The following is a 72,089-nucleotide window of genomic DNA, read 5'->3' as shown; positions in this document are numbered from 1 at the left end:
TGAGGAATTGTGTTCAGCAGATTTTCCTGTAGGCAAGTCTATGGAGCATTTTCTTGATTTATGATTAGTGTGGTGGGTTCAGGTAGCTGGTGGCCCTAGGGGGTATAACAAAGTAGGCTGAGCAAGCCATGGAAAACAAGCCAGCAAGCAACATTCCTCCAGGCTTCACGTCCTGCTTCCAAGTTCTTACCCTGATTTCCTCAGTCTTTGCTTCATTCAGTGGAATATCACTAAGGATGTGTAAGCCAATTAAACCTTTTTCCTCCTTAAATTGCCTTGGTCATGGTGTTTTATAATAGTAATAGAAACCCTACCTAAGACAAATAACATTTTCAATTGCACTAAACCAAATCTATGTACTTCTTCACATCTATCGTGAAAAATTCTATAGCTAATATATGTGACTACCTATATGCTATTCATTTTCCCAGTGTTTAGTTTGAAAAACCTCACTGTATTTTTTTTTATTGGCATCATTTTTATACTATCTGTTACTAAATATACCTCTTAATTTATCTATGGACTATCAATACATATGTGATTTGTTGTTTTCTGTTTTACAGAAAATACTGTCAAAGGTATTATTGTAAATTTCATACTTGTAAGCTTCACTAGTAATAAAATTCTTAAGCCCCCAGAAGACCATCATATTGATTCTAGAATAAATGATGACATTAAATGTGCAGTGTTCATGCTTCAATATTAACAACTCTCTTTGTACAAGCTAATACAGCTAGTGTAATCTGTTTATTTTAGTGTTCTTAAATGGCCTGCGTTCAAGCACAGATTTTGCTCCCACACAACATATGGAAGGTAAATTCCTTTTTCCTCCTAGAAAATTCGGAGGTGTGTTTTAATATTTATCAAGTTTATACTGTGCACAAGCATATAAAGTTGTGTAAAGTAGTGGTATTTGTGCATTTTTCTTCTGTTAGTCAACACAATTTATAAGTATTTAAACTTATAGGTTTTAATTTTCTCTTTTTGTTTCTTTTTGTTTTATTTATTTCATAACTACACTAGTTATGAAAAGCAAGTCTAGGTCTGATTTTATTCTGTACATTGTAAATTTTTCTAATTTATTTTTCTCTTTAGCAAATTGTCTGAATATTTAAAAAATTATAAACTTTTATTTGTGTTAGATATTATGTATCTTTCTCATATATCATACTACACAGGTACTAAATAATATCAAGATAGTAACTATTTTTAGTTTTACACTCTCATTCTTAACCTTTACCAATAGTTTAATAGAAAAATTATATCAACTTCTGATTTCATGTCACCAACTTAACTATCAAAAATATAAAAATGCTGTTTTTCACTTAAAATATCTAGTATCCATTATATATGTAATTATTTACATAGATGATAAAAGGTAGAAAGTTCATATTATTTTACAAATAGTTGGAAATACCCACATTTCTACATTATTAAATATGAACTTTCATTAGTACAGGTTCTTAATTCTGTAGAAAATTAATTCAGTGAACATTAGGTAGGACCGGAAGTAACCTGCAACTTGTGAGACATTGCCGTTTTTACCATTTTCTTATTTTACTTCACAAATATTCAGCTATATACATACATGTATGATTTCTGTATTTTCTAATCCTAAATATAAATGCCATTTAATTTAAATCCATGGACTGGTATATACTTAATTATTTTCAGTCTTGCAGAATATGCAGATATAAGTATTATTGTAAATTTTGTACTGTAAGCTACTAATAAAACTGGTAAGACCCCAGAAGGCCATCGTGATATGAATTCTATATTAAAAGGTATAATTAAATGCGAACTAACATGTTACATGTTTTAAGTGAAAAATAGCAATTGTAAATTTTTGCTTGGAAAGCTGGGTACATGAAATCAGAAATATTTATAATTTTTCTATTAAACTTTTGGTAATGGTTAAGCATAAACAACAACAACAACAACAACAAAAAGAGCTAAATATTTGGGATGTAAATACCTAACTCCTACTTTTAATATTCTACCATTATTGACTTGTCGTTTTGTTGATTCCAAATCTTCATAAAAATTCTTGTTTTGGGACATTGTAGTCTATTCTCTTAAACATTTCACTTTTAACAAATTCAGGAACAATCTGTTAAAAAAAGAGTATGAAATGTATAAACTAGTGTTTCCTTAAAGAGGAGAACTTCATTGTGCTTTGTGCTCCGCAGGTGGTTTTCAGTTGACTGTGGGTGAATTCAGTGGCAGGGTGGCAGACCCTCCTGAACTCCCAGAACTTCTGGCCTCCTCCATGGCTCCTGGGGGACTGCTCAGTACCAGTGCACCAGGTTGGCCAGCCTCTGGAGATCTAATGAGTGCAGGGACACTGGTTGGCTCAGTAGCAGGGCATGGTGGGAAAGTCATGTGTTGGCAGCACAGATGGCATCTGGCAAGGGCCAATCTTAATCTGTCTCTTATTTGTGAGAAAGACAGCCAGGTGCTCAGCCTTTGTCTGTCCGGCCAGCAGTTCAGAAGCTTGTGTGAGCAGGTCTCAGTTTCCTGCTCTCTAGGTGCTTCCCTTCAGAGATTGTGGCTGGACTAGGAACTTCCTGCCCAGCCCTGTTTTCAAGCACATATTCTGCTGCATCACAACATATGGAAGTTAAACTTTTTTTTCCCCTCCTTAGAAAATGAGGATGTATATTTTAATTTTTATCAAGTTTATATTCGTGCACAAGTACACAAAGTTCTGTAAAGTAGTAGTATCTGTGCACTTCTTTCTTCCATTGGTCAACATAATTTTCAATTATTTAAATTACGGCAAGCAAGTACAGGTCTGATTTTCTTTTCTTTTTCTTTCTTTCTTTCTTTCTTTCTTTCTTTCTTTCTTTCTTTCTTTCTTTTTTTTTTTTTTTTTTTTTTTGAGACAGGGTTTCTCTAGGTAGCTTTGTGCCTTTCCTGGATCTCGCTCTGTAGACCAGGCTGGGCTCAAACTCACACCTCCCGAGTGCTGGGATTAAAGGCGTGCGCTGCTGCTGCCGCCGCTGCCACCACCCGACATCTGATTTTTTTTTTTTTTTTTTTTTGTACATTGTAAATGGTTATCTGCTAATTCGTTTTTCAGGATTTTGAATTTAAAGAAAGAAATTAACAGAAAAGACAAAACAGAATCTGAAAAGTACCAACATCAAGATCTTTTCTGACATTTAGGATTTGTGTCCATCGATAGCCCTGGAATTATTTATAAAGTATTCAGAACTATATGTGGTTAATCATTTCATTATGTTGAATTTAAAATTTTTGAAGGAAAAAAATAGATAGAATTCAAATAATATATATTAAAAAATTATACAATGAAAAAAAATAGTCTGACTTTTGAATTCTGTGTTTTGTAACCATCACATACTTTTTAACTTATGTGTACAGAATAAGTGTGTGTATTAGTACTGGTGTTTTAAATTACATATAAAGTCTACCAGTATCACCGAGTTGATTTTAGGTAGATATATTGTGCCATAGCATGATCATGAATCCATATTAGTGCCCCTTTCAGTTGGTTAGAATTTTCTTATTCAGAAAATAAATGTGTCAGGTCTCATGTAGGAGCAGTAAAGGTGCAATAGGTAAACAACTGGAAAGGCTCATAAGGACTAAGTGATGCCAAAATATTGTCTTCCTATACCATCTTCTTCACCACTGTGCACAAAGGCTCGTTCTTTTTTTTTAACAAAGTTTTTTTTTTTTAAAATTCATTTTACAAACCAAAGATTGCCCTCTTCCCTCCTCCTTTCCCTCCAGCCCCCTCCTCCCAACCCATTCCCTATTCCCTCTCAAGAGAAGGTAAGGCCTCCCATGGGGAGGTACAACAAATACTCATTCTTACTGTCCTAGTGCCTGGTAGTTTTTTTTTTTTTTTTTTTTTTTAATGTGGATGTTTAGATATCTAAATATATTAAACAAACATTGGATTGTTGGTAATATTTAGAAATCTGTTTTAAGGCTATGAGTGACACATTACCATATTATATTATCCTTATTTGATTATTGTTTTCCATTTTAGTTGGCTTAGTTCGTATGTATGTTTGCTTTGGTTTGCCCAAACAATATTGAAATGCATATACATGTACGTTTATCATCACTACCAACATATTATTTTGTAGAACATAGTTTGGAATTAAATTTCTAGGTCAATGGATTTGTGCCCCTCAAATCTATATATCAGCACCTGGGAACGCAAGCTTTCTTATTTCTTTCTATGTTCTCATCTTGCACTGTAATTTTTTTTTTTTGAGCTGAGGATCGAACCCAGAGCCTTGCGCTTGCTAGGCAAATGCTCTACCACTGAGCTAAATCCCCAACCCGCACTATAATTTTTACATGACATGAGGATAAACTTTCATATCCTAAATGTCCACATGCAATTTATAAATTATATTATTCAATCATTTCACATGAACAACTATGTAAATACTGCATATTACTTCTACTTATACCTGTCACATTTCTTTGGCAAATGTGTTTGTAGGTGGCTACCTGGCGGATTCACTGAATATACACAATAAGCCAGAGTGGAAAGAGCAGAACATAACTACAGAGGAAAAACAATGGTGTTTAAGGAAGATCACTGATTGCGATGTTCTGGGTTGGAGGAGAAGGTGGTATTGCGAGTGATGCCCACGTGTAAAAGAAGCCAAGATGCTATGGTTTTTATTGTTTTCATTTTTGTTTTTAGAATTCCTGTTTCAAAGGAAATTTAAACTATTGTCTTCATTTTTAAAAATTGCAATGAAGATTTGTTTTCAAGATGTCCTAAAAATTCTTTTCCACCACAATCAATATGTAGACATGATCCTGAGGAAAAAGGATGTCTTATTCCTTTAATTCTGGAAGAATATATGTTTAAAGCAGGAGGAATGCACCATAAATCTCATTAGAATTCATGGGCAGTGGTCACTCAATTTTTTTCTACTGTTATTTTAATTTTTGAGATTACAATATAATTACAACATTTCTCCCTGCCTTTCCTTCTTCTAAACCCTTCCATATTCACCACCTCACTCTCCTTAAAATTGGTGGGCTCTTATTTCATTAAATGTTATTGCATGCATAATATATACATGTATATACATATATATTTCTAAATACAACCTTCTAAATCTGTATAATGTTACTTGTATGCATGGTTTTAGGGCTGACTAAGTTTTGAAATACATTGTATTACTAATGCATCTTTCACTTAAATTTTCAGGTTATCACAGAGGATTAGAGTTGCCTACTAGTGAATTACTTAAGCTAACAGTTACTTGTTATAGTGTGCATGATTCAATAGAAACTCTTTGATCAAATTTTTGACAAATAAGATGGACATTATGGCTCATGCTGGTAATCCCAGTCTCATTAGCCTGGGGTAGGGAGATCTCTGAATTTGAAGGCAGGCTGGGCTACTTTGAAAAACTCTGACTCCCCAATTTTCCTGTGAGATAACAGAATATCTTAAATACTTATCAACTATTATCTTAGAGATTGCAAGAAGTTTCTCTGTTATTGTAAAGATGAATACAAAACCTAAGCAATGATAATCTGAGAGGGCATCTTTATTAATACATATGATATTACTCAATGTTGAGTGTGAGATAAAAGTTGTTACTCTTGTACTTCACTTTTGCCTGATTTCCATTTTTTCTAATCCTCTACATTCATGAATTTTTGATACACTACACTGATTTCTCACTTTGTCACAATCCACAGGTAAACAGACAGAATGGAGACTAATTCCTTTTAGAATTACACTTAAATATGTTCCTGAATGTATCACGGTAACCTACAGAATTAGTTGATTTCTTATATGACCATTGTGTTGTGAAATCCTGAACAGTGAAATAAGGAGTCTTGACTTTGAGAAATTCAAAGATACATATTTTCTGTAAAAGGTTTTGCTTCCAGTTGACATCCTGTAGTGAGAAGATCCCATCTTACTAACACATTTATTACTTATACCTAATCAAGTTTCCAGAACATGCAAGGAATGTATTGGTTCCTAGAATTTTTTTTAGCATAACAGAACCATACGCTATGCTTAATAATATCACACTTTATAAACCATGAAAATACAGTTCTGATGCATTGTCTAGGCATTATCCCAACAAGACCACTTTGTGTAATTGTAGGATGGTGCTAAAACCAGAAATTTGATATTGGTAAAAAAACATTAACTGAGCTACATATATTTTGCTTTCAACAATTGAAAATGTACTGTAAAATTGTATTACATTCATGTATTTATATACTAACCATCAAATTCAGGATATGGAATTTTCTACAACTCCATCCCCAAATCCTTTTTTGCTACTGTGTCTTGGTACTATCCTCTTCCCCCTCTTCTGGCCTACACAGATTTACTTTCCATAACTATGGAAAGTTTTGAAGTTATATAAATGAAATAATATACAAGATGATCTTTTAAATTGTGAGTGTGTCCCTGTCTCTATCTGTGTCTGTCTGTCTGTCTGTCTGTCTGTCTGTCTCTCTCTCTCTCTCTCTCTGTGTGTGTGTGTGTGTGTGTGTGTGTGTGTGTGTGTGTGTGTAGTGCACATGTGGAGTTTGGAAGACAATATCAGATATTTGTCCTTGCCTTCTTTCCTTTTTTAGGACAAAGCCTCTTCTTACTCATTGCTGCCTTGAAGGAATTATCTTGTGTCCACCTGCCATCTAGTTGGACAAGTGCACAGATTAAAAATATGCATCACTGATCAGGCTTTACACAAGTGATGAGGAATCAAACTCAGGTCCTCTAGCAGAATAGCCAGTGCTTTACCCTGTGTACTTCCTCTCCAGACTTCTGAGAATTTTTTCACTCTGACTAATGTACTGAAATACCTATATTCTTTCAAAAATCTATTCTTATGTATTATTAGGACTATATTCACTTTTATTGTTCTTTTCTTTGCCTTTTGAAGAAAATTCAGGTTATTTGCACTTTAGGAACAGTAAAAGTAAAGCTGCTATGAACACATTGTTATTGCTTTTGCACAAGTTTTCATTATTTGTTGTAGTTGTTTATCAAGACAGGGTTTCTTTGTGTAACAGCCTTGGCTGTCCTGGACTAGATTTGTAGACAAGGTTGGCCTTAAACTCTCAGAAATCCACATGCCTCTGCCTCCTGAGTTCTGAGATTAAAAATGTGCACCACCATGCCCAACTAAAGTTTTCATCTGTTTTTAATTGGGATGAATGACCAAGAATGAGATGCTGGGCCATAAGGAAGGTGCAGTGCCATTTTATAATAAATGGTTCTTGTTTTCCCGAGTATCTGGACTATAAAATATTTGAAACACCATTTGAGATTTCTTCAGTTGTAGGAATTTCAGCAAATGTGACAGGCATGGTATATTAGCTCAAATTTGAATTACTGAGTAGCAATGATAGTCTCCTTTGTCATCACATTATCAATAAAAATTCAAGACTATTTTCTTATGGCTTTGTGTTTCAGTTTCCAGTTTTGGTTTAATATATCCCCACAGAAGCATGAACACTTAGTCTGTGTTCAGTGTGTAACCTAACTAAGTTCGAGCCTCAATTGTAGGAATTTTTAGTAGTTTTCTTGAAATTTTCAGCCTACACATATCATCTGAATAATACTTAATTCATCCTTTTCTGAGCTTGACTACTTCAACCCTCTCCTTCCTGTTTTTACTGTCCTAAGTCCAAGCCCTTCCTCTTTTTCTTCCTATTCTTGTCCTCTTCTGATTTTCCCCTCTACTTAAACTTTCCTTTAAAGTTGGTGGAATACAGAATAGAGTTTTTTCCTTCATTTTTAACTTCTAAACAAGAAGCATTATTATATACCATTGTAATGTTAGATACATATTTTAGGTATAAGGTCATTACAAGTTGTTCACAACTTTGTACTTTGGTCTGTTACTATTTTATGACAGATGTTATTCTAAATGAATGGTACTACTTCCCTTCCTCCCTCCCTCCCTCCCTCCCTCCCTCCCTCCCTCCCTCCCTCTCTCCCTCCCTTCCTTCCTTCCCCCTCCCTCTCTCTCTCTCCTTCCCTCTCCTTCTTCCTTCCTCCCTATGTTTTGTTTTCTGGTGTGTGTGTATGTATGTGTGATTTAGATTTACTTATGATGATGTTCAAAGATGTAGTCCTCCTTACCAAGTGCTCTTTTGTGTTTAAAGAGTATTCAGATGTTATGGATGAAGCATAACATTATGTAGGTGACAATTAATCAAATTTGTGAATAGTGTAATTCCAACATTGTACATTATTAATAGTTTCTTCTCCATTTCACCGAGCATTAAGATATGATATTGGAATTTTCAATAAAAACATAAACTTGAGGTTCTCTTAGCTTTTAACTCATGTACTTAAAAGATAAGTGTGCAGTACCAGATAGTTTTGTTTTCTAGATCCTCTTATGGAAACATATATATTGCAATATATAATTATAAAACAGCACTTATCTAGATAAACTGAACTTTGACTTTAATTTATATCATTATTTTTTTTTAATTTTCAAAAGGCATGTATTTACCTATGCTCTCACATTTACTCAATTTGTACTTTTATACATGCATATGGCTGGCTCTACAGGTTCTTTATTTTCAACATGACAGGTTTTCTGTGTTTAGTTTCTCTGTTTAGCAGACCATTTGCAGCTAAACAATCATTCTATTTGTGTCTTTTCTTAGCAACCACACTTCTTCCTTAAAAGGAGTTCATAGATGGCAATCCTGTTCTTTTGAGGCATCAACATAGCAGAAGCTGCAGGGTCTGAGATGAAGACAGGAAAAACAAACAACCAACCAACCAAACAAACAAACAAACACAACTGCATTGCAATTTCTGACAGCAATTCCAGGGTAGTTTTCTTCTCAAACATTTTGGAGATATTTAATATATTGATCACCATTATTTATCTGCTAAGCTACTGAGTGTACAGAACCCAATGGTTAATCTTCCAGTGTATAGAAAAGTCTTGTAAGCCATTTCCATTTAAATCTTAGCTTCTATTTTATGTCTAAGTCAGTTTTAAATAAACAGCCTCCTTATGATGGGTCTCATTTAAATGTTTTTACCTGTGTGGTGTGTAGTTATTGAGAAATAGGAAATAGGAATTTTATCTCATTGGGTGATGCACATTTTGTTGTTTCAATAATATTGAGCTTAATTATAGAATATGGTATGAATTAATTTTATTGTTTTCTATATTTATAGTTACTATTAATTAATGGGATTGTATTTGAGCTAAGAATGATTTTCACTGCATAGTCAAAATTATTTCTGTTACCTCTTTCGCATGCCCTGTGAGCCTTGAAGCTAGAGGAAGAAAATGAGAAGCATCACTTTAGGCAGGTGTTAGTGTGAAACACCTCTAATACTTCTAAGAGATTCCTCCCTCAGTTTCAGCTGTGTTCTTGTTTCAGACTGCTGCAGCAATCTTTGGGAGTCCCCGGAATCCTGCTGCTGAGCAATGATATCTTTTCTTGAGTGGGGCCCTGGAGTATCAAGCCCTGAAGTTTCTTTAAACTCTCATCAAAATTACCTTAGTTTAGAAATCTGAGCAATATCCTTTTCATACCCAGGCTGAATGCTGTCTGAAGCCAGAAGATGGTGAGAAGTGAGTCTCAGACATTCTCTCTCTCTCTCTCTCTCTCTCTCTCTCTCTCTGATATGTAGTCTTACAGAACATTAATTCACATATTCTATCTATTTATAATTTTCCATGTAAAAGGGCAGCAAGGCATATCTAACCCTTATTATTTTTTCAGAATTTCTTAACAAATTCTCCGTCAGATTATCAATACTGTGCCCTAGTTATGTGATTCCAGGTGGAATGCCTTATTTGATACAAATGAGGAACCAAGTGAAGCAGTCCTGGCATTTGTGACAATAAAGGAATTTAGGCAGGGGTTTTGATCTCAAGGCCTCCCTGGATTGCATGCTATCTAAAAATGTCTTTACAGGAGTCATATACTCTATGTCAAAGGAAATCTTAAGATGTATTAAATGAAATGATTACATCACTGTCAACTTATTATGTAGATAGTAGCATCTTTCTATAATTATTTGTAAAGTCCTACAATTATAGGAATTTTATTCATATGAAAATGATATCTAAGTGTAAATTAAGGCATCTCAATATTCTGATTTATCTGCATCTTATTTGATTTAACATTTTAGAATCTCTGTCTCCCCTTTCCTCCAACTCCTCCTTCTCTTTCTCCCCCTCCCTCACTCCCTTCACTTCCTCCATTTCATCTTACTCTCCCTGTCTGCTTCTCTCCATCTTCCTGATTTCCCCCATCCTTTTATTTCTCTCTCCACTCTTTCTCCTCCCCCTTTCTCTCTCCTCTTTCTCTCTATATGTGGTATATGCCATTGAAGACACTGTGTGTGTGTGTGTGTGTGTGTGTGTGTGTGTGTGTATTTATGTGCTCACCTGTATGGGTTGAAGTGGATGCCAGTGTTTGGAATGCCTTTCCTTAAACGCCTCTTTACCTTATTTATTTTGAAAAAGAGACATTGACTGAACCTGGAGCTTGCTGTTTTGGCTGGCAATCTGAGAGCCTCTGAGGTCCACTTGGCTTTGCCTTGTCCCCAGCATTGGAATTGCAGTAACATGGTAAGCCTCATTTTTATTTTGTGTGTGTGTGTGTGTGTGTGTGTGTGTGTGTGTGATGAGTATCTAATTTGGGACTTGGTACTTGCATAGCAAGCAAGCACTTCAACCACCGATCTATTTTACCTACACCTAGAGGTTGAATATTTTAACATCATTGTGCTGTTCATATATTTTTGTCAGCTTGACACAGACCTGAGTTACCTGGGAGGAGGGAATGTCAATTAAAGAATTGCCTCAGATTGGTCCATGGGCAGGTCTCTGACACATGTTTTGATCAGTGATTAATGTGAGTAGTTCTTGGTTGTATAAGAAAACAAGCTGAGAAAGCCATGGAAAGGAGCAAGTAACTAGCATTCCTCCATGGTCTCTGCTTCAATTCTGTTTCCAAGTTCTTTCTTTGAGCTCTAGATCTGGACTCTCTCTATTATGGGCTGTTACTTTCAAGAATAAATAAACCCTTTCCTCTGCCAAGTTACTTTTTCTCATTGTGTTTATCACAACAATGGATAGCAAAATAGGGCAGTTACCTTCTGTGGTATGAAAAATGTAAACAAAATACATTGTTTACTAAAAGATGCTATAATATTGCTTCTTAATTAGGCCAACGTTGTTGCCTGCCTCATAAGCCATTCAGTCATGAAGGGACTGTTGTCAAAGAGGACTTCCTTGTGTCATGGTCAAGTGTGAGGATAGGAGATCATGTCTCAAATATGATTCCTTGGACAAAAGCATTTGTAAACATTTAGAGAGTAGAGAATACATGTGATTTAAGGCAAGGAAAAAGATGATTGGAAGGGAGTCAATCAGTTGATTCAGGTGTAATCCATCTTCATAGCTATCCATGGAAGATATGTTCAGACAATTAATGACATCAGACAGATTTAGAGGTTGATTGTTTTGCTTCATGACATTGTTGGTCACTCATAGGATATATTTAGAGGACCATAGAAGGTATCAGTGGTTTCAGTGGAGTGACCTTCAAGATGGTGGAAGATAACCTTAATAAGCCTTATAGACATGGTTCACATGTTCAAAATACAGGTGGCAACCTGGATTTTCATTCTTTTTTAAATTTTATTTTTCTCTCCCACAGTTTGCCTCTTCACTCCTCCCAGCTCCCCCTTCACTTCCCTTCTTTCCTGGATCCATCCAGCCTCTGTCTCCCATCAAAGAAGAGCAGGCCTCCAAGATACAATAACCAAACATGGCAAAACAAAACACAATATGACAAGGCAAAAGCCTTCACACCAAACCTGGAAAAGGCAACTCAACAGAAGGGAAGGTCTCCCAAGGGCAGGCAAAAGAGTCAGAAACACACCTGCTTCCACAGTTAGGAGACCCACAAAACCAGGAAGCTAATTGCCCCAAAATATGTGTGCAGGGCCTGGTGCAGACTCGTACAGGCCCCATGTTGCTTCTTCAATCTCTGTGAACCCATATGTTTCCTGATTAGTTGATTCAGTGGACCATGTTCTCCTACAATCCACACACTTGGAATTCCTCAAGCTCTGAGGGGAGGGACCCAATGAAGATCTCTAATTTAGACTCTCTCTCTGCATGATGTCTGGCTGTTGGTCTCTGTATACCTGCCGATCTGCTTCCACAGGAAGCTTCTCTGATCACATGTTATTTCTGATAGAAGCTACTGGGAGACTGATGAGAGATTCCTCCACCATGTGACTTCCAATGTGAGTGAATTTCTTTCTCTACTGAGTATGCTTTTATGACTTCCATGTTGTAGACATCAAGGACATAAAATCTGAGCAAAGTTATAGGTCACACGGTAAAATCCATTCCTAGAGATCAAACACGCTATAAAAGCCCTACTTCTGATATAATGCCTCTGAGTAATATTCATCATTAGGTATTAATCAATGTATACATCATTGTTGTGTATGTATGTGTTCATATATACTTGCACCTGTCTTTACAGGTACAAATACATGAGTACAGGTTCGTGTTGGGGATAGGCTTCAATGCCAGCTGTCTTTTTCAATTCTTCCACTTTACTTTTTGTGGTAGGGTCTCTCACTGAATATAGAGCTCACAATTCAGCTACTCTGGATGACCAGTAATCCTCAATTACTCCTGTCCCTGCCTTTCTTTTCTTTTCTTTTCTTTTCTTTCTTTCTTTCTTTCTTTCTTTCTTCCTTTTTTTTTGAGACAGGGTTTCTCTGTGTAGCTTTGTGCCTTTCCAGGAACTCACTTGGTAGACCAGGCTGGCTTTGAACTCACAGAGATCCACCTGGCTCTGCCCCCCAAGTGCTGGGATTACAGGCGTGCACCACCACTGCCTGGCTATTTATTTATTTATTTTTTGTCCCTGCCTTTCTTGTGCTAGGATTATAGGCATATGCCACAGCACCTGGCTTTTTGCATGGGCTATGGAGATTGAACTCAATTCCTTATGCTTATATGGCAAGCACATCACCACCTGAGCTATCTTCTTATCCCAGTAAATAGATTTCAGAGAAATATTATTTCTACAAGAAGTCTATGGTGTGTAAAAATAAAGATGATTGGGAAATAGGGGATAAGTAAGGAGACTCAGAAAAAAAACAGAGATCTCTGAGTCTTAATGTGAGTTGTATACGTTGGTAAACTTGCAGCACTCAGAAGGAGGAACAGGAGTCAAGGACACCCTTCAGTATCATGGTGAATTGTAGGTCAGCCTGAACTACATGAGATTCTGTCTTAAAAAGTATGTGGGGAGAAGCTTCACATCTACTTAAAATACAATATGTGGCCCCTTTGAAGTCCAATTCAAGAAAAACAGTAATGAAGAAATACTTTTGGAAAGTTACTAATATCAGATAAAAAGTATTCAATTATTGGTCACAATTTAGCTTTGTGATTATGTGAGGAAATGTCTGATTTAGAGGTGAATGCTAAAGTATGTAGTGATAAAATGATGTAACTCCAAGACACTTGGAATCTGCTTTAAACAATGCAGTAAAGAAAAAACATACACACACACACACACACACACACACACACACACACACATATATAATAAGAGTGATAATTATAGAATATAAGTTAGGAGTATAGGAGGAGGATCCATTGCTTTGCTTTATTTTATATGTGTTTAGTCATTATTAAGGCAGCCTTTCAATGTGTAGTTGTGCTATAAAGGCTAGAATCAAACGCCTGGGGTTAGGTGACCCTCCTGTCTTGTTTTCCCCAATACATGGACTTCAGGCATGTAACAATATGTTATCATTCTTCAACTCTCTCTCCCTCCATCCTCCTTCCATCTTTCTATCCCTTTCTTCCCTCTCTTCCTTCCCTGGTAACAAACTTTGGACATCTAGGCAAGGACTTCACTAGTGAATTGTACTCAGAAAAAAATCCTACTTATATTAATTGGCAGATCTCTCTTTCTATCACTTCTATTATCTAGCTATCTGTAATAGTCAGGGTGCATTGGAGTAACTGAAATTATAGAATGAATCTCTCTCCACCTATTATCTATACCTATATTTATATTTATTTCTATATGATTTCTTAGAAATGTTTACAGGCTTTGGGCCAGCTAATTTAACAAGAGATGGTCATTCATGGAAAGTCCATGGATCCAATAGCTGTTCAGTTCATGAGGCTGGATGTCTTGGCTGGTCTTCAGCATAGGCTGGAATCCTGAAAACCAGTGAAGGAACTGACTTGCTAGCAAGCCAAGAGCAAGCAGGCAAAGAGCAAAAGCTCCCTTCCTCCATGTCCTTATACAGACTTCCAGCAGAATCTGTGGCCCAGATTAGAAGTGCGTTTTTGCAGCTCAAATGATCAGGATTACAGGTATTTCCTACCTCAAAGATCTGTATTAGAAGTGAATCTTCCTACTTCAAATTAAACAACTATCCCTCAGAGGTGTGCCTTCCAGTTTTGGGTTTTAGTTAATGCCAGATGTTTTCAAGTTGACAACCAAGAATATCCACCACACTATTTATCCAAGTATCTATCTATGTGTGTGGGTGTGTGGATGTGGAGATCAACATTGGGTATCCTTGCTGAGGAGGTTGTACACCTTGCTTTTTGAGACAGAGTCTCTCATTGGGACTTGAGCAAATCTATTACCTAAGTCTGGCTATCCAGCAAAGCCTTGGATCCTCTTCTCTATCTCTGCCTTCCAAGGACTGAGATTACAAGGGCCTGTCAAAAGTTGTCTATTTTTAAAGTCAGCTAAAGCAGGTAAATAAAAGCAAGTGAAACTGGGCCAAGAGGGGCATTATTCAGATTTTTGCCAAAGTCCCATCATCCTCTGTGTGATTGCCACTTTTTTTTGTGGATCACAGTCTGCAAGTTTTGATTGAAGTAATCTCTTGGAATATATTAGAAATTTCAGGACCTATTGATTCATGAGAAGGCAGTGAAAGTCATGACATGTTGCTACCAGGCCAAAAATCTTATACATTTTAAAAGCAAAGTATACAGAGTGATGCTGGCAAAAGGTGGCAACTAATAAAGATTTGAAAATATTTGCCTAGAGAGATAGGTCAATAAAGCCGAATAGTGGATAATGGTTTAAGGGAGACAGTTTAACCAGAAAGACTACAGCTGAAGTGAGAAGCCTATTTCCAGTCTATTAACCAGGGCTTGACAACAGGTGGTAAGAGAAGACTTACAGTGGGAATCGGAGGCTGTGTCTTAACTTGAGAACACAAGTAGGAAGACAAAATCTTAGTCTTCAGCTTCAAATCCTTAAATCAAGGGTCTGTTTTTAATTGGAAAGCAAGTCAAACATAGGTGAGGCGTTTGAGACATTAGGTATTTCCCATATGACTCTGGCATAAAGGAGAATCTGTGTCCTTTTTTCCCCATTACATATGTGAACTTACAGGGGTGACCATGGACACAGTTCTCTTGTTCCATGCTATTTTGTTTTTGAACGTTACATAAAACTTCAATCTAAAATGCAGTGGGGGAAGAGCTGCATGGGAACCCAGAGAACAGCATCCGAGCTAGGTGGAATGCGTTCATCATGAGAAAAGTTGGAGGGTGCTCTGAAGATGAAGGGCAAGAGAGCCAGGCAAGGATGCGGGGTGGAGAAAAACTGTGTCTATCTAGCCGGGCCAGGAGATGACAAGAAGCCAGTGGATTTGCAACACAGCTAGGAACAGCACAGGTGCAGGACCAGGAAGGGCAAAGCTAGGAGACTGGACAGGAGAGAGGAATCATGTAGGAAGAAAATGTGGATGTATCTTCCAGAAGAATTGCTTCTTGTGTATATGAATTTTGAAATTTATTTATCATTGGGATTATTACTTAAAATATCCTGTAACCCAAGAAGTCTGTCTGTGAGAAAGGCATAGAAAGCTGTTTGCTAGGCTATTTCCTGGAGGGCTGGGTTTAGGCAGGTGATAAGTTTCATGGAAAGGACTGCTGGGCACACGAGCTAGCAGGCTTGGGGGACGTGATTGCTTCTGTCCACCTTTCTCTCCCTTGCTCCGTTTTTGATGATTCCACCCTACAAGAACCATAGTTTAATGTCAGTTTGCTTATATTTTCAGGTTTAGATAAATTCTCTAAATCAGAAATTCAGGCTGACACCTTACATTGCCACCTAGCGTCCACTAGGTGGAGGCTGCGAACAGCCTGCTGGGAAGCTGCAGAGGGGCAGGGTCCGCAGCTGCGCAGAGAATGAAATGGAGGGTCCAACACTGACAAGGCAGGCCTCTCCTCAGGATGAAAACCTTGGCAGGGGGTAAGCTTTGAGGTCTGTGGACTGCAACCAGTGATGGGCATCCAGAGTCTGAAGAGGTGTTCATTGTAAGAGCGTGGGTGGGAAGGCACTGCGCTGTGGGCAGTCTTCTCAGGGTTCTTAGCATAGAGGTACAGACTCTCCCTTGTCTGCGTCGCTTTGTACTATGCGGTGATTTTACCACGTGACTCAAAAATCATAGCATGAAATTTAACGTTTTTCTTTTCCATATGTCCCCTGTATTCCTACCAAGCAATACTGTGAGGAACCATGTTTTTATTGTTCGATTATTCATAAATAATTTAGCAAACAAAGAAAATTGCCAAATACTGGTATATTTTTATGTCATCATTGCTAAATAATAGCATCTAGCCATCTTTTAAGGGATCCGTTTTCGCATGGCCTAAAGCAAAGGCTGTGCTTGGGGTTTGGTGTGTGTCTTTTTATTGTTGCATGTTTCTGTTACACAAAAGGTTAAACTGACAGTAGTCCTTTGAAAAACTACATTGCATTTAATTTGTTTTCTAACATGTGCTGCTTAAATTATTTCTTGAGAAGTTCATTTGTGTATACAATGTATTTTGATCATATCTATCCCCAAACTCCCCTAACCCCTGCCTGACCAGCAATGTGCCCCTCCCAATTCTTGTCCCCCCGCCCCCAATAACCATAATCCTTGTCTGCAGATGAATGTTGAGCCATCCACTAGAGCTTGGGAAAGCTACCCCTAGCCACTCTCCTAAAGAAAACTTACTTTCCTACACCTCTGGCAGCCATCAATGGCCAGGCTCACAGAGAAAAACAGCACACATTCTCTCTAACAGGTGGGTTTTAGCTTTGCATCTTTAGATTTGTGTGTTTGGCTTAGAGTTCTGGTAGAAACCAGAAAATGGTTTGTAGGAGGAGTTAAGGGAAGGGGGGATCGCAGAACTCAGGTGATCTTTTACCTTTTTGGGCAATCTTTAAAATGTTATAACTTTCTTCACATGCATGCCTTAATTGTATTTAATTGGGTCTTTCCTTTTGGATTTCATAGGATGGAAAAATCAGATACTAATTTAGATCTTTCTTTTCCAACCTGCATTATCGCAATTAGATTTTGTTTAAACTTCTGATGCTACAAGGGGACCTATGCTAATTGTGCTTGTTCTCTGCCAAAGCCTAAAATCCATCATTTCTTTACAGATTCCCAGTTTCTCTCATTGAAGATTTTATTAGAGAAGAAAAATTTTATACCAAGTGTATTTATGCCCACAACCATGTAAAAATGTGACCACAGGTATGATCAAATCCAGAAGCATATGAACAGTCTACCCATTTCCTTTAGTCATACATAACCCCTGTATTCATTGATTTGAGAAATCAACTCAAAGATACTTGCAAACTGGTTGCAGGATCAGAAGTTTATAATGAGGAAGCAATGTGTTACCAACTAACTGCAATGTTCTCAGACAATTCCCTTTTCATTTGGGGCTGGAATCTCCATTTATTTTCTAAGCTACCTGGGTCAGATCCTGTTTCCCCACTATTTATAGAAATAAATAATCTTTCATATTGTCATAAAAGAGTTATACTTTTTGCCCATATTACTACATAGGAAAAGCCAACTTACTGTTTAATTTATAGAGTGTAGGCATACAAATTATTTTCAGAGACATCTAAAAATTACATTCATCTCACCTATTCAACCTACCTGTGACCTAAGCAATTGTAGTTATTGATAATTTTATTAGTTTATTACCTTCTTACCCCTTTCACAGTGTCGCATAAATGAGTTTATACAGTACTTTGATTTTTTCCAACTTGATTCTTTTGTTTAATATTATGCCTCTTGCATTATAAAGTGTATTTCATGGCTATTTAGACATGTTATTGCCTAAGAATGGGAAGTATTGAGAAGTTTTAATATGCTAACTACTATGGACAAATGTCTATTTCAATACTTACTTTTCATTAAGATATTTCTCTTTTAGCTTTAGAGTTGCAGTGTATTTTATATATTTTGGAAAATACATCCGTGTCAGCTATTTGCGATCATTCTTTGCTCCATGGATTGAGCTGTATTTTCCTTTTTCACTCTACATTGTGTTTCTATTATCATTTTTGTTTGTTTTGCTGTTGGTAATTTAGATGTTAATACTTTATTTCAATTTATAATCCATCACAGGAAGAATACAGGAGAAGTGAAGTAATAAAGGGGAGGATGTGAAGAGACACAGCTAGCAAGTATGTGCCATCCTGTCAGGTATTTATGCAGATGCTATACAGGCTAAATTCATCTGTCTGCTGCGTATCCTCCAACAACACATCAGTTGGTTAGAAATAGAAGGATTAATTTTGAATGCTGATTTTTTCCCACTAATCTGCAAATCTAACCATGAACACTATCAAAATGTTTTAACCACTATCTATTTGTCATCAGTTTTGAAAGGAAGGAGTATGTGTCAAGTAGTCTACATTTCATTGATTTTCAGGATTGTTTTGAATACACAGGGTAGCTGCTTGCATTTCCATAGGAATTTAAGCACTGTGTTGTTCATTCCAATGACAACAGTAAAATATCTAGGATGTAGACTGGGCCTGTAATTAATCTCTGAATGCCCAGGAAATCGATGTTATCTTAACAATATTTAGCCTTATAATCAATGAACCCGGGGAATTTTAAAATTTGTATAGTCCTATTTTAATTTTTGTTCTGCAAAATATAAATAAAGGTAAGTGCACTTAGCCTATATAATTATTTATTTTGTTTATTTCTTTTATTTTTCTGCCTTCTTGTCTCTCCTCTTTCCCATGCATTCCTTTCTTTAAAAGCATATATATATATATTGCTAAATATTTTATTTTTTATATTATTTTGATTGTTATTATTGCTTTTTAAAACAAAACAAAGCGCAAACGAGGACACCTCACTGTGTTGCTGCTGCTATTCTCAGGCTTACGCACTTCGGAAATGCTCCTCCCATCCTACCTCAGCATGTGCTGCAGACACAGACCTCAGTGATAGTGTGGTCAATGTAACTCTTACCTGAGTTTCATTTTTTTTTAGTGGTTAATTTTTGTCTATTAAATACAGTTTAAATTTTATGTTGTCACATATACTGATACTTCAATGAACTCATTTTTATTTCTAATCATATTGTTTTTTGGATGTAGTCTCGTCTCTCTCTCTCTCTCTCTCTCTCTCTCTCTCTCTCTCGTTGCTTTTCAATTACCTGTATATATGTGTACATGAGAGGCATTATGACAGAGTCAGAAGAGGGGATATGATCACCTGGGATGGAGTTATACCTAGTTTTAAGCTGCCTGATGTGGGTACTGGGACTGCAACTTGGTTCCTCTACAAGAGTGTCAGACGCTCGCTCGTAGCTGCTGAGCCATCTTCCAGACCCTAGATTTTTTTCAATTCAGAAGATTATGTTCTTTGCAAATAGATGCAGTTTATCTTAACTGTAATATGGAAAAGACATATTAGAAATAGGCATACATAATATTTATTTTGCTCATGGATTGCTCCTATGGCAATCCTCAGTACAATATAAAGAATGCTAAGTTCCATTTTTTTTTTCTTTTTAGTGGTAAGGTTTATTTAATTTTTTTTTTGTGTGTGTCTGTGTCTGTCTTCATGAAGAACATATGTTATGTACCAGTGGACAAAAAAGATTAACCTGTGTGCTGGGATTAAATGCTTGTGCCACCACCACCCGGCATTCATATGGCTATTTTGCCTATATACATATCTGTGTAACACTTCTGTGCCTGGTACCTGCTAAGGCCAGAAGAGAGCACTGGATCTCCTAGAAATGGAGTCACTGATGGTTGCGAGATACTGTGTGGATGCTGGGAATTGAACCCAAGTCCTCTGGAACAGCAGCTAGAGCCCCTAACCTTTGAGCCATCTCACTAGATATAGCCACATTGTTTTTGTTTTGTTTTGTTTTTGACACAGTCTCTCACTGGGACCTGAGTCTCACAGATTAGGCTAACTGATTGACCAAGGAGCACCAGGGTTATGACTGTCTTGATGTCCCAGTTTTGTAAATTATAAGCACACACCTCTATGCTTTTGTTTTTGTTGTTTGTTTTTGTTTTTCGAATAGGGTTTCTCTGTGTAACCCTTGCTGTCTTAGAATTCACTCTGTAGACCAGACTGGTAAAAAACATAAGAGATCTGCCACCTCTGTCTCCCAAGTGTTAGGATTAAAGGTGTGCACCACCACCGCTCCCTGCTTAGTTTTTTTAAAATATAGACTAAAATGTTATTTTGAAGTTATTTCCTAATTAAGCAAATTTCAAGACAGTCCAGAGTGTTTTATATGGCCTTCACCTTCCTGTCATGTCAACACCTTACTTAACCATAGTATGTTTATACAAACAAGGAAGTGAATAGTCATGGAACCCCTAACGGAATATCACAATCTTTTATTATATAACCATATTCCCATTGATTGTCATTATTTTCTATATCTTGGGACAAACCACACTAGACTTACTGCCAGTTGTTTTAAATATTTGCATTTGTGCACCAACTTTCTATGTGTTTTTTTTTTTTCTCAAAGCCACAGATGGCTCAACCCCAGTTTATCTGGGCCAGAAATGAAGATGTGGAATGGCCAAGGCTGAGGACTGAACATCTAGGCTATTTCTGCCAAGCCTGATAGCCCAGTTCATGTGGTAGAAGAAACTAGCTTGTGTAAGTTGTTCTCTGACTTCTATGCACACAATATAGCACATTTACACATGTGATGCACACACTAAATAAAATGTAATTAAGAAAAAAACTAAAATGCATATTTTTTTAACCTACAAGTTAGGACCTGAAGTGGAATTTCTTAACATTAAAATGAAACATATAGAATCATATTTTTTATTAAAATGATTTAGTACTTTGCTCAATGTTAGAAATAAAAGAAACTGAGCTGGATAAACAGCTTGGGTAGTAATGTGCTTGGTGCAAAAGCATTGTAGAACTGATCTCAATACCCATAATCTACATTTTAAAAAGCTAAGCATGGGGCGGTGGGGTTGCATGCCTTTAATCTTAACACTTGTGAGACAGAGGCAGCAGATCTCTGGTATGTAGCCAGCCTGATCTACTGAGTGAATTCTAATACAGCAAGGGCTATACAGAGAAAACCTGTTTGAAAAACAAAAATGAAATATAACATTTTGTATTAATATGGTACAATTCCCATCCCCAAACACAGGAAATTAATGCTAGGGTTCTGAGCTGAATGGACCTATAGAAGTAGAAGGCCAGAACAGCTTTCATTTTTATCCAAAATTTCAAACATCATCTCTGGCATCTTTCTCAAGGTTCAGTGACCTTTCTCCTTTCGTTTCCTCTCCAATGTTATATTTATTGCCAGTGGTTTGAATGGTGGTATATATGCCTCACTTCTCTCAATATACAATTTCAGACATTGTCTTGTAGATTATCTAAAGGATCTTAAGAGCTGGAGAGACAGGCCTCCCATTAAAAGCATATAATGTCCTCAGTTCACAGTACATATATAAGAAGGCTCTGTCACTTATGTGCACATAACACCACTACACATAATTAAAAATAAGTAATAAAATAAATCTGAAGGATCCAACTAGTGACACTTTGTAATACATGACTTCTGATAATTAGATGCATTCTGGGAAATATCACCTTTCCATTGGTTCACCAGCCTGGACTTTATAGGATCTTCTTAATTTCTGGGCTGTCATCCATGCCCTATCTGGGCCAAACAGACCCTTCTTTATGTCGCTCCATGAAAACACACAAGCAGCAAAGAAGTATGTCCTGACCTAGTTTAAGAATCTTCCCTTGCCAATGGTCTGTGCATTTAAAAATTTCATTAAATAGTATTTATGTTTAGAAGCAGGCTGTTTTCAAAGGTTCTCTCTGTGTAGCCCAGGCAGTTCTCTGGCTCTTAAACTGGTGTGATCTTTCTATTTAGGTTTCAGTGAGCTGTGACTAGGGGCACATCACCAAGCCTGTCATATTTTCCTTTAATATATTTGTTTTTTGATTTCATATTTGGAACATATTTTGTGTAGAAATGCAGCCAAACATTTACTTTGATCATTTGCACTGCAACATTGGCAAACTCCACAAGTGTGTGTGTGTGTGTGTGTGTGTGTGTGTGTGTGTGTGTGTGTGTGTGTGTATTTCCAGACAGGGTTTCTCTGTGTAGTTTTGGTGCCTTTCCTGGATCTTGCTCTGTAGACCAGGTTGACCTTGAACTCATAGAGATCCGCCTGGCTCTGCCTTCCAAATGCTGGGATTAAAGGCGTGCGCCACCACCATTTGGCTCCTTTTATACTTTAAGAAGAGTTTTGTGTTCCTTAGATTTTTTTTTGTAACCACAAAGTTATGTAATTTTCATGTAGATGTGTTATGATTTGTTTAGGCTTGATCAATGGGCTATGGTAAACTCATGATTCATTATATTATTTCCTAACCTAATACACCTGAGAGTAGCCTTGTAACAATGTTGGTTAGAAACATACAGAGAGTGCACATCTGTTTATTTTTTTGATCTGGAAAATTGAGTCTTTGAAGATATAACGATGTGTGTGTGTGTGTGTGTGTGTGTGTGTGTGTGTGTTCCTGATACTAATTTGGTTTAACAAATTCCTTTCTCTATCTAACTTTCCAAGTATTTTATTGTGAATAAGTGTTAGATTTGTGAACTATTTCCTCTGCCTTGTAGGTAACTACTTAATTTTTATATTTCTATGTGTATAGTGTAACATATTAACTACCTTTTAAATAGTAAATTAATATTTGCGAGTCACCTATGATTGCTCTTGCTCCTCTTTTGTTGTCTTTATTAAAAATATTTTTGAATAAATTTTCTTTCATATTTTAAAACTTATTTTTAATTTTATATATGTTTAAATGCCTGTCATGTGCCTTCAGAGGCCATAAGATGATGTGAGATCTCCTGGACCTGGAGTTAGAGACATTTGTGAATTATCATATGGGTTCTGGGAATCTAACTTGGGTTCTCTGGAAGAGCAGACAGAGCTATTAACTATTGAGCTATACCTCTGTTCCCTGCTCTGTGCTCTTAAGTCATATTTGTCTTTAATATTCTTATACATTTGTGGCATTTTGTTATTAGGTTACACTGGCATCATTTAAAGACTTGATGAAAGCCTTTAATCTATGTTTTGCTTTTCAGAAGTTTGTAAAGGGAAATTATTGTGTTTTCTAAAAAAATTATTTTTATATTAACTATAACACTCTGTATGCTCATCATGATGGTTCAGTGTTAATTGTTACCTTGACAGAATCTAAAATAATTTTGGTGCAAGCCTTTTGGAAATTATCTGTGAGGGCCTATCTTAGTTTTGTTAATTGATATTTGAAGAGCCACCTTAATTGTAGGTAGGAACATCCTCTGGGCGGGAGACCCTAGATTATATAAAATGAAGGCAGGCTGAGCACTAGTATGAATGCATTCACTGCTCTCTGCTATTTATATTGGGAATATTTTTTCATTGAATATATTCTGATCATTGTTTCACCTCCCCCCACTTCTACAAAGCCTTCCTCACCTTTTAGCACACCTAACTCCCCACTGTCTTTCTTCCTCTCTGCAGAAAACAAGTGCACAAGCTCTCGGCTTCTTGCCTATGGATACAATGAGATCAGCTGTCTCAAGCCTGCCTGCCACTGTGACTTCCCTAGTGATGGGACGAAACTCGAAAATGTTTGTCAAAATAAACTATTTATCCTGATTTTTTTCTAGTGAGTCATTTCAGTTCAACATGGAATTAAACGCCCAAGCCACAGCAGAAGCCTCAAGGGGACCTGACCAGCTGAGCCATCAGGAAAACTTCCTCCATGGATATTAATCTATATTCCAGAACAGAGAAACAAGTGAGTGGTGCATAGATTAAATATTTGATATCAGGTATTACTATTAAGTATATTCAGCCTCTATAAAACTGTAGAGGATGTCATGAGTTTTTATAAGAGTGTGTGGAGCATTAGAGGAGTTGGTAGGCAGAGGAAGGGTACACATGATGTAAATACAGCACCCATGCATGAAATTCTAAAAAAAACCCAACAACATAAAAACATATTAGAAAGCCTCAGAATACTGTTTACACAGAGTTCACTATACATTGTCCTATAACTTGATATTTTGACCTTTGTTTCTCAATTGCTCTTTTGAAAGTTATTTCACAAATTTACTTCACTTAGCTGTATGCCCCTTAGAGTTTTCAGACTGTCTTAAAAGTATTTAGATTTGTGCTTCCTCCAAACTAAAAATATTGATTTTTTTATTCTCTTTTTGTATCTTTGTAAAACTACTTTGGAGACATGTCTGTTTAAGGAATTATTTATGTAGGTAAGACATTCTTCTTTTAACTTTACAGTGGTAAAGCATGTAATCTATTCAGGACAGTAGTTTGTTTTCTTCTGTGTGGTTTTAAAATTTGTTACGTCATTGATTATCATTTTACTTAGTTATGGTGTACTTGGGATTTTGTGGGATTGTTGATATTCTTAGTTTTTGTTGTCTGTCATTCTGTGGTGTTTGTTGCTTTTGGTGTTATCACTTAATGGTCCTTAAAATGAACAAGAGGTACAATGAAAAAACTGAAGGAAAGATGTAAAGAGACAAATGTGCTGAGTGTACCCTGCCCCCTAGGGAATGTGTACAGGCTAATTACTCCTGTGCCCAGGATTTCCTCCCCATTCCCAGTCTTCCATTGGTAAGCATTGTTATACCAAAATTAAGCCTTGTTTTTGGTTCATTGCACCCTTTGGAGTCTATAAGTTATATTTCAAAATTGCTTAACTTGTATTATTTGCAAAGTATCTTTGTTTAAATCTTTACTGTTTTAACTACACAAAGATTATTTCTTTAATTGTAAGACATTTTTTTTCATATAATATATTCTGATCAGTTTCTCCTCCCCAAAATCCTCCCTATCCTTCTCACCTTTCCACTTAACTATCTTCATGTACTTTTTATCTCTCTTTATTTAGGAAAAAAAAACAAGGAACCAACAGTAACAACAAAGAAAATGAAATAAACCATAACAAAAAGTAAAAGCCCATAAGAACAAAGAGAGAGAGAGAGAGAGAGAGAGAGAGAGAGAGAGAGAGAGAGAGAAAGAGAGAGAGAACAAAATACATAATTCACAAAGTTAGAAACCATAATATACAAGCAAAGGGCCAGTAATATTTAAAAAAATGTCCAAAAAAGCAGTATGAGACAAAACATCTACAAAATATCATTGAGTTCATTTTGTGTTGGGCATATACTTCTGGGCATGGGGCTACCCTTTAGTGTGGTCCATATAGTGAAACTCTATTGGAAAAACTATTTTGTCCTTTGAGTGTAGTTGCCAATCAGAGATAGCCTCTTGGTTAGTGACGGGAGCCTGTGTCTATGTTAACATCCGCTTCTCACTACTGGGGCCTTCTAGCTTCAACCTGTGCAGGCCCTGTACATGTTGCCACAAGTTCTGTGAGTTCATGTGTGTATCGCTAGTACTGTGTCTAGAAGACTCTGTTTCCATGGGAGTCATTCTTCACCTTTGGCACTTGCTTTCTTTCTGCCTCCTCTTCCTCATAACTCAAGCCCTAATTGGAGTTCTAAGAGACATTTCATTTAGGACTGAGTTCTCCAAAGTCTCTCACTCTCTCCACATTGTCCAGTTGTTGGTCTCTGTTCTCAATATATTATATAAATAAAATGCGCGCACGCATGTTTGTGTGTGTGTGTGTGTGTGTGTTAGAGTGAGAGAGAAGAAATCTTTTCATGGGAATTTGAGAAAGATTTCCCAAAAAGATTTCCACTTTTATGGAAGTAGGTGTCATTGATATATCTTTAAAATTGCTTAAATTGTGGGTGATTTAATATATGTACATATTTTACATACACTTAAGCATATGGAATTTCATTTTTTATAACTTGTATTTGAGTGTTTTTCTTCAAATCATAAAGGCAATTAGGGAATTGCAAAGATTTTTCTCTGTATATTTGGAAAGGATCATACAGATTTTATCCAGTCTTATATTAAAGTTGTGTTTTATATTAACTATGTATTTTAAACTAAACCTACACTTTTGGGTCACATTTTCATTTACATGCCAACCACAGACTCCCCTCTCCTCCCTCCTCCTGCTCCCCCCAAGGCCTTCCCTGCCAACCCACCCCACATCCCCTCCTCCAAAAAGATAATGCCTCCCATGGGGAGTCAGCAGAGCCTGGTGCATTCAGTTGAGGCAGATCCAAGTCCTTCCCACTTCGTCAAGACTGTGTAAGGTGTACCTCCATAGATAATGGACTCTAAATAGTCAGCTCATGTACCAGGGATGGATCCTGATCCTAGTGCCAGGGGCCCCTTAAGCATATCAAGATATACAACTGTCTTGCTTATGCAGAGGGCCTAGTCCAGTCCCATGGAGGCTCTACAGCTGTTGGTCTAAAGTTCATGAGTTCCCACTAGTTTGGTTTGGTTGTCTCTGTAAGTTTCCCCATTATGATCTTGATGCCCCTTGTTCATAGAATCCCTCTTCTCTTTCTCTTTGTCTGGACTCCAGGAGCTCAGCCTGGTGCTTGGCTATGGACCTCTGCACCTGCTTCCACCAGTTACTGGAGGAAGACTTGATGATAACAGTTAGGGTATTCACTGATCTGATTACTGGGGTAAACCAATTCAGGCACCCTCTCCACTATTGCTGGGTCATCCCTGTGGATTCCTAGGAACTTCCCCAGCACCTGGTTTCTCCCTATCCCCCATGATGTCTCCCTATCTCTTTCCTTGCCCTCCAAATCTGTCCCTGTTCCAGCTCAATCATCCTGTTCCCTTATGTTCCCATTCCCTATCCCCCACTCTCTATTGCCCCTCCATTCCCAGTTTACTCATGGAGATCTTCCCAGAGCAATCCATGCATCCCTCTTAGGGTCCTCCTTGTTTCCTAGCTTCTCTGGAGCTATTCATTGTAGTCTGGTTATCCTTTGCTTTACATCTAGTTTCCACTTATGAGTGAGTACATACCATGTTTGTCTTTCTGAGTCTGAGTTACCTCACTCAGGATTATATTTTCTAGTTCCATCCATTTAACCAGGCTTCTTCTTATCTTTCCTCTTCTCCTGCATCCTTAGGAAATTTGTGTTTGTCCAGGATCATGAAACAGCATCATAGCTTCTGCCCTTGGAAATACACCAAGGTCATCCCATCCACCAGTAAGAACACAGAGGGCATTTATCTTTACAGTAACTTCTATGACTGTACAACCTAGAAACTATTGGTTTTAATAGTACTTTGGGAATTAATTTTAAGATGTATATTCTTGATTACTCTTTAATTTTTCAATACATTTTGGTATATGATCTGCTTTTTTATTTTATTTTTAGGTTTTTGAAATTATAATATAGTCACATCATTTCTCCTTTTCATTTCTTTTCTCAAATTCTCTGATATAACCTACTTATTCACCTCTTTTTTTCAATTTAATCTCCTCTCATACAATACATCCTGACTGCAGCCTCCCCTCCCTCTTCACCTCCCAATTCCCCCCACCTCCCCTCTCCTGCAGATCCACTGCTCCTCTATTTTCTTTCAGAAAAGAGCATGCCTTGCTGTGATATTAACCATACTTGACGTAATAAGATGCAATATACTTAGGTGTATACTCTCATATCAAGGCTGGACAAGGCAACCCAGTAGGAGGATAGGATCCCACAAGCAGGCAAAAGAGTCAGAGACATCCCCACTCCCACTGTTAGGGGTCCCACAAAATCCCTAAGCTAAAGAACCACAGCTTGTATGCAGAGGGCCTGGTGCAGACCCAGGCAGGCTCCATGGTTGCTGCTTCAGTCTGTGAGAGCCACTATGACCTCTCCTTAGTTGATTCTGTGGGCCATGTTCTCCTGGTGTGCTTGACCTCTCCGGTTCCCACAATCCTTCCTTCTCTTCTGCAGAGTTCCCTAAGCTCCTCCTAATGTTTGACTCCGAGTCTCTGTATTGGCTCCAAGCAGCTGCTGGAAGAAGCCTCTCTGTTGATGATAAGCCTAGGCACTGATCCTATAAGCATAGCAGAATATTGTTAGGAATCATTTCACTGAGATTTTTTTTCCCAATTGTGTTTGGATCTACCCTGTGTCTCTGAGCCATCTAGCTTCTGGATCCTGGCCAGGAAGGCAGTAATGGACATGGGTTCTCTCTCATGGTGGGCATCTCAGGTGAGACCAGTCATTGGTTGGCCACTGCCAGAAGGTCTGAGCCACCTTTCTCCTACCACATCTTGCAGGCAGGTCAGAGAGTCGGTCATACATTTTGTGGCTGGGTTGGTGTACTAGTCCCATCACTAGGAGCCTAGCCTGGTTACAGAAGTTGATTGTTTCAGGCTCCATATCTTCCGTTGCTAGGAGTCTTTATTAGGGTCAATGTGGATGGGAAAATGAGTGATCAGTTTGGGGAGGGAGGAATGGAGGAAGAGAGTAAAAAGAAAGACAGCTGAATTAGGTGAGCATTTAGGGGGAATTATGGAAACCTAGTGCAATGGAACCTATAAAGTTTATCCTTTTCCACATTCAGATTCATGCCTTCTTTTTCACTAATTGTTCTTACACACACACACACACACACACACACACACACACACACACACACACTCCTGAATACTTAAATACAAAAATCAATTATATTTGGTATTTGAGTTAAAAATAAAATTTTCTTGTGTTATTCAGTTGTCCTAGAACTTTTGAGGAACATTTACCTAGTATTTCTTTTGACAATTTGTAAGATGAGTTAAGTGACAATTAGTATATGATATTTTTAAGCCTTCAACTTAAGTAACTGTGTGTGTGTGTGTGTGTGTGTGTGTGTGTGTGTGTGTGTGTGTGTTTGTTGTCACACTGTCATGTATTTTGAAACCAGATCAATGCCTTGTCCAGTTGGCATCAGAGAGGCTTTCTCTGGCAGCAGATGGGCGTGGGTGCAGTGACCCACAGCCAGATGTTCTGCAGAGAGAGTCTAAATTTGGGATTTCCATTGGCTCCTTCCCCTCAGAGCTCTGGGAACCCCACAGAAGAGGAGGAGGAAAGACTGTAGGAGTCAGAAGGGATGGAGGACCAGGAGGATGGAGCCCACTGAATCAGTAAGAAGGTCTGATATGGGCTTCCAGTGACTGAAGTGGCAAACACGGAGTCTTCAAGGGTCTGTACTTGGGTCCTCTGAGTGTATGGTAAGGCCATTAATTGGTGTTTTTGGTGGACTCCTAACAGTGAGTGGGTGTGTCTCTGCACCTCTTGACTACTCTTGGGACTTCTTTCCTCTTATTAGGCTGCCTTGTCCAACTTCAACCTGAGGGGCTTTTACCTTGTTTGGTCATAGATGTTTGTCCTGTGTGGTTGTTGTCTCATGGAGCCCTGCTCTTTTCTGAAGGAAAACACCAGGATATTGAATCTAGGGGATAAGGGAGGTTGAGGGGGGTTGTGGGAAGTGAGGGAACTCTGGTAGGGATGTATGGTATGAGAGAAGAATTTATTTTCAATATAAAAAATAAATATGAATGGAATGTTCTGATTTTATTCTTACTTTAAAAGTAATTTCATTGATACTGGATTTCTTGTTGTTCTGTGTAAGTTTTATAATTATTTTGTTCATTAGCACAAAATAATAACATGTATGGGAACCTGGATAGACACTGCTCCCCAGTCTCTACATTCCTTGTGAATACTGCATTCCTAATAATGTTAATACTTCTTGTCTAGGAATTTGGGGCATGCTAAATGTTATAATGATCTTACTAATATATGAAAATGATTTACTGCCTAAGTGTACATATTTTACAATTACTCTCTATTTATTTCTGAATATTTGTTTTTCTTTATGGTGTTGATGCAGGGTCTCACCATACTGCTCATGACAACCTCTGACTCGGGCCCTGAGGAGGTGCTTCTCCCCTGTCTCCTTTGGAGCATTCACTGAAGACACAGACCCCACACCTAGCTGGTGGTATTGTAAATGGAGGGCTTTTTGGCTTTTCATTTTCTATTGTTAGTTTCTGGTATGTAAATTTGGGTGGAATTTCACATTTTCATATAATTTCAAATTTGCTGGCTATATTTTAAAATCTGGATTTTTTTGCATTTCATGTTATTTCCTTCCAACTAGAAGTAGTTTGTCTTCCTTGTCATAAGTAAAAGACAGCATATCAACCTACTGTTCTCTTTCTCCAATAATTTGCCCAAGGTCAATGTCCAGTAAATGTTCTGTGAAGTGGTATCCACCTGTATTTTCTCTGTTATAATGCTGGGAAAGCACTGAGCCTTTTTAGAATCTTAGGTATTTCCTTCCATTTGAATCAATGAAATGTCAGTTTTGTACATGACCTAATTTTGATGTTTTTTTTTTCCTTTTATTTAACATTCTTAATAAATATTGTCATGCATTCATATAATGAGTTGTAGTCATTTCCATCTCAATTCTATCTCATTCTACTCTTTCTTCTGTTGAATAACTACATTCTAAGTCTCCTTACTGTTTGTACTATTTTAAAAATGAGAAGTTCATACAAGACTAGAGTAGTTATATAATTTTGATGTCTCTGTTCAATTCATTCTGTGTATTTAACTCTTCAGTCTCAAAATTCTGACCTCTTTATCAGCAGTTCTAAAACTGTGGGTCACAGCACCTTTGTGGGTCAAATGACACTTTCACTGTAGTCTCCTAAGACCATTAGGAAACACAGATTTATTGATGTGAAATATAAGTGTTTTAAGCTAGGGAGATTGTCCACTTTTAAAATGATTCTCATGAAGATATGAGTTTCAATCCTTAGCAGTTGCAGAAACGAACAGTCATACAGGGTATGATAATGTGCCATTGTAATCCCAGAATTCATCTACTAATCTAATAAACTGCTAAATTCTAGGATCAGTAATAGATACTGCCTAAAAAAAGGGGCAGAATTCGATTCATGAAAAGATCTGATGTTGTCCTTGCATCCATACACCTGTACACATATTGCAGCATCTCCCCACATCCATGATCACATACACAAATGCTATTTTAGTGTTTATTTTGGCACCTGGTTTAATTTCACTTATCTATTTTTAACTATATTACCATATGTGAATATCTTTATTGGAACTAATTTGCATAAGTCTTCCATCATTAATTTTCATTATCTGAATATTGTATTAACAATAGTTATATTATGGCAGTTCTTTGTGAAGTTTAGATGAGTTTTGTCCTAGAAAAAAGAGGAAGATGTCTTGTCTTTGAATGGAGATACCCTTAGTCTCTAGTAGCTTTTATAATCCCTGACTTCTTAAAGTCTATAAATTGTGACATTAAATATATTGATGTTGTTAATACTCTTAATGGCATGTTTGCAGCTTCAAGTATTTTTACACCAATTTATCCTTGTGTTTATCATTTAAGGAATGTGAGGTATTTATGATACAGTCTGACTGCTGCTCAGTGAAGTTACAACTCAAGCACTGAATCCACGCTTTCTCTCAGCATCCTGAGAAGCTCACACTGGACACTGCTGTTCTCAGCTTATGGTATTGTAAAATCAATTGCTTTGCAAATTTTGTCTATGATTCTTGACTACTTATGTAAATAATTAGATTGAATTTTATATTCTGTTATGCTTAACAGCTTGCAGATGTTATTAGATCTAACAACATTTTTGTATTACTTATGGATCTAAAATCAGGATGTACTGGCTTCTGTTGTGATAGAAGACAAGGGCATCTGTGTGATCACCATTCCTGCACAGAACAGATTGAACAAGGCTGTATTAGGCACAGTTAAATTTACAGTAATGTTCTTATTTCCAGTGTAGTGCAGGTATTGTTTCCTTTTGTCTAGTTCCTTGCAAGATTGACTCTCCAGCATACATATTCAGCTACGCCTAATTTTCTTTCTTCCTTCTCAGTAAATATTCCATGCATAGAATCTTACTTGTTCATGCATATTATACATTTTACACATTATTAATATTTTCTTTTTTGTTTTTCGAGACAGGGTTTCTCTGTGTAGCTTTGTGCCTTTCTTGGAACTTGCTTTGGAGACCAGGCTGGCCTTGAACTCACAGAGATCCACCTGGCTCTGGCTCCTGAGTGCTGGGATTAAAGGCGTGCACCACCACTGCCTGGCCACATTATTAATATTTTCATACAGTATATTTTGATTAAATATTTCTCTTTCCAACTCCATCTTGATCCTCCCTATCTCCTTCCCCACCTAATTTAATGTTATCTCTCTTCTCTCTCTCTCTCTCTCTCTCTCTCTCTCTCTCTCTCTCTCAAATTCTCTCTCTTTCTTTAAAAAAAATGAAAACACACAGAAAATCTAACAAAACAACAAATACCACAACAAAACAAACAGCAAAGGATCAAAAACACAGTTTCCATTTTGTTAGCTTGCTACTCTTGGGCATAGAGCCAGCCCTGTATTATGGTTGATATTTCTGGTGTCTCTATTTGAGAAATCTGCTTTTCGTGTTCTCAACACATGTAATTGCAAATATGTACCAGATTAGGATTAGGACTTTTTGTCCACAGCCTTTATCAGTGTTGGAGTTGTAAGTGGTTTGAGACTTTGAAAGTTTTGTTCGTTTCTATTACAGTAGAAGCTTTCTAAAATATGTTTATTTATGATAGTAATGTAAAGGCAATTGCCATATGTAAAGGGAACAATTCTCCAACTGGATGAGCCACCAAGTAAACCTCTAGGAAAGGGTTAAATGATCCAGCTTGATGGGTCACTGTTTAAGGAGCTCTCATACATTCCCACCTCAAACATGTGTTACTGTTGCTAAAGCTATTATTTATAATCCACAACCTAATGGAAAGGCTCTTTGCTAAAAATAACACTTAACTAACATCATCAAATGTAGTTGGAGAGCTTCTCTCCAGGTTCCACCAAGCCCCCATGTCCCACAACCCACGTATAAAATGATCATACAGACACTTATATTATTTAAACTGCTTGGCCATTAGCTCAGGCCTACCATTGTAGCTCTTACTCTTATATTTAGTCCATTTCTGTTAGTCTATACTTTGCCACATGGCTTGTGGCTTACTGGTGTCTTTACATGTTGCTTCTCATGGCAGCGGCTGGCTGGCAGTGTCTCCTCCCAGCCTTCCTGTTCCCAGCCTTCTCCTCTTCCTTGTCCCACCTACCCTATCCTTCCTGACTGGCTACTGGCCAATCAGCACTTTATTTATACAGAGTGATATCCACAGCACTTCCCCTTTTCTTTTTTGTTAAAAGGGAGTGTTAACTTTTACACAGTAAAATTACAGATAACAAAACAATTATCAAGCAAGAATTACAGTTACAATATTAAAGAAGATAGCCTATCTATCTTATATTTGTGAGTCTAAAGTTTTATATCTAACTTCTCTTGTATCATAACTAAGGAAATTATAACTATCTAGTCTTCAACCACATCAAAGACCTCAGAAGGATATAATATTACCTGAGAACCAGGAGAAGGATACAAGCAACTTTTGGGAGTCTTGCAGAGTAGACAGAGACAGCTGGCAGCCTGGACAGTCACCTAGTGTTCCTTTGTAAAGTTGGGGCATTTGTCTTCAGACCACAGGGCTAGAGTCTCTTGGTCACTTCTCTCAGTGTCCTGTAGAATGTCTGGCAGTTTCCTCTGCAAAGCAGGAACCTGAAGGAGCATTTTGTCAAGCAAAGTTTAGTGGTCACCTTTCTATGAGTCCTACACGTCCAGTCGATCAAGCAGTCCAGGCAATAACAGTTTCTTGTCCAAATGGCTATTTTTGCCAAGGTGAAGATAAACTCCATATGAAGTGTCTTTAATGCCCATCCTCCTCTCTGAAGTAAATTGGTGCTGCCAGGAGCAGACATGTCTCACTGTCCAGAAAGCTCACCATAGTAGCTCAAACAGGCAGGCTGCCACTAACTTGAGAGAGACAACTAGGAAGCTGTTTTTAGCTCTGTTTTAGAATCTTTTTTCTCAGGTTTTAGGTGGAAACTCTTGCCAGACTTAGGACACCATTTGTAGTTGTAGAGCTTCTCTCCAGTTTCCACCAAGCCCCCACATTCCCACAACCAACATATAAAATAATCATACAGACACTTACATTATTTAAACTGCTTGGCCATTAGCTCAGGCCTACCATTGTCTAGCTCTTACTCTTATATTTAGCCCATTTCTGTTAGTCTATACTTTGCCACATAGCTTGTGGCTTACTGGTGTCTTTACATGTTGCTTCTCATGGCAGCGGCTGGCAGTGTCTCCTCCCAGCCTTCCTGTTCCCAGCCTTCTCCTCTTCCTTGTCCTGCCTACCCTATCCTTCCTGACTGGCTGCTGGCCAATCAGCACTTTATTTATACAGAGTGATATCCACAGCAATCAAACATGGAAAAATTGAGTCTGTACCCAAGTAGATATTTCATTCTTTTTTTTTTTTTTTTTTTTTTGCTGTTGTTGATTTGAGACAGGGTTTCTCTGTGTAGCTTTGTGCCTTTCCTGGAGCTTGCTTTGTTTACCAGGCTGGCCTCAAAGTCACAGAGATCTGCCTGCCTCTGCCTCCCAAGTGCTGGGATTAAAGGCATGCGCCACCACTGCCCAGCGATACTTCATTCTTATTAACTAGACTTTATGTTGCCAGAAAGTACTCTGCATGCAAATAAAGGATAGAAGTATTCATCAATATTAGGCTTGATCATATTTTTTTTTTAATTATCTCAATCTCTCACCTAGATAGAGGGTATTTGCTAGTGGACCATTTTACTCCTGACTGCCTGTGCTTTGAAAGAGTGGTTTTCCTACAGGAGGTTCATTTTATCATTAGAATATCGTTAGCTTATTGTAGGGCCTCTGTTCTATTCATTGTCCTGTTGTGTCCTTTTCCTGGGATCCATAGCAAGGAAAGAACATGAGGTCAAGGATGTTTGATCAACTGAAAAAATATGACTCTCAAACAATACTGAAATTTTTTTTCTTAAAATCTTAGAGCATTGAGGGAAGCTCACTAAACAAGTACTGCACAATTAGGATGATGGGGCATACCTAGACAGGCTCATTTATATGCTGGGAGGCTGAATCCTTATTACCGTCCACAGCCTTCTTTGATACTTCTCTTTCAATGTGGGAATGGAGGAAGCATAAAAGTGGTGTTGTTTGTTTTTGCTCTTTTTGTGGGGGGCACCCAGCTCCCAAATAAATCACACGTGGAGACTTAGTCTTAATTATGAATGCCTGGACTTAGCTTGACTTGGTTTTTTTTTTTTTTGCCAGCTATCCTTAACTTAAATTACCCTGTCTATCTTTTGTCTCTGGGTTTTTCCTTTTTTGTTCCTGAATACCTTTCTTTGCTTCTTACTCTGTGGTTGGCTGTGGAGCTGGGTGGCTGGCCCCTGATGTACTCGTCCTTCCCTAGCTTGTTCTTTGATCCTCCCTCCCAGATTTCTCTTTCTCTATATTTTCTTTGCCTGGCAGCCTGGCCTCTCCTTTCTCCTGCCTTGGTATTGGCTGTTCAGAACTTTATTAGACCATCAGGTGTTTTAGACAGGCACAATAATAGAGTTCAATAAATGCAATGTAAACAAAAGTAACACATTTTAAAATAATATTTTACAACAAAAAAGTATTCAGGTGGCCAAACTGTATCTAAGAGTTATACAATGGGTTTTATGAACAGACCCAAGAGGGTGTGAACCGAGAGGATCAATTCTGCAAATCAAAGGTGGTATTTGACTTTCTTTAAGGAGCTGGTCACTCAAGAGTAGTCACAAAGAATGGATGATGTGATGGACCATGTGGAGGAAGATTGAAGAGGCAGAGAAATGACATCAATTGTGAGTATGCGGTAATCTTTTCACAATATAGGGTAAGTTGATATTCAGATATGTGTGGAAACAACACAAAATTACGATCATTGGTGATAACATAATTTATAATTATAACTATCCTTAATTAACCAAAGTATCTAAGCAGAAAGTATTAGTTAAATTGTGTTATATTATTGAGATTACACTGGTGCATGATTAATCAATATAAAGTAGAATGTAACATCTGGGACTCCATCCCTTTACTCATGAAATGTGAACTCATGGATGGAAATGCATACATATATTCAAAAAATAAAAGGATTGACAGTTATGTCAATGACACATTTTGGCAGTATAGTCATCTTCCCCAAAGTAACTGAATTTTTGTTTTGTATACAACCAAATTAAATTTGTAGTATCTTACTTTACTCAGTCCTAAACACATACAAGCATACGTTCATCTCCTTTTCTCTTGCTAAATTTGAGGTAAGATCCTCAAACGGGATTCTCTTAAGTCTTTTTTGTAGCTTCTTATACCACCTATGAAGAATATTTCTTTTCAGTGCTATTTCCTCTGAATGATACATTCATACCTGTTAGGAGGAGGAGAGCTCATAACATTCAGACATCATGCAGACACTGGCGAGTTTCATGAACGTACTTTGAACAATTATTAACAGTGAACAATTATTTGGCGAAAGGGGACTCTAGTGTTGCTGCCTGCTGTTATGGTAGTATTCTCCTCCTCTGAACCTTCCCAGAATCATTACCCACTCTTTGGTAAGTGTCTTTAATCAGTTAGTTGCCTTCATGTAACCCATGATCCAGTAGCATAAAGCACTCCACTCAATTGTTTTTGTAGTTGTTCTGTCCTTGGTCATGTTCATTCATATCTCTCAAGGGACTATCCCTCAACAGGACCATTCAGAAGGGACCTCCTTTGTCTACCTTGTTCTAGAGTCAATATGTAGGTCCTTAATTAAGCTTAACTACTGCCATTACATTGTCTGTATATTTTGGTACATATGTAAAATAATTTTGTTTGTAATGTTAAATTTATGTCAGAATATTGTAGCCCATTCATGTGTTTTGTTTTTGGAACATGTCTTGATTTTTTTCCCTTTCTTCATTGGTGTCTATTGTAGATAATCATGGGTGCTTCTCACATAGTGTTCCTGTTGGTCAAACTGAGAACATTTTCTTCTTTTGCAGTCATAATACCTTCAATCTAAAGACCCTGGAATCTCGTTAGGGATTTAGCATTTGCTTCATATGTACAAAAGGTTATCAGTAATTCCAAAATGCAATTGGGACATCAGTGTTGGTCTCTTTAAAACTTTTTCTTTCATTTTATGACCATAATATAGTTACGTCATTTATCTCATCCTTTTTCCTCTTGTCAAACACTCTCATATACTATCTCTGAAATTCACGGACTATTTGTTCTTTCATTGTTATTACATGCATATATATCCCCAAATATAACCTTCTTGGATTCATAATCTCACAGAAAACCCCACATTCCTTTTTATTTTACAATATTCTGAGATTTATGCCATAATGTTCCCTTAGTCTTAGGTTGAGTAATGTTTTCTAGGTGTATATAATGTGACTAGGTATTTTGATTGGTCTCTCTCTGTTCACAGAGAAGTTTCCTTCATAATGGTTGAAAGTACAGATATATGTAGGGAAAACTGTATAGATTGATGTTAGGGATTATGCTTGTTTATTAAAACTATAATTTTTGTAGTTTGTCCTCTAAGAATAATGAATTAATTAGTACTCAGTAGTCCCAATACTAGGCATCTATTTCTTCAATTTGAACATGCCCTAAGTCCAATTAAAAAGTTCTTGGTTACTACGAAAGTATGGGTGGTTAGTGTTAAAGTCATTGCTGGACTCTTAGGTTCATTGTACCTTCTGGTGATTGTTATGGTTCATAGGTGTCACAGTTGATTGCTTCCTTCCTTTAAAAGTTTGCATGGCATTTTCTGGTATCAAGAAAGCTAGACCTCAGAGAGGAGACATTCAGAGCAGTTTCATCTCAGGGACCTAGGGCCTGTGTCTGAAATGTATATTATCTTCAGTAATAGTGACTTACTTTCCACTTCTGGGAGCCAATCACAGGCATTAGAAATACGCTGTATGTTTTCAGACTCTCTTGAACAGACCTAAATGGCAACTCAAAAGAGGCTAATTATACCTGTTTTGGGGGTTGTTTGGTGGAAGCAGGATTGCCAGATCAGATGATATAAGTTTATATATATATATATATATATATACACACACACACATACACACACACACACACACACACATATATATATACTCATATATAATAGTTTTTAGTTAAAGAGTTTATAGTCTGACTCCTTATGACTTTTTCAAACATCTCTATTGTTATTTTGCACTCCTTCTGTACTTACCTAATTCCTCCCCCCACAAAGAGACTGCCTTTTCTGATCTCCTTGATCAAATCATTTTTAGTTTTGGTTTTATATTTTTTTAAAATTTTTGAATGAGAAGGACACTTTCTGAAGTCCTTGGGATTTTCATTGCCATATTTGTAAAATCTAAAACAGTGAAAGAAGAGGGCAGGGAATATGGGAATAAAGAAAAAGGCAATCAAGAGAGCAGAAAAACAGAGTGAGAAGACAAAAAGAAGGAAAGGAATGGCATGCCAGGAGAAGTGGGGTGCACTGGAAAGTGTTACAGTCAGCAGTAATACAATGGGACAAATTATACTGAGAAAGGTGAGTGAAATAATCCTTACCATTAATTATTGTTTATAATTATTTCATTCTAGTAGTTATAATTGGCTTCTGTTTTATAATTTTGAAGATCTACTTACATTACTTCAAACTATATTAATTTTCCCAACTAACTGTATTGACAAACCCTATGCAATGAAGAGTGGCATTCCTGATGAACAGTAGAACCCTGTTCATACAAAATACTGTTTTACATATGAAACAGTGGGAGATTATTGAGAAACTGAATGAATGTAGATGAGGACTTTGACAGGGCTTGGTTAATGTGTGAGAAGGAATATACAGGTGAGCCACCCATGTTGCTCTTGTTTCATGCATGTGTGTAATTCACAAGGAAGCAGCACAGACATGTTCCCCTATCCTGGAATTTCAGTTCTGTATCCAAAAACTGAAGTTTATACTGGAGGAGCATTTAAGCAGACAAATCAGAGATAGGGTGGAAGAAATATTGGTAGTTATATGTAGTGAGTAGCAGTGAATTTTTTTTTTTTTTTGCATTATATTCAGTTGGTTGTACTAGTTTAAAATTTACAAGGCTGGAGGAGTGCTCAGTCATCCATGTCCTTGACTTAACAGTTATGATCACCCAATAGTTTATTTTTAGATTCCATGTTAAAAACAGACATATTAGTGTTTGCAAGCAATCGTGGAACTTCAAGTTTAGAGACAGAGAGACCTTGGGGTCATGCTGACCAGCTAGTCTAGATAACAGTGAAATTCAGTCCAGTGTTAAATGTTATCTCAAAAGAGCAAGTAATAGTAGACTTGTACACTGAAACAGTATTTGCTGAACATTACAGCAATTTGAATACATAAACTCCCAATACCTGGGGCTACAGGCACAATTCTTGTACTAGAACAAGGCATCCAAATCCCAGCAAAGCCAGGGCCATATGTGATGAAGCCAAACAAAATATCTGAGATGTTGGTGTATTTGATTGACTACAGAAGGAGTGAGAGTCAGTTTATTCAGAGCTGTAGTAAGTGGTCACCCATCTATGTATGCACAGATATCACTGAATGGACTGAGTGTCTATTAAAGAAGTGAGCCTATGAAGTTGGAATAGAACATTAGTGGATAGTGGGGAAGAATTCAAGTCTAGAGAATTGAGGGTGGATTTTCCTAAAGATAATATGTGCATATATTAATATAAAATAGTTTTAAAAGGATTAAGTTACTTAAGGAACAATTCTAGGAGTCCTCTTCTTGTTCCCATGGACAAGCAAGCTATGTTCTCCCCACAATGAAATAAATATATGTTTATTTCCCAGGAATAAATGGTGAAAGTATGAGTGGATTTTGACAACTTTTCTTTTAAAATGTGTAACTATTAAATTATTTCTTTACCACTATGAAACTATACTATTCTCCATGATATTTGGGTTTATTGCTTGAAGAGGGCTAGGACCTGCCATCTCTGTAGATAGTCCAAGTAGTTTCTCTTTAATGAGCTATAATAGATATAAAGACATGATATACTGTGCTGGGTCATCATATATTCACAACATATGATGAAACACACATGGGAGGTTTCGAAAGAGTCAACAGCTGGCTATATTTGACACCCCACAGTCACAATCAGCAGTCTCTACATGCAAATGGAGGTTCTCTTGTATGTTGCCAGGATGAGTGCCTGGATGACCAGATAAAGGCTCAAGTTTCCTTAATCCAGTGACCTTTTTTTTTTCTAGTGTCCTTTAAAGTCAACACCATGCAACACCCAGGTAGGAGGCAGAAGAGATTGAGCAGGCTCCAGCAGAGAACTCTTCCAAATTACAGTAGGCTTTTATTTCCATTCCTAGGTGTAGCTAGAGTTTTCCTAGTCCTGCCTGGCCCAGGGTCAGGACAAATCTCTCTCACCCACCAGTCCCGCAGCTGCTCAGACCCAACCAAGTAAACACACAGAGATATATTACTTATAAACTGTATGGCCATGGCAGGCTTCTTGATAACTGTTCTTATATCTTAAATCAACCCATTTCTATTAATCTATAAGTTGTCACGTGGCTTGTGGCTTATTGGTATCTTAACATCTTCTCATGGCGGCGGCTGGCAGTGTCTCTCTGATTCATCCTTCCACTTCCCAGAATTCTCCTCTCTCCTTGTCCCATCTGTACTTCCTGCCTGGCTACTGGCCAATCAGTGTCTTATTTATTAACCAATTGGAGCAACACATTTGACATACAGAACATCCCACAGCACTTAGGTTTGAAATCTCCATTTCCTGGTTGTCTCTTTTTAAAACATTATGTATTTACATTTTATTAATGAGTGCTCTGCATGTATGATTGTATGCCAGAATAGGACATCAGATCCTATGATAAATATTTGTGAGAGACCATGGGGTTGCTGTGAATTGAACTTGGGACCCCCTAAGAGAAGTCAGTGCTCTTAACTTTTGAGTCACTTGTTTAACTTTTAATTTATTCTATATTTGCATGCTCACACTCAGTCAACAGAGACAACCAGAGCTAAGAGAAACCAAGCACCTGGCATTCTTGCTGTTCTGACTCCTGGCTGGTCTCCAGTTATCAGCTGGTTTCAGGATCTAGCCCGTGATTGTCTGAAGGCTGTTCATTATAGAAAGAAGACTCTTCTGCTTTGACAGAGCCAATAGATTGCCAGTAAAGGCAGGAGTTCTTCATGGAATTACCCACAGCCCTACTCAGAGAGATTCTGCTCCTCTTTCTGTTTCTGAGTCCTTTTGTTTTTGTTTTGTTCCTGTGTCCACTTCCACTGCTTCTGCCTTAAGATCTTTCCTTCCTGCTTCAGACATGGATTCCTGCTTCATCTAAAAGGATATGGCCTTTGTTATGACAGAGACTTGGGGTCCGCTGCTTCTTACACTACTTTGGGGTGAGCCACTCTGTGTGGAATTGTTGTGTCAAAGGCAGCCCTCCTCTGATATCCTGAGGTTTTTTGATTACTTAGAGCAATGCCTCTTATTATCTTACTGGTGTGTATCAGCCCTCTGAGAGTGATGATACATAATGTTGACATCACTTCTTACTGTTCAGCCGCTAGGAAGTGTTTCAAAGATACTCCTTTCCAATACAGGTTCTGCTTTCAAGGTAAAATTGTCACTGCTGTCTGTGAAGAAATAGTTCCTATATTTTATTTTCTCTCTGCCCATTCCTTTTTTTCCATTTTTTCTTTGAATGGAATGCAAGGGAAGAAGACTGTTCATACTCCTATGGATAGAACTTTAGCCAGCAAACTTTTCTTTCTCTTTTTCATTTGTAATCTTCTCTTACTGACAAATGTCTCCTCATAAGCAACTTGCTCCTGCCAATCACTTTACTGTATTGTCATATATGTTAATGTGGTTATTTTGCTTCGTCTGGGTTGTTCTTTGGAATCAAAACAAAGTTTTGTTTTTTTTTTTTCATTTTATTTTTACATTATCTTGTGGCTCTTATGCTTACTATGTTAACTTTTTCCCCACTCAATTTATCTTCTTGTGTTGACTCTGAAAGAAAAATATAGGGTCAGAATTAATGGTCAATTTAGATAAAGATGAGCAATGCAACAGAGCATTTTATGCAAATGGAAACATTTGGGTGAGACACTCATTATAGGATTGTCTCTTCCATTGGCTCAGGAACTCTAGGCTGAAATTTTAGTAGATTTCTTGAGCCCTGCTTTGGACTTTTTTGGTAATACAGCTGCCTTTGTGTCACACATCACATATGATTACTGATGGTTCTGTAAGGAGGCCCACTAAACCCAGTGATTCACCAGCCTGGACATGATGGGTCCTTTCAAAGTTTCTGTCCTGGCATGCATGTCCTGGACCAACAGATCATTCCTTATGTCTCTTCAGGAACAGAGAATCATCAGGAAAACATGTCTAGATTTAACTTGGCTCAAAACCATCTGTAATGAGATCTGGTGCCCTCTTTTGGTGTGCAGGCATACATGAAGGCATGTATATGTAAAAATAAATAAATCTGTAAAAAAATCCCTACTGATGGTAATACATTTTAAATTTTTATCAAATATCCCTTTTCAATTAATTTTTATTAAGAAATCATACCAAACACAGATCCTCCCCAAGCCTTCCCCCCCGAACCCACCCCACATCTCCTCTTCTGAAAAGGTATGGCATCCCATGGGGTGTCAGCAAAGCTGGGTACATTCAGCTGATGCAGGTCCAAGCCCCTCCCCTGACATCAAGACTGTGCAAGGTATCCCAAAAATCCAGTTCATGCACCAGGTTTAGGTCCTGTTCCCACTGCCAAGGGAACCCTTAAACAGACCAAAATACATAACTGTCTCACTTATGTATAGTTCCATGCAGGCTCCACAGCTGTTGGTTTAAAGTTCATGAGTTCCCAGATGTCACCAGTTCTTATTGGTACTCTCTTTATTACACAGGAAGGTCTACAACTGCTATATACCTGTGATCCTTTTGATTCAGGCTCTAGTGAGCTGTGACCACACGAACACCACCAAGCTTGGAAGACATTACTGTAATATAGTTGATTTAAGATACTAAGTTTCCGTGTGCTTCCCAGTATGATTTGAATCTTATGACTTGCAAGAAGCAAATCATGCTTGCTTCTCTGGATCCTGAGGAACTCATACTGTAGATATAGGCCACCTTATTCACACATTGTAATATAAAACCAACTGTTGTTTATCATTTGGTTTTGAGTGTTAATTGCTTGCATATAAAACACAATTAAAATTCTTATTTTTGAATGCAATACTACTTGACTGAAATTATTTTTTGAATGAAGAATATTAGTACTTTTCTACATACAAGGTTACATTTGTCACAAAATATTTAGATTGTTTTTGTTGTCTTAAGGATTAGATATTTAAGAATAATATATCCAGTGTTCATTTTTCCCAATTACTGTCATGAGGATGTCTTCTAGGACTATGTCCATGCAAAATGCCAACAGTGGATATCATTGATTTTCTTTAAATTGCAGAAATACTGGCCCTTGAAAAGTGCTACAGCCACATAAGCTTATAGGATTTCATTTCCATCCCTAATATTTGAGATTTTTTTTCAAACCATGATGACATTTAGGGATTCTCAAAGACCTCTTGCTGTGCACTTTGAGACAATCTGGTTAGTCTTTGTCTATTCTTATAGTAAGGGAGTCTGCTACAAGAATTCTTTATTTATATTAAACTAAATCTACATACTTTGGTCATTTTTACTAATCATACTATAAAAAAAGCACTTCTCAACCTGTTGGTCACAACCCCTTTGGGGATCAAACCAGCCCTTCACAGGGCTAAATACAGACATTTACAGTATGATTCATAACAGTAGTACAATTACACATATGAATTATCAATGACAATAATATTATTGTTGGGGGTCACCACAACATGAGGAACTACATTAAAGGGTCACAGCATTAGGAATGTTGAGAACCATAGTATGAAATATTGTCTATGAACTGGAGGATTCTTATGATATTAATAAGTATCCTTCTTTCAATTCTCATTTATTTTTTACAATACATTTCAATCATAATCTCCCCTTCAACTCCTCCAAAATCCTCACTACCTACCCATCCAATTTCATTTTCCTTATGCATGCCTTTGTTCCCATCTTCACCCTTCTTTTCCTTTCTTTCTGTCTACATATCACACACTTCCTAAACTAAGAGAGATAGAGAGACAGATATATATGGAGGGAGGGAGGGAGGAAGAGAGAGGAGAGAGATAGAGATAGAGATAGAGAGAGAGATAGAAAGAGATAGAGAGAAAGCAAACAAACAAAAAACTCAAAGGACAAAAAGTACCAAAACACCGAAAATGTAAAATTCCACACAAAATCTAAAGCAAAACATGGAGTCCATTTTTTGTTAGCTAACTACTGCTGGGCATGGCATCTGCCCTGGACTGTGACTGAGAAACTCAGGGATACTCCGTTGGAGAAAACTTATTTGTCCTTCAGCAGTAGGCACGTGTTAGCAGCCAGTCTTGTTTCTACTCCCTGCTCACTGCAGGGATTTTTGTCTGTTTTGAATCTGTGCAGTCTTGTGTGTACTTCCACAGTCTCAAGTTTATATGTCCTGTTGTGTATAGAAGAGGCTGTTTCCTTGGAGTCAACTTCCTCCCCTGGCTCTTACAATCATTCCACCTCCTCTTCCGCCTTGATCCCTTAGGCTTGAAGACATCAGTTTGATGAAGACTACTCATTTAGGTACCAGGTGATCCAATGTTTCTTCCCACTGTCCAGTTGTGGTTGTCTGAGTTATTTTCCATGTACTACAAAAATAAGCTTCTCTGATTAGAGTTAAGTGATACACTGATCTATGCCATCATGAGTTAGTTTATTGATATTTTCCTATAGCAGAATAATAATACTAAGTTTAACCTGAAGATTAGCCCTGGACCTATCTAATCTCAGGTTACTTGACCACTTTAGCAGTATCAGATATGGGTTCAAACTTATGGAATGACCCTAAATCCAATCCTAAAGTTTGTTTGTTTGTTTTTTGTTTTTTTTTTCTCCCATAATATTGGTATCATCATTGTAACAGCATATCTTCCAAGGAGGTCCCCACAGAGGGTTTCAGGGTTTGTAGCTGGGTGGCATGGGTGATTTCTTCTTTCTTGCAGGCACATGCAGAGTACCTTCCAACACTGTGAATGCTATTTAGTAACAGTGATGCTCTAGTAGGAACCAGATCAATTTCTCCAAGTTAGATGTCATAAATACATAGTATTTTCAGGCAGTAGAGAGTAACTGATACTCTTGACAATAGCCTGTGATGTTGGGAGGTGGGTATGGAACACAATTGGCCATTGATACAACAATAAATAATCCACCAGATTTATTTGGTATCATGATATGCTTAGATAAGGATTGTTCCCATTGTATGGTGATTCTATTTAAATGGATTTCACTTATATATATGGAAGTATCAAAGTCATTTGTGAGATTTTCATACAAAAGTTCTGCATTTAGATTTTTTCCACCCTTCCTTCTTCCACCTGTATTTTCTTCCCTGTGTGGCCCATCAGCTCCCGAATTCATGGCCAATTGTCATATGATACAATTTTATATATTTAACTACCACCTCAAAGCCCATTCATGTGTGTGTGTGTGTGTGTGTGTGTGTGTGTGTGTGTGTGTGTGTGTGTGTGTGTGTATGTGTGTGTGTTTGTGCATGCTTAGGGCTGATAATCTTGAGATTTAATAACATATCAAGGTACTTGTCCCAGAAGAAAATTGATTCTCCTCACTTAGCATCTATTAATTAACTATATAGGTCTTCATCTAGCAGTGTGGCCTATGACATTTCCCCAATCCACATTGGCATGAGAACCTATGCTGTCATTTTTGAATTTTCTTTAGTGTCTCTATTGTTGAGATATTGATGGTGCAGCTTTCCAATCAAGTAGAAGAATCTTTCTCTCAGCAGACATCCTGTTCCTTTGGATCTTGCATCCTTTCTTCTACATCTTCCATGAAGTTCTCTTGAGTCCTGTGTGTTATGTGATTTCTGTTCCCTTTTTCTTCGTTCCTTCCTTTTATTTTGATTTATCCATTTGTATTGGGAACATCAGATAATTATTCTTTACATTTTGACTAGTTGTAGAATTCTCTGTTAATTTCCATCTTCTTCGAATTGAATCTTCATTGTTTAAGGTGAGGGCTATACAAATCTCTGTATAAGGAGATAAATATTTGAAATGTACTTAGAAATTATACTTGTTTTAAAAAGATTCTGTGACAAGCTCTCCTTCAGGATCTATAACCTCACTAGCAATGGGCAGATCACCAGGTATGCAGTATCCAGCAGTATAGTTTTCTTTAGCCTTGATATAGTCTGCTTTACTCACCAGAATACAGTGAATAGTTCAGGCATGGCTAAGAGCCACCAAGACTCTAATACCCTGTCAATGAGGAAGATTTGTGAAATAATGACACTTAAGGAAAGATAGTTTAATCATGAAATTTACTTAGGAGTTTTGTAGCCGTGTTATCTGCAGCATGTATCTCAACATAGCATGGTGGCAAGGAGTGGACCAAATACAATCTGAATGACATAGTAGAAACTCTCTCTTACATTGTAATACTGTAAGAAATTCTAATGTTGTACTTAGTGAAGAGTAGTTGAATGTATCTGAGGCCTGTACAGATGATTGTGGCATGTGTGGAGTGGAACATACATAAGAGTCCTCTGAGCCTCTCTTGTCCCATTATACTTTTTGGGCTCACAAGGGAAGAGCACAGACAATCTGTCATAAAATTTTAGTCCAGTGCTCAGAAGTCTAAACTTGAAACTTGAGGAGGATCTCAAGGGAAAGGCTCAGAGATGAGGCGGAAGAAGATTAGCAGTTTACACAGAGTGAGTGCCTTGTGGTCCTTGGAAGACACTCAGGGTGTTACTTTTTCTTTAGATCAAAATGTGCAGACCAGGGACATGCTTTCCTTACAGATATGATCACCTGACTTTTCTTCATAGAATATGTAAAAATCAAAATCTAGGGAGCCTGTGGGCTAGCACTCCCAGAGTATGACAGGACATCAGGAGAAGTGATGGACACATGTTTTTTCCTCAGTGGTCTAAACAACTTGGCAAATTCTAGTCCATTGAAAAATGCTTTCTCTAATTAGCAGAGATAGTAGACAACTCATTGTAACAGTATTTTCTGGACATGACAGAAAAGTTGAACTTATTATCTCACAACAGCTGAACTGCATGACGAGACTGATATCAGATCAAGGCAGACAATCTCTCACTCTACCTGGAAGAGGGACTCATGAAGTTTCACTCCTATCTGAGTAGCTCTGGTTATTTGATGGGCTGCTGGGGATGAGTAAGATTCCTTCAGGGATGTTTGCCTTGAGAGGATATCTGTTCTCTAGTAGATTGTCCCACATCCATGCACATTCAGCCAGCACTAAAGGAAGTGATTTGGAATAAAGTGAGAGAGAGAGAGGAGAGAAGAATTTTACAAACACAACATATATTAAAATTGAATAAAATATTTTAGTTGAAAATATTTTTTCATACAATCTTCTCTGAATTTGATTTCCCCTTCATCTTCTCCAGGTCCTCTGTACCTCTCTAATGATCTAAGTACTTGTCTTGTTAGTCTCTTTCTTCAGAAAACAAACAGACCAGTAAAAACCAGACCAGGAAAGAGGAAGTGAGAGAGAAAAAGAAACACACAGACACACACACACACACACACACACACACACACACACACACACACAAACTGTACAAGAATTCCGGGATAGAATTTTGATAGGAAGAATGGGGAGGGATTTTATAAACAATATATGTTAACATTGAATGAAATGTTTTAATTGAAAATATTTTTTCATATAATATTCTCTGAACATGGTTTTCCCCTCAGCTCTTTCAGGTCCTTTGTACTTCCCAACTCATCTAAGTCTTTGTTTTTTCTTAGTCTCTTTCTTCAGAAACCAAACAGGCAAATAAAAAACAGAATGAGAGAGAGAGAGAGAGAGAGAGAGAGAGAGAGAGAGAGAGAGAGAGAGAAAGAAAGGGTAGTACCTATACTCAGACATACAGGACACCTATAAAAGCAAAAATTTGGAAACTATAATACATAAGCAACATACCAATAATGTTTAAAAATCCTGACAAAGTATTATTAGAGAAAAAGAAAAACTCCAATGATACAATTGATTTTACTTTGAGGTGTCTGACTTTTTCTGGGCATAGGGTATGCCTTTTAATGCTATTTGTATCTCCAGTGAGACTCCACTGGAAAGAGCTAATTTTTTGGTGAGTAGTTCTCAATTGGTGATAGCTTCTTCATTAGGGATAGGAGATCATGACTTTCCCTTCTCAGTGCTGGGAACCTTAGTGTATATTCCTGTGTAGGTTCTGTGATTACTGCCACTGTCTCTGTGAGTTCATATGTGAGTCAGTCTTGTTACATCTGAAAAGCTTTGCTTCATTTTGTCTTCCCACTCTACTGGCTCTTACAATACTGTAGATTCTTCTTCAGCGGTTTTTTTAAAGAACACATTTTGTTTTTTTTAAATCAAGGAATAGTAGTTTGACTTCCAGCAAACAGCTGCATTCACATATGTATTTACTTCACATATTAAAAAAATCAACTGTATATGCATACATGTTCACATAGAGAAAAGGGTATGATCCAGTGTAATAATTCATGAATATAATCATAGCACATGAGGGAACTGACAGAGAGATTGCAAAGTGTCAACAGCCTGTTGCATTAGCAGCCTAGAGTCACAATCAGAGGGTCCCAGACAGAAATGGAGGCTTTCTTATAGATATCCACAATAATGCCCTAATTAGCAGATACAAGTTTAACCCCAAGCACTACTAGCTGTTTAATCTGTTGTCAAATGGAGCCAGAGCTCCTGGTAAATCACTTTCCCCCCATCTTTCTTTCTTTATGTTTGCCATTTCTACTGCAACCCAAAAGGGAGGAGTAATATCTTGTGGAAACAGTACTTCTACTGGAGATTCTCCAGGTTAACATTTTGATACCTTTTCCTTGGTTTGAACTCTCTTTCATTTTCTTTCTTCTGATTGGTATTTAATCTATTCTTTATTTCCATAAACACATTTAGCCAAGTAGAGGCAACCAGAGCTAATATGAATCCATGTATTATATCAGGACTAGGAAGTGAGAATTGTAGACACAAGTCAGGAAAGCACAGGTGAGAATGGATGTATTTCACCACTTAGAGTTTTCAAAGGACTAAGTTTTCATGCCTCAAAGTTTGGAGGATGATGGATTGATAATAATATCTGGAAAGAATAGGGATGGATGAGATTTAGCTGCATGTAGAGATGATAGTTATATGACTATAGACACATAGAAAAATAATAAAAGGTGGGATCTTTCTTGATCACAGAAGGAGCAATTTAGAAGAGGCAGCCATTAGAGTGTCTCAGAGGAGAGTCCATCCAAGGGACCATAGTAAAATTTAGAAGATAGCAATGTCCAAAACACAAGACAGCTGTTTGGTGATAGTGTGTATTATTCAAGAATGCTATGCAAAGGAGGTAGTGAATATGAAAGTGAAACTGATAGTAGTATTATAAATTTTACTGAGTATATAATTATAAAAATAATTAGGGCAGTTTCCTCTTTATTTAAGGAAGAGAACAGCTAATAAGGATAAAATTATAAAACCTTAATCTCATGAGATTTTAATTTTTTTGAAACTAGGCCCTCATTATTGTTACTATGAAATATGAAGTCACAGGAACTATTTGGTTACACTAAAAACAATGTAATTATAATTGACAGAGATTGAAAAAGTAGCCATTGCACATTTGATTATCCTTAGTTACACATACATGGACATGCTTAAAAATCCATTGGCTCCTAAAAAACAATGTATGGATTATAGTTTGGCAATATTCTATCATAGCTTAGAATTGCAATCAATCAAAAGGTCACATGGGACTTTTTAATTTTATTTGATTTATTCTTAGAAATTAAGTACATATTTATAATAGATCTTTATCATATCCACCCATTCTCCATCCTACAAATCATCCTTGATTCCCATATAAAATCTCAATTTCAGCTACATGTCCTCATTCTATAATAATTTATTTATTCATCCTTCAAAGCCAATGATCAAAATTATTGCTTCACATATATTTATACATGATGAGTACCCAGAAAAGAACATTAAGCATTTTTAACAAGATATGGGGAAGAGAAGGAAACAGAGGTAGTGTACAGTGAAAACACAAGGAACGAGGGACAAATTATTTAGTGGAATCTAAAGACTGCCTTATATGATGAGTTTGAAGTAAGCAACATGGATTGCAGGAGGTCACTCTTACCCTTATCTGAAGGGCACTTCACATGCATTTCTGCATGGACTGGGAGGTGAGAGAGGCTCAGTTGTGATACTTAATTGTTTTATCTCTCTTTCTCCAAGAATCTGGTCAGGAGGGAGATTTGCTCCATGTGGATGTCTAGATGGATCACATTGATGTTGTGGGAATGAGAGTCCACTAGAAATCTGAAGGGTGAGTGCACTGCTTTAATTATAAAGTTGAGTTTATAATCCCATCAATATATAGCATAAACTTATAAGCATCCATTTTTATAGACAGTGGTATTTAAATTGCCCAATAATAACTTTAATCACAGATAGTGGGTGAATTAATTATGTAAAATTGTTGAAATTTAATTTAATAATCTCTTCAAGAAATGAACAGGATATTTTAGCTGATTTTCTATGCTGTGTCCTATGAGATGATATCTTATAGGCAGGCAGAGTTAATTTCACAAATAATATCATCAAGATGTGCATCTGCCTATTAAATAGTGTGTTATCCTGACAGTATTTTTCTGTGAGGACTCTTTTGTTTATTGCCATGTATCAACACACACAAAAAAACCCCAAATTTCCATTGTCCCTCTTCAATAAAACATGGTAGTGAGTTTTACATGAACTTGACACTTGGTATAGTCATTAGCTAAGTGGCCACCTCAGTTGAGAAAATTCACCCATAATATTGAGCTGTGGGCAAGGCAGTTGTATATTTTCTTAATTAGTAATTGATAGGGGAGGGACCAGCCCATTCTGCATGCTGCTACTCCTGGGTTTGTGGTCCTGGGTTCTATAAGAACATAGGCTGTTCAAACCATATCTGGCAAGCCAGTAAGCAGAACTCCTAGATGGCATCTCTGCCAGCTCCTGCCTCCAGGTCCCTGCCTTACCTGACTTCCTTCTCTGACTTCTTTTGATGATGAACTGTGATCTGGAAATTTAAGCTATTCTTCCATATCTTTCTGTTGCTCCTGGTGTTTCATCACAGTAATAGAAAAGCTAAAATATTGTCCCCTCCCCATGGACTTTCAACAACCACACTATAAAGTCAGTTCACTCCTTCTGGTCTGTTCTTTCCCGATAACAAATGAAGTCATCACACATGATAGGAAAGGTCCTCCAAGGGAGAGTTTAATTTTGACCATCAATACTTTTTTCCAATATTTGAATTTTTATTTGAAAAGGGGAAATATTTTTTATGTTATGTTACTTTACTTATTTATGACCCTTTGTAGTAAAGTGGGATTTTATTATGTATAATTTGAAATTGTTTACTATTGGTGAAATTATTAAGGCCACTCCACGTAGTTAAAAGGGAGGTTTATTTTGTGGGGTAACTTACAAATGAAGGGGTAGGTTGCAGGGTCTGGCAAAGGTATAGCACAGTCCAGCGGTGTTCTCTGGAGAACTCTCCTCGGTCTACCTCCTGCGTCCAGGGTCCCCCGAACCAAGAGAGCGACCTCCTCTTGATCCTCGGTCTTCTGCTCCCTCCTCTGCCCCGCCTTGTGGGCATGATCATTACTGAAGCCTCAATGGGGGTTGGAACTTCCAGGCCAATGCTGGGATGGCTATCCACTACAGTTTAGTTTTAATATTTTTGTTTGGACTCATTCTAGAAAAGCAATATATCCTTATACTTACAATAGAAGAGGTTATAGTCACTTCAGTCACTTCAATTTTAATAAGTTCTTTAATTTTTTTCAACAGAATCATTATCATCCACTTATGAGATCAATTACTTCTTTTCTAATGCTATTTTTTGTGTAAAGATTGTATAGATGTCTTAAATAAAAGAATTTCATAGGAAGAACAAAAAAAAATCAAGGAAGAAAGAAAATCTTTTTCAACAGAAATAAGGACTAAGACTTAGCAGAGTACTTGGGAAATCATGATGTTCATGACCTTGCCTGAGACCTAGGGAACATGGATTGAAGCTGTCTTTGCATGGTGAAACTTGTGTCTTATTTGTTCACTCTTACTAAGGAAGCCCGTCATTACTCTGGTGCTCATCCTAGATTGATGGAAATCCTAACAATTTGACCCCTGCTGACAAAGAAGACAAAGAGCAGCATATTTTCTGGACTGGACACACTCTATCCACTATGCTGTTAAGGAAGCTCATGAACTTATTAGTTTGAAAAGACTTCCTCCACTTGCCTCATGTACTCAAGTCGGAAGTAACTATTGTAGCAGTTGGGGCTGTTCAGTGGAGCTTCTGGAAGTCATGGGAGGGAAGTTCCAACTCTGCAGCAACCCCAAGTCATCACCATTGCTGTGTTGAGCGTTTTGGTGATGCATGTGTCTGAATTCCATCTGGAATCCCCCCAAAGCTCATTGGCTCATAAGCAGAAGATTAGTATATTTATTTTTTATTTTAATTTTATAGATTCCCTGTCTTGGATGAATGGACCCTTTTGCGGGGACACATTGCTCAGCCTGGAAGGAGGGGACTGGACCTGCCTGGACTGAATCTACCAGGTTGAGCTAAATCCCCAGGGGAGTCTTTGCCCTGGAGGAGATGGGAATGGGGGGGGGAGACTAGGGGGAAGGCGGGGCTGGGGGTGGGGCTGGGGGGAAGGCAGGGGCCGGGGCAGGACGGGGAGAACAGGAGAACCCATGGCTGATATGTAAAATTAAATAAAAAAAATATAAAAAAGACAAATAGCAGAAAAGTATGTCTAAGCCCAGTTTAAATTGCTTACATATTAAAAAAAGTATCTCTTTCATTATTTTTCCAGAACACACTATACAACTGTGCTTGCTCTCTTTCATATTTGTGGACTCTTTTTAGATTTTTGTTATATGTATATATATGTATGGCTATACACACACATACCCACACAGCCTCTTTTTAGGTTTTTGTTACATGCGTATATGTGTATGGCTACACACACACACACACACACACACACACACACACACACGCACAGATATATCCTAGCTAAGTCTTTGTAAATTTACTTTTTCTTAAGTTTTTAGTTTTGACCATCTGGTAGTAGATTTGGTGTGTGTGTTTCCCTTGTTAAGATAAAATTTCTGATTTTTAACTTTTGGACAAGTTGTATTTCTTCAGTATTTGTTGCTTTACTTCAAATGAAAGAAAGATTTTAGTTTTTTTATCCTTGCTATGGATACTTTCTTGTATAAAGCTACCAAGAAACTCAAGTTGCCATCAATATACTCTTAATTTTCATAAGTGTATTTCTCAGTTAGTTATTTGATATCAGGCCTCCTCTTACTCTTCTTCTACTGCCTGGATCCTTAGGAAAATTGTGTTTCTGCAGTATCATGTATCAGATGAGGATCCTGTGGAAACACATCAAGGTAGTCCCATTCACCACATTGAACCTAGAGGTCATTTATCTCTTTCTTTTATGATTTCTGTGGCTGCACAGCTTAGATACAATTGTATTTAATAATGCTTCAGAGATTAATTTGTAAAGTATATGACCTTTTATTATTCTTTAATAATGATATTTTGATCTTTAATGATCTTTTTTTCTTAATTGTATATTTTTGAAATTTTAATATAGTTGCATCATTGCCCACTTTCACTCTTCTCTCTTAATCCTGCCATGCGATCCTCCTTATTCACTTTGAAGTTCATAGTTCCTTTTTCATTAATTATTCTCTTTTTCTTTCTCTCTCTCTCTCTCTCTCTTTCTCTCTCTCTCTTTCACACACACACACACACAACATAACACACACACAACAACAACACACCTAAATATATAAATAAACAGTAAACTACAAATGTTAAGTGATGAAAATCTAATTTTCATGTTGTGTCCACCTGTCCTAGAACTTTTGAGAAACATTTTACCTACTTTTTCCTCGCATTTTTAAGATGAGTTAAATTATAATTAGTAAATGATTATTTGATTCCTCAACTTATGTCAAATAATTTTGTATATGGTGTGTGTTTGTGTGTGTGTGTGTGTGTGTATTTGTGTCTCTCTATGTGTTGTCACATTGCATTAAATTTTGGAAATAGGAAATGTGATTGGTACTTGCTGATTTTGTTTTTATTTTATGGATAATTTCATTGATACCAGATGAGTTTTTGTTTCTTGACAATTTTTTTTAGTTAGTTTGATCATTAGGACAAAGGAATGACACATATGGGGACTTGAATGCCCCTGCACCCAGTATCTTCATTACTTGTGACAATCACATTTATAATACTATCAATACATCTTGAATAGGACTTTTGTACTTTTTAAACCTTAGTTTGATTTCACTAATAATATGATAATGATTGTTGCTTAAGCATACACAATTTTCAATTACTATTTGTTCTTAAACATTTTCTTTTTCCTCCTATGATGTTGGCACAGGACCTCATCATTTGCTGACTCAGTCACGAAGGAGGTGCTTCTCTGCCTTCTCCTGGGAAGCTTTTGCTGAAGACACAGACCTCATACCTAGCTGGTGGTATTGTAATTTGAGGGACTTCCTGCCTTTTAATTTTAATTATTAGTTTCTTGTGTGTGAAACTCAGTTAAGTTTTATGTTTATGTGCATTAGGATGTTTGCTGACCATACTTTTAAATCCATACATTTTTGTGAATGTCTTAATATTTCTGTAGAAATTGCATGGTGTTCTTTCCACCTAGATGTAGTGTATATTTCTTGCCATAGAAACTGTTCATTCTCTCCACCAATTTCTCTGAGGATAGTGTCCGGTAAATGACTGTGAAGTGGCATTCATTTGTATCTTTCCTTGTCTAGCTTTGGGGAATGTACTGAAACTTTTAGGATTCTAGGTATTCCATTCCATTGAAATTCATGAAATTCATGTATACATGACCTGATATGTCGAGTCTTTTATTTTTATTGGATTAATCTCTCTTAATAAATACAATGTTTTAATGCATTTATAAAATGAGTTTTGGTCATTTCATGCCAATTTTTCTGTCTCATCCCACTCTTCTGCTGAAACTGTGCTTTCTAAGTCCTCTGACATTTGTTCTATTTTTATTTTAAGAAGTTGAGTGCTTCATACAAGACTAGTGTATTTAGCTAATTTCCACATCTCTACATCTCTGTCTTTCAACCTCTACCTGTGTACTCGTCATTCCACTCTCAAATTCATGACCCCTCATTATTATTGTTGAGTACACACACAACATACACATACACACACAACACACACATACACACACACAAACACACACACAAACACACACATACACATACACACACACACACACACACACACACACACACACACACACACACACACAGCCTGCTGAATCCCATTAGTGTTCCTGGGTTGAAAACAATCTCTGAGTATAACCATAAAATTAGGAATGCAGTTAAAGATTATAGTGGGTTATGAAAGTGGTGGCTAGTTCATCTAAGTTCCATGTGCTCGCTAGACACTTGACCTTTGCTGTTTTACATTCTGAGGCATGATTTTTCTCTTGTTAAGCAGGCCTTTAATCCCATTAGGTAGATATTAGTTACTAACAGGCTATAAGAGCTCCTGGTGCATCTTTAGTGATATCTGGCCATACTCCTCATTCAAAGGCATCACAACTCTGTTAGACAGTTGATTCATTTTCTCCCTTAACAGCTTCCTTAACGCCTTCCTGGTATTGCTTTTCTCTGAAAGCTAGTCCCCAGGGATCAGGCTTTTATGTAGTTCAAGTTAAACCTCTCTCATTGATCCAGATCCAAATGCAGTGATGTCTGCAATAGGGATTTAGCAGCCACTTCTCAGAAGGAACAAAATGCAGCAGTAATAGCATATACTCTTATAGTATTCTCTTGGACTGCCCTTAGAAAACAACTCAGAAGGAGTCTTCTCCTGCATGTCTCTAGAGGTTATATATATTCCCCTGATGGGTGTATTAGGTTCCCAATTTCAATGTAAATACATATATATATATATATATATATATATATATATATATATATATAAAATTTGGGGATAACTATAAAATATAAAATCATTACAAAAATAAATTCCTTGTCATTTTTACCATCATTTGTGTTTCTATTTTTCTTCAGGTTTTCTTCTTGAATCCTCATAAAACTACTTTGCAGCAATGTCTATGAGGAGTATTACTTATGTAGTTTTAATAATCCTCCTTTATGTTTTGAACAGTAAAATATTTTATACTTTTTGGTCACTGGACTGATCCAATGTCATATAAAAATACTTTTTTCTGTTTATTAAGGACCAGCCAGCATGTAAGGTGTGAATGATAATTGCCTCATAATTCTACTCCCCCCAACCCGTGATGTCTCCAAATGTCTGTCTTACAAAAAACTATCATCTACGGCATATAACTAATTTGACATGACTTGTTTTATGCACGTCTGACAAAAGGGAAAATGGCTTTGTGTACAGGCCTGAGTATTTAGATCAGAGATCATGAATTTAGGGGGCTCTATCTGTGCAGTTATATAAAAGCTATAGTCCCTGAACTGAAAGGGCAATCTGTGAAAACTTTGGGAGGGAGTCCATGAAAACTGTAGATGAATACAACAAGACTGTAGTTTGTTTGGGAAGAGCAATGCTTTTGTTCTTGATATGGGAAAAGAGACAAGTAATTGAAGAAAATGTGCACAAATCAGTGAAGATTACAGAAGGAAATTTACCTGGTTGTTTGTCTTTATAAGAGAGTTGGGGGTTCATGGTTGAGGCATGGACAGTACATAGTGTGGTGAGATATATCACTAAGATGAGGTCACCTGGACAATGGATGTGAGTTTTGGAAATCTCTGTGGTGTTCAGTAGCAGATATATTTGATATGTGTATGACTGATTTCTCCCTGGGAATGCTGTATCAGGAACAGAATTATCAGCAAGCAGCTGCACAGGGAAAATGGCTCCTTCTGTGGTTAATGAGAAATGTGTCTCATGATGAGTTTCAGCTCTGAGGGATATTTCTGGAGCAAGGTAAGAACTGTAACAAAAAATATTTTTTAGCTGATAATTTGGTATTGACTTCCAATACAGTAGGCATACTGGATAAAAGAAAAGAAATGTAAATTTCAGTTAGTATTCTTTATAGGTATGGCTGTCAAAAGTGTAGGAGAGCACAGATCAGACCAGTAATACAGAGCATCATCTTGTACTCCCAAAGGTGTAATCCATCGAATTCATGCAGAAATAAGTTTAATTATTTGAGGCAATGATAGTCAAAGAAAATTCAACACTGAAATTCCTAGAATTGCAGAAAACTCCCACGTGGCATATTTTTTTTATTAATTTTGAAGTTGCGTACATATAATTATGTGTAATTAATGAAAACTGCCAAATCCATCAGTGGTTGTGTATTTCTTATATAGAGGGTGTGTTCTTGTGTTTAGGGCTGAACTCTGCCTCATCTGGAGAAGTTCAATTCTTCCTATTTTAGCATATGTCATTACAGGTATCTCTCCTAAGCTAGCAGTTGGAGCTTGTGAGTTTCCCCATCCACTTTGATATTTCAATTGAAGTGTCATTGTATTATTGATCTTTATGTGTTCTTATTTGGGGATTTAATCAATGAGGCTTCTCTGTCATATGTAGAAGACACTTTCTCACAGCAGACATACTATTCCTCTTGATCATATAGTCTTTCTGCCACCTCTTCCACTATATTCTCTGAGTCTTGTGTGTTGAGTGAGTTTTTCTTTTCTTTTCTTCCTCAATTGGTTTTGGGCATACCAGAGTCAGTTGCATTTGACCAGAGGATTGTAATTGTATCATTCTGCTGGAAAATGAAGCTATTTTGCTGAGGGTGAGTGCTATACTAATCCGTGGGTAAAAGGATAAATATTTTAAATGCAGATAAAATTTTACTGGCTCAAAAGATTTGCAGCCATAATTTCTTCTCCAAGGTCCATTATCCTAGTGCCTGTCGATAGCTGGTCAGGTTTTCACTGTTAGACATATTTTTTCCCTTGATCATGATATGAGTCTACTTTAATGACCAGAAATAACACTAACAATTCACATACAGATTTGACCTGCCAAGCCTCTGATACACCAGGGATGGCTAATATTTACACAAAGATGTTGCTTAAGGAAGATTAGGAAAACCATGAATTTCACCCAGAAGTTATGCAGCACAGTTACCTGCAGTGTTTGCCATAACATAGCATGGTGGTGGAAAATTGGCTTTGGCAGAAACACACTTACTTTTTAATTATGAGCACCACAATTTATTTATAGAATAGAGAAGTAAAAATTCAAGGACTATAATGTGTATATGCAATTATAGAATATGATGGGCACTGGTAGATATGTGAGTCTTGCTGCAACAAAGTAGGATTATTTGGTGAATTTCAGTGAGAATAACTATCTTAAAGGACAGAGGTAGTGGACATTTGAATAAAAACAGTATTTGCTGAACATGATAGCAGAATTACACACCCAAGTTTCTATTAGTTAAGACTGCAGGTACAAGACTTGCTTGTACTGGTCAAATTAGCCAAAATCTCAGCATAGCTGACTTCATGAAGTCTCACCCATATTTCAGTGGCTACTGGCATTTTTTGGACTATGGAGAAGGAAGAGTCTGATTTCTTCAGGTACTTTTGCTCTCAAAAGTTACCCATGATCCCATAGATTTCTGCACATGTATGTACAAACAGGCAGCCCTCAACGGGTATTACAAAGCACTGGATACACACAGCTCTGTATTTTGATTGGTATGGTTTTCTTTTGAATGGTCTCCATGAAAGTGAAGTTTCTTGGTGAGGGGAGAAGACTAAACTTATCCTTGGGTATAAGAACAAATGGAGCCAGGCAGTGGTGGTGCACGCCTTTAATCTCAGCACTCAGGAGGCAGAGCCAGGCAGATCTCTGTGAGTTTGAGGCCAGCCTCGTCTACCAAGTGAGTTCCAGGAAAGGTGCAAAGCTACACAGAGAAACCCTGTCTTGAAAAACAAAAATAAAACAAAACAAAAAAGGGAACAAATGGTTATAAATTGTAGAGATTATGTTGATTTAATAAATGTATAGTTTTAGTTTCTCCTTCAGGGACCATGACTTCACTTTTTCCCCCCTTTCCTTTTCATCCATACCTTCCAAATACAAATTCACACCCTCCTTCCAATTCATGACCAACTTTTTCACTAGTTGATTTTGCATACATATACCTACAGATGTATTCTTACCTTCGAGCTATTCAGTGCATATAATGTAACGTGCTGTTATTTTCAGGGCTGATTGTTTAGACATGTAATCTTTGTTTACTATCAAGCCCGTTCTTATCAGCACCTGCTTCCACCAGTCACGTCAGTGATGTAAGTTATGTAAGTTGATGCAGTAAACTTACTTTGAGTTGCTCTTTGAAATCATAAATCATTTTCAATCATATTTAGTACAAATCTTCCAGTTGTTATTATATTCCCTATTCCAGTTGTTCTCAACCTTCCTAATGTGGCAACCCTTTGATACAGTTCATTATGTTGTGGTGACTCACAGTCATAAAATCATTTATGTTGCTACTTTATAGCTATAATTTTGCTACTGCAATAAATTATAATGTTAATATCTGTGTTTTCTGATGGTTTAAGGCAACCCCAGGAAATGGTGGTTTGTCCCTCAATAGTGGTTGAGACCCAAAGGTTGACCTTTGTAAATTTTATTTCTTGCAAGTTTCCTGTCTTATGGAATATTTTAAGGAGGTAAGAATTCAGGGTCACAATAATGGTCAAGTGACACATTTTAGAAAGAACTCTACAAAGCACAAACAATGGTAGATATATTTCATCACTTAGAGCTATCAGAGGAAGAAATTCACATGCCTCCAAGTTAATGGAATGATGGATTGATAACACCAGCTGGAAAAGTTGAAGTTATGATTAGATAGAGATACTCACATAGTAGATAATAGATAAATAGGTACAAAAGAGGAGGGGAGTGATGAGGTCACTTCTTTTTTTTTTTTTTTAACCATGCACAGCATTTTCTTTGAATAGCTACTGCTTCTCTTTCATCATGGGTTTGGAGGAAGCTAGGGGGTTTCCAGGGATTCTGAGAGGCTCCCTTTACCAACTCAAATGATGATCTGACTTTCTGTTACAAGCTTTACACTAGGAGCTTACCTAGGAACTGGTTGTCTGAATGAGCTACTTTTAGGAAGATGGAGGAGGCAGAAACCTAAAAATATAGTTAAGTGTGTTGCACTGTTATTTTATAACAAAGTTAACCTGATACCCAAGTGGATACTCATACATGGTAAGTTTGTAAGAATTTACTATATTATTCAAATAAGGGTTGCAGTAATATGCTATTTTAATAGTTCGGTTATCAGATTACTTTTTAACTGAAACAGTTTTAAGCTTAAATTTAAATTTAAATATAAACTTTCATTAATTTTTTTTAATTGTAGAGCAATATACTGCTATGCTCTTATAATTGTTTCTCTAAAATGGGAAGTCAAAGGAAATATGTGGTTACACTAATAAGAATGAATTTTAATTAGCAGATATTAAAAAGTATCCTTAGTGCTGTCTGAATGTAATTATGCCTGAGTAATAAACATGTGCTTACTTAAAAGCCCATCAGCTTCTACAGTTACACTGTGGAGATCATAGTTTGCTGGCATTCTATCACAGACAAAAAGTACAATCAATCAAAAGATTATGTGGGATTTACTGTTATTTTAATTGTGCTTTGAAATTTTCATGTATGTGTCTAATAGAGCTTTATCATATCCACCATCATTCTACCAAATCCTCTACTTAAAATCCTCTTTCTATTATAATTTTTTCTCCTTTATTTATTTATTTATTATATTTGTGTTTTAATTTTACATATCAGCCCATGGATTCTCCTGTCCTCCCCCCTCCCGCCCTCACCCCCACCTTCCCCCCAAGCCCCTCCCCTCCATTCCCATCTCCTCCAGGGCCAAGAATTCCCTGGGGATTCAATTCAACCTGGTGGATTCAGTACAGGCAGGTCCAGTTCCCTCCTTCCAGGCTGAGCAAAGTATCCCTGAGTAAGTCCAAGGTTCCAAACAGCCAGCACATGCACTAAGGATAGGTTTGGGTCCCACTGCCTGGGTGCCTCCCAAACAGTTCAAGCTATTCAATTGTCTCACTTATCCAGAGGGCCTGCTCCAGCTGGGGGCTCCACAGCCTTTGGTTCATAATTCATGTGCTTCCATTTGTTTGGCTATTTGTCCCCGTGCTTTTCCAATCTTGGTCTCAACAATTCACCCTCTTACAGTCCCTCCTCTTTCTTGACAAGTGGACTCCTGGAGCTCTTGGGGCCTGGCTGAGGATCTCTGCATCCACTTCCATCAGTTATTGGATGAGAGTTCCAGCACGACCATTAGGGTGTTTGTCCATCTGATCACCAGACTAGGTCAGATCAGGCTTTCTCTTGACCATTGCCAGCAGTCTACAGTGGATGTCTCATTGTGGATTTCTGGGGACCTCTCGAGCACTCTGCCTATTCCTGTTCTCATGTGGTCTTCATTTATCATGGTCTGTTATTCCTTGTTCTCCCTTTCTGTTCCTAATCCAGCTGGGATCTCCTGCTTCCCTAAGCTTTCTTTCCCTCAAATCTTGACCTTCATTACTCCCACTGTTGTCCAGGTTGTTCATGTAGATCTCATACATTTCTCTGTCATTGGGTGATCCTTGGGTCTTTCCTAGGGTCCCGTTTTCTAGGTAGTTTCCCTGGAGTTGTGTAGCAGTCTAGTCATCTTTGTTTTACATCTAGTGTCCTCCTATGAGTGAGTACATACCATGTTTGTCCTTCTGAGTCTGGGTTACTTCACTCAGGATGATTTTTTTTAGATCCATCCATTTGCCTGCAAACCTCATGATGTCATTGTTTTTGTCTGCTGAGTAGTACTCCATTGTGTATATGTACCATATTTTCTTTATCCATTCTTCGGTTGAAGGGCATCTAAGTTGTTTCCAGATTCTGGCTATTACAAACCTTGCTGATATGAACATAGCTGAGCAAATGCCCTTATGGTATGATTGGGCATTCCTTGGGTATTTGTCCAAGAGTGCTACAGCTGGGTCTTGGGGGAGATAGATTCCCAATTTTCTAATTATCTTTCAACACAGTGGTTTCAGTTAGTGCTTCCCATGTTTATGCATGGAGTGACTACCAATGCAAGGGCATTCAACATTTTCAGCAAGGAGTGATAAAGAGAACATGATAGTAGAGTTGAGATAAAACGTAAGCACCGAGGGACTAATTATCTATTGAAACCTAGAAAAGTTCTCAAAGCCTGCCTTATTTGATGTGTTTATAGTAAGCAACATGGAGCCCTGAGTTTACTGTTACTGTGTAGTTGAGTGTGAATTCATTTGCATATCTTCACAGACCATGAGGTAATTGAGACACAGGAGTGACACTTAACTGTTTTATCTCTATTTCCCATAGAATCTGGTCAGGAGGAAAATTTGCTTCATGTTGAAATCTAGTTGGATCATATTGATGGCTGTGGGAATGACAGTGAACTAGAAACCTGAAGGGTGAGTTCACTTCATAGTTCATGATAATGTAAATCAATATGAATATATAGCATGGAGTTGTAAACATTCATTATGTACAATAGTTATTTTTATTTTTCAATAACTTCTGTCACTAAATGTAGGTGAATTAACTTGGTAAATTTTTTGAAATTTTACGTAATAATTTTTGTCCAAGAAAGGTACCGGATGCTCTAGCTGATTCTTTGTGGTGTTTCCTAAGAAATGGTATCTCACAGGCAAAAATAGTTATTTCTATGAATAATAGGGTGAAGATTTGCATATGTCTGGTCTGAATGATGTTATGTTGATCTGATAGTATTTATTCAGAGAGTAACTTCCTGTTTTCACTCATGTATGAAAATAAACTAAACTATAATATAATAACCACCTCCCACTCACCATCTTCCAGAGACTGCTTCAGCAATAAAACATGTTTGAAGCTGCAGCAGATATAAATACAAATTTTATGGAAGGTTGTGAGACTTTCTTAGGAAATGTTGCATCATCTATACTTTGGATCCATGCAGTGGATCACACTGTGGGGAAACCATGGGCGGAGGGAAGGAGTCTCTCACATGGTCTGATTTAAATGGAAGTCTAGACACACATATTGACTTACTGTATCTGCTTCATTTCAACTCCTCAGTCACATTAATGGTTTTACAAAACCCATTTATGTCTATAAGACTGTGTATAAATATGAGAAAATGATGTCAATATATCTTTATGTTATGCTCTTGAGGAATTATTTTTCACCATTAGATAAGAGTGAAGTATTAACAAATGATTTACACAGTTGATCAGTTTTGAAAACATGTTCAATATAATTGAGTATCTCATGGATCTATGTTATTTCACTCTATCCTAACAAAACATCAGAAGTACGACATGGTTCCACTCTTTAGCTCCAACTCTATTTTAATTAAGAAAATATCCTACAACAGCCAGATCTCATAGAGACTTTTTATTATTTATTTATTGATTGATTGATTGCAATTGCTGCTCACAGAGTGCCAAGCTCCATCTACTCTTCTGGACCCCTTAATGCCTTTAAACACATCATCTGAGTGGCACTCATAATATCAAGTTTGGCTGCCAGCATGAGGTATAACCTTGACGATTTCTGGAATACATCTCCTGGGTGCTAAATCTCAGAAAATTCCCACTAGAATACTTAGCCTCAATCATTCTGATCTCTTCTTAATCACAACTCACTCTTCAGCCCCAGATGACCATCATCCATTTTCTGAACAAAGAAAAGGTTTTGCCATAGTTGTTCTGCTCTCTCTCTCTCTCTCTCTCTCTCTCTCTCTCTTTCTCTCTCTCTCTCTCCTTTTTAAAATAGATAGTAGATTACTTTCTCATATAATATATCCTAATTATAGTTTCCACTCCATCTAATTGTCCTAAATATACTAGAATATGTGCCATATACCATAATTGTACCACACTGTTTATTGTCAATGCAAAAGAAATGGAATTAAGTCTCTAATTGTAGATCACAGAAGACTAGGGTTCTAACAGGGAAATTATTACAGATTATGCTGAGGATATGTATTTTATGAGATTTTGTCTGTGTTCTGACAAATAAAGCTTAGCTGGATATCAGAGAAGCAGAGCATCTAACCACTGGAGATCTTGTAACTCTACGAAATCTCAGACCATATCAGGGGGCGGGAGATCCTTTCTCTGGGTATCCTTAGACTTAATGGGCCCAAGATCCTGTCTCCACCTGCCTTATATTCCTGTTTCCACTTCCTGATTGTGCTAGGATTAAAGGCATGATCCTCCCAAGTGCTAGGATCAAAGGCAAGAGATCCAAGTGCTGGGATCAAAGGTGTGAGCCAAACTGTTGTGCTTTGTTTCTCTTTTAGACTGGTTCAATCTCATATAGCCCAGGGTGACCTGGAACTCCTGATCTCCAGCTTCCTTTTCCCAAGTGCTGGGTTTAAAGGCGTGTGCCACCACTTCCTGTATTCTACTGTTTACTAGTTGCTAGCTTTGCCCTCTGGTCTCAGGAAAGCCTTATTCGTCAGAACACAAATAAAATATCATACAACAGATGTGTGTGCTAATCAGAAAAAAAATAAGGGAAGGATATATTATACAGCATGTTCCCTAGAGAAATGTTTATTCATCAATTAAGAGTCTCCCCTGTATTTCACATATACATTGAGGCACATGTGCACCCAGAGAGGTGGGGTTATTACTCTAATCTCCATAGCTATGGTACATTTCCAACATACTCATATATTCAGTTAGAAAATTAGCTCTTTTCTCCTGGAGCTTTGAAGAATATTGACAACTGGCCTCGACCATATTCCTCACTTCTTAGATAAGGGAAAAACCTATGTGGGGATCTGTCTTTAGCCTCTGGAATATAGGTAAATTCCTAAGTAGTCCTAAAATTTTCAGATGTACCAAAAAGAAAGCAATCCCAAGCATTCTCTGAGTTCCAATTTGGCAAACCCTAAACTTGCAGTGGAGACCATTTGAGTTGTTTGATTTGGGGGAGTATGGTCTCTGTGTAGAAAACCTCAATAAATGATGGATGCTCTGATTGATTTAATCTTTATAGAGAATCACAAGGCCGTTTATAGCTTGTCCTTGTTATTCCTTACAGATCTCAAGTAGAGCCATGTTAATGCCTCAGAGCTTTATTGATGCAGTCCTTCACCTGCCCGTGGGCTCTAAAGGGGGTGAGATGTATGATCTCAGAAAAGAAAAATGATGTAGCAGGATCAGGGTCAGTTTTCTTGTATCTGGCAGATGGCAGTCATAACCTTGCAGGTATCTCTTTCACAAGTGTCCCTTCTTTACTCTAAGTACATCTTCAACAAATGGTCTCCTAGACTGTGTTCTCTCCCATTGGGATAATTTGTAAACCACAGACTTTATATATAGGAACAACACAGGTACCCAGCTTAAGTCAAAATGGAACCTGTACTGGTATAAAGAAACATTCAGAACAGCCCCTAGATGCGACAGGGGGGCTAATGAGGTTGAAGTTCCACTACTCTCCTGCAGAGTCTGGAGAACCAGAAGTTGTCAAGCACTAGGACTCATAAGTCAGACTGCAGTATTATTAGCTCCTGTGGTGATTCTCCCACTAGGTTCTTGAATTCTTTTGTTAAGAGGGATGTGTTGTGCCTAAGTTCACTGATCTACTATTCATGGCACTACTTTTCCACCTTAGCTACTACCCTCTCAGCCTACTTCTAGCTTGGTCTAAACAGCTCACATGTCACCAGCAGTGAAAAGTTATTATTATTTTAGTGGCAGACTGTGCTTGTAAATACCTACATATCAAGCCATAGATCTTTCTATCCTGATTATCTTTGAGTCTAAGCATACTTTTGTTTCATTTAATAACCCATTGACCTGAAGGCTTTAGGCCTCTCAATGAAAATCCACCTGTTTTTATACAAGTACTACTTGTTAAAAACCTTGATTCCTTAGATTCATGATTGTGTAGTGAAACATAATAGGGAATGTGGAAATGTAGGAAATTGATGTTGAAAATGTGTGGAGCTATGGACTAAATGGAGGCCTCAGCTCATCTCTGGACCTTGCAGGCAGAGTTTTAAAGAACCAGTTTTGTTAGCTGGACCTACACTCAGTGTGAAGACACAAATGTGAAGTTCACATAGCCAGCAATTGTCTCTGGGAAAGACCTAGAAGCTGCTAATTATGGTACCATAACCTAAATGTGATTGTCACCTAATGCAAACCTTTTCCAGAGGGATCATTTCACAGTCTTGTAATGAACTGATAATTCTAAATATTTCCCTTGGACTTTTTAAATGACTATGTTGAACAGAACTATCTTTTGAGTCATACAAATCACAGCATGGGGAGTTTAGCTCTGACAGTTTTGAAAGATCATCTTATCTTAGCCTGCTTACTGTTTTCCTGCCATATAGCACAGCTGGCAGTGTCAGAAGACTTTAATTTTATCACACAGCCTATCCTTCCACATCTTTTTATACAACTCTGCCCTAAGTCTACAGGGACTCAAAAAGGGACTAGAGTATAAAGGGCAGAGAAAAACTAGTGATTGAGGCTCCACCTACTCCATTATAGAAAGCAATCATTCCTGCTAGGAAAAGATATTCTGCAGCAGCATTTGTGAGTACACACACTGCAGTAATTATCATGTTATCTATGTGGTGTAAGTAAGCACAATAACCTTATTGGTTTCCCAGCGCTTATCTTTATTGAATTGTAAATAGGTTTGCTCTTTTGAACATACTGAGCAGGAGTCATAGGAATAGTTTACATTTCTCTCCAAATGAAGGAGTGTTTGTCCCACTTTTGGTAGTTGGGATTAATTTTGGAAATCAAAGATGTTATTCTTTATATGGAGAATAAGACAAATTGTAGAAAGACCTTCCTGTTCCACCAGCCACTTCCCAAATAACCACTCAGAAACTTAATATTAATTAGAAATCCTTGGTTGATAGGTATTCTTGTTTGTAGCTTGTTCTTATAACTTAAATTAACCCATTTATATTAATCTATGTGCTACCAGGATACCTGTTTATGTCATATACATACTTCATATCCTACTCCCTCTGCATCTCATGATGTCTCTTTGACACCACCCTTCTTCTCCCCAGCGTTCTCTCTGACCTGAATATCCAGCCTAGCCATTGACAAATCAGTTTTTTTTTAAAATTAACTATGAGAGAAACACATCTTCCCAGTGTATGGAAGGCTAGTTCAAGAGCAAAAAATAATTGAAACAAAATTGCATGAGGGAGCACATATTGCATAGGAAATATTTAAATGATTGTTTTACTGTACAATGTCTTGTGGAATAGTTGTCCAGTCACTGATATTAGAAGTATGTAATGGCATATCTCTAATGTGAAGCTATGTTGGCAGTGGATATATATTGAAGAATTACAGTATACTCTCTTTTTATCTTTTATATGCTGTGTCAGGAATTATGGTTGTGTGGATGCATGGAGTAAGCTCTGGGGCTGGCCCAGCTGAGCATAAGTCTCAGTGGACAGATACAGAGGTAACATAGATACTACTACTGGTAATGAGAGTTATAACATGATCCATAAAAATAAAAAGTTACCACATGAGTACTGCCTTTGATACATTTGAAAATCTGTGAGACAGCATTTAGGCATAGGTATTATTGAGGATCAGATGTGTGAGACATGGTAACCTGAGACAATTCCACATAGAAAGTTCTGGTGTTGTGACTAAGCTTTAAACAAGAAAATGAGACTTTTTCACAGGCTGACTTGTATAGCTGTGTCTCAAGGGGACACACAAGATCAGTCTTAGTGTTGTGGAAGCCTAGAAACTGAGAACTGTAACTATTTTTTACCACTTGAGACACAGTATGCATAAAGTGCTGTAGTATACAGAATATTATTCTCTGATGGAGTGGTTCATGTGAGCCATTAGGGATACTTGTAGGGACTTCCATAAATGAACAAAGACCAAAGCTTAGAATTCAAATTAATGGCTTGGTTCTGGAGGTCCTGGTAGCCACAGGTGTGGATGTGACTATAATTACACCAAAATCATGGCATCCAAATTGGCCTCTTCAAGAGGTAGATGTCCAACTTTTAGGAATTTGCACCCTATCTCAGATAAAACAGAGTTCGAGATGGGTTGAATGCATAGGGCCAGAAGGACAGAGAGGAAGGCTGAAGTCATATGTAACAAATGTAACAGTAAATCTATGGGGCCAAGATCTGTTACAACAGATTAAAATTCCTACACTCTCAGACAAGAAATACAGGCCAATGCTGGGATGGCTGTCCACTACAGATACTTGTCCATGAACAGTGGATTCTTCAGGGAGATCAGAAGCTAATAGACAGTAGAAGTGGAGCAAGCACTTCTGAGGAACTAAGTATGAGGAAAGCTATGTGTAATACCCAGTTGATTCAGTTGATAGTACTGTGTTCACAGAAGGGCTTTGAGATGGTCTTGGCCATTTAGTGGCTTTGCTGAGCCTTATGTTTAGCAATATCTTTAAAAGATTGAAAGACCTTAGCATTTTTAAAAGACATAGACCAGCATGTAGAGTGTTTTGAAAGTGGTATTGCATCTTGGAAGATATGAGAGAATGTATAAGCAGAGGGAGAGGTCTATGTTGTGTAGTAGACAGAAAGTTGTCAAGATTTGTGTTGAGACAGAGTTCCTAAGTAAAAATATGGAAACAAAGCATAATTATGTAGTTATGAAGTCAACTACGTGTACTATGTAAGTGAAAATCCAATTTTACTGTGTTATCCAAATATGACAGAACACCTGAGAAACCTTTTACCTAGTATAAGTTTATAAGGCAATTTATAAGATGAGTTAAATGGTTATTAGTAAATGATATTTTTGAGCCCTTAATTTATCTCAAAATTTTATTATTCATATGTGTGTGTACACATGTTTGTGTTTCATGTCATATTTCACTAAGTTTTGAAAACAAGGACTGATTGGAATGCTTTTACCTTGTTATTATTTTCTGAACAGTTTCAGCACTACTGGATATCATGTTTCTGTACAAATTTAGAATAATTTTGATCATTTCATGAAAAGAATGACACTTATGGAGATCTGTATGCCCACTGTACCTAATCTTTATACTGCTTGTGAATACTACAATCATAATGACATTAAAACTACTTGACTAGGAATTTGGGACTTTCTAAACATTATACAAATCTTACTAATCATATGACAATGATTTTCTGTTTTAGTGTACATGTTTTACAGTTTCTCCTTGCTTATTTCTAAACATTTCTCTTTTTATTTTATGATCTTGATGTAGGGAATCACAAGCTTGCTCATGATAATTTCAGACTCAGGCTCATAGGATGTACTTTTCCACAACTTCTGAGAAGGTTTCACTGAAGACATGATCATCACATCTAGCTGGTGGTAAATCTCGGTGTTTTTTTTTTTCCCTTTCCTTTACAATTACTAATTTCTTGCATGTAAAATTCAATTATATTTTTATATTTTCACTCACTACTTTGTTTACTGACCTTATTTTGGTATCCATATATTTTGTGTATGTCTTACTATTTTCATAGAAATCACATAATGTTCCTTCCAGCTGGACGGTGTTTATGTTTCTTGCCATAGAAACACCGACTGCTCATTTTATCCAGTAATTGCCCAGAGGATAGTGTTCAGTAAATGTTCTATGAAGTGGCATCCTCTTGTATCTTTTCCTTTCAAACTGAAGAGAAAATATTTTTTGTTGCGACTGCCTCGACCAGCAAGGATGACGCAACACCGGAGCTCTTCTTTAAGCAGTTTATTCAGGACCTTGTTAGTAGCGATGTCTTCTCTCTGGGCAAGCCTCTGTCAGCCCTTAAGTAGGTCTGGGCTACCAACCCCAGACAGCCACGTGGGCACTATCCATAGGTCCACACATATGCAAGCAGCACTCAAATCCAGCCATAGCCAAATAAGGGGTTGTTTACCACAAAGAGTACTTGCCATCGGGAAGGCAGAGGGTGGAAGCCAGCGCCATCTTTAAGGTGCGGCTACACGCAGCTCTCTACAGTCCCCCCTTTTTGTTTTGCAGAGCAACAGGCAAGAGTAGAGGTCTGATCTCTGCTAAAATGGAACATGTACTAATGTTTGTCCAGGCGTCGTCCACCCAGAGAACACTAGACCCGTCCCATACCCTTTTCACAGAGGTGGGAGTTAGGGTACCAACCCACATGCAATCAGACTTGCTCTTCTTGAGGTCAGCGTATCTTAGCCTCAAGTGCAATGTGCAGGCCTTGCATCCTGTGCCTAAATATCTTTTAAAGTAGCCAGCCAGGCTTGGGGGGACTGTCCTGCTTCAATGGCCATAAAGGCGTGGATAATCATGGCCGCATGGCGATGCTGTGAGATCCTAATGCGACAAATGCACCACAAGCATACTAGGGAGGTGAGCACCAGTAAGCCTACTAGGGCTCCTATTCCCACCCACTCCTTCAGGTGATCCATGGCTGTAGCAATCCAGGAAGATAATCCCTCCGCCAGTCCGGTATCCATTCAGGTCGAATTCACCGTGACAATAGCCACCCTCAGCTGGTCCATCAGGTTATCAAACTCTCCTGTCCAATTGCCTAAAAGATAACTAAACAACCTTTTAGATAAATCTGCAGCATGGGTAAAATTATTATATGGGACACTAGTCACACATAACCCTTCATACTTCCATTGACAGCCGAGTTGGGCAATCTGCCAGAGGGTATCAATTTGCTCTTGAACCAGGTCAATTCTCTGGTTGACCACCATCAATCCTCCTCATATTTGAGCATTGATGCCCTTTTGCCCATCCAGAGCATGTGCCACATTGGCAGAAAGATTATTCAAGGTCTGTGCCGTCTGTACAGTATGACTCATGGCAATGGTGGCTGTAGTGGCTCCAACAGCTGCCAAGGAAATAGCTGTAACAATGGCGGCAGTAATGCCAAAATCTCTTTTTTGTCTAAATAGGGTCATAGCATTAGGAGCATCAACTGGCATAGGCACCCAGCGAGGCATACGGGTAATTATGGCATGATCATATTTAGATGCATTCCAGCATTGAGTATAAAAACAGGTATTATTATGGCAAGATACAGGCCTCCCTTTGCTCACTATAAACAAGAATGGAGGATACACACAAACTGGAGTAGGATTATAAGTAATATTAGCCAGTGGCTCAACTTCGTCATATGCACAGCCTGCATCAGTTCTGGCAGTGATGTCTGTGGATAATGGGCCAGGCACAGAATCCCAGGAGCCCCAAGGCTTGGAGCTACTCCATGAAAACTGACTAATCCCATGCACTCCCCCAGCAATCATAACTAGGGGCTCTAAATTCATGCAACTTCCATTAATGCCACACAATAGCCAATTATCAAAAGGATTAGAAATATACAACTGAGAGGGATTTTGCTCACTATAATTACTACCTGCAAAAGTCTGATTAAATTCTGTGCTTATTCCAGGAGAAAAAGTGAAACTCTTCCCTTGATTGGCCCAGATC

At 37.5% G+C, this 72,089-nt stretch overlaps 1 long non-coding RNA gene across 6 annotated transcripts; it reads left to right on the top strand.

Moving 5' to 3' along the window:
• Window positions 1-16,199: 16,199 nt before the first annotated feature.
• Window positions 16,200-69,973, top strand: LOC118576779. Of its 6 annotated transcripts, XR_004943994.1 has the most exons (16): window positions 16,200-16,290; window positions 16,974-17,111; window positions 17,473-17,566; window positions 18,455-18,532; window positions 20,847-20,980; window positions 24,036-24,641; window positions 29,323-29,497; window positions 30,160-30,322; window positions 31,702-31,826; window positions 36,016-36,105; window positions 50,744-50,834; window positions 53,028-53,119; window positions 54,979-55,075; window positions 62,994-63,085; window positions 68,032-68,111; window positions 69,882-69,973. It is a non-coding gene; the product is annotated as an uncharacterized LOC118576779 (long non-coding RNA). The 6 variants fall into 6 exon arrangements; XR_004943993.1 differs by lacking the exons at window positions 62,994-63,085; window positions 68,032-68,111; window positions 69,882-69,973 and adding an exon at window positions 30,508-30,600 and having other exon boundaries at window positions 30,160-30,270; window positions 54,979-55,496; XR_004943995.1 differs by lacking the exons at window positions 62,994-63,085; window positions 68,032-68,111; window positions 69,882-69,973 and having other exon boundaries at window positions 24,036-24,166; window positions 54,979-55,496.
• Window positions 69,974-72,089: the final 2,116 nt, after the last annotated feature.

The sequence above is a fragment of the Onychomys torridus genome, chromosome 1 (assembly GCF_903995425.1).
Source record: "Onychomys torridus chromosome 1, mOncTor1.1, whole genome shotgun sequence".
Lineage (NCBI taxonomy): Eukaryota > Metazoa > Chordata > Mammalia > Rodentia > Cricetidae > Onychomys > Onychomys torridus.
The sequence above is the reverse complement of the archived record's forward strand: the minus strand, read 5'-3'. Positions and strand labels throughout refer to the sequence as shown.